The 72,089-nt window shown below is 42.5% G+C and overlaps 1 protein-coding gene across 5 annotated transcripts; it reads left to right on the top strand.

Annotated features, from left to right (window-relative positions):
* The first annotated feature begins 37,163 nt into the window (after positions 1-37,163).
* On the top strand, positions 37,164-66,638 carry drd2a (dopamine receptor D2a). 5 transcript variants are annotated; one of them, XM_020503684.2, is made up of 8 exons: positions 37,164-37,586; positions 49,828-50,138; positions 61,565-61,674; positions 62,681-62,817; positions 63,402-63,604; positions 64,447-64,533; positions 64,744-65,128; positions 65,539-66,638. In XM_020503684.2, exons 2-8 carry the CDS (start codon positions 49,860-49,862, stop codon positions 65,733-65,735), a joined length of 1,398 nt encoding a protein of 465 aa, XP_020359273.1. In that variant the 5' UTR covers positions 37,164-37,586; positions 49,828-49,859; the 3' UTR covers positions 65,736-66,638. The 5 variants fall into 5 exon arrangements, with proteins under 5 accessions (XP_020359273.1, XP_020359275.1, XP_031646278.1 ...); XM_020503686.2 differs by having other exon boundaries at positions 37,193-37,586; positions 64,747-65,128; XM_031790418.1 differs by lacking the exon at positions 64,447-64,533 and having other exon boundaries at positions 37,212-37,586; positions 64,747-65,128.
* Positions 66,639-72,089: the final 5,451 nt, after the last annotated feature.

Raw genomic sequence — 72,089 nt, 5'->3', positions numbered from 1 at the left:
GTCTCCCCCTGTCTGCTACAGTTACCTCCACCACACTCACCCCTCTCTCCTGAGCTTTCGCTCGCCTCCAGCACACAGGCACTGTTGGGGTGAGTGACTCTGAACTTACAATGGCTAGCCCCAAGATGTTATATATATTTTTTAATTATTGTGCATTTTGCTATTTGCCTCATGACTCCTGCATACTTTGTTGACTACAAACTTGCTTTACCCAACCGCTGGACAGACTATGTTTGTCCCCACACTCGGGACTCTGACTCTCTATTGGCCTCCCATCCTATTCTAACCACCTCTCGCTGGCCTTGTATTCATGTTACCTGATGAAATTGCTGTACAATATGATCTTGTTGCCATCTGATGCATATCCAGACGTCATAAATCAGCACTGCAGAGCTCTCCCTGTACTATGCCGTGCCTTGATTGCATTACTGTTGATGATATCTGGAAATGTGCATCTACACCCTGGCCCATCTACTATTGCTTGCCCCAATTCTGACTTGTGCGCTGATATCTGCTTCACTGATTTCTGCTCTCGTAAAAGCCTGGGTTTTCTGCACGTTAACACTAGAAGCTTATTACCCAAAATGGATAAATTCAAAGTGTGGGTTCACAGCTCCAATCCAGATGTGTTGGTTGTTACTGAGACGAGGTTAATTAAGGAAGAGTGTTTTGAATACTGATGTTAACCTTTCTGGTTATAATCTTTTTCGGCAAGACAGATCTTCCGAATGTGGGGGAGTGGCATTCTTTACCAAGGATCACCTTCAGTGCTCGATTGTCTCCACCAAGTCTGTCCCCGAACAATTTGATTTGCTGGTTTTAAGCATTAAACTTTCAAATAGCTCTTTGTTGACTGTTGCTGGGTGCTATCGTCCTCCATCTGCACCGGCCTGTAGCCTACCTGCCCTAAACTCTCTCCTCTCTCAAGTCTGAATTTGTCCTGCTAGGTGACCTAAACTGGGACATGCTTAAACAACCTGACCAAGTCCTAAAGCAATGGGACTCCCTAAATCTTTTTCAGATTATTACCAATTCCACAAGGTATGACTCCAAACGCCCAGAAAAGCCTACCCTCCTCGATGTTATCCTCCCAAATAATCCTGATAGGTATCAGTCTGGTGTTTTCTGTAATGAACTTCTGTAATGACCTCACCTTAGTGATCACTACAGCCTGTGTTTGTAATGGCAGTTCAGTGAAACGACCTGTCCTTATTTGTCATAGACGCTTGCTGAAAAACTTTAATGAGCAAGCCTTCCTTTATGAAGTCACTTTCCAGCCTGCATCATCATATGATCCACATCTACAGAACTTTTCTTAACGAAACTAAAATGACACACTGACTTTGTGCATTTCTACCAACTGACACAAAAAATGTATCAGATTAAATAGACTAGAAGTCAGAAAAAAAGAGCACAAATACAAAATGTACATGTAAAAAAAATCTATTGAGTCCATTGATCGCAGGAGGTAATGAACTGGGGTAAGACTGATCATGACAATCCCATGATGATTCCATAATTATTTGACAATAAAGATAAATATAGACATATTTGTAAAATGGTATAGAATCACCTCTGTCGAAGATGCTTGGACCTTCGTTTTTGATATTTCAGTGGTATTGTTAAACAAACACGCCCCATAAAGAAAATTTGAATTAATAACAGGTTCAGCCCCTGGTTCGACAGTGATCTTGCAGAGTTACTCCACTTCAAGAATTGCATTTGGCGAAAGGCTTGGCACGCACATACTCAGGCTGACTGGCTATCGTTCAGGCAAATGAGAAACAAGTGTACTCATGCAATCCAGAAGGCCAAAGTTAGTTACTTTATGGAGCAGTTCTCTCTCTGTGGGCCCAACCCCAAGAAGTTCTGGAAAACGGTGAAAGACCTGGAGAATAAACCCTCCTCCTCACAGCTGCCCATGTTAATGTTGATGACCTTTAATCTTTAATCACCACTTCAATAAGTCAGGATTCCTATTTGACTCAGCCATGCCTCCTTGTCCATCCAACATTTCCTCATCTCCCACCCCTGCTAATGTGACTAGCACGGATGCTTCTCCCTCTTTTTCCCCTGCCCCGCTACAAAGTTTCTCCCTGCAGGCTGTCACTGAGTCCGAGGTGCTAAAGGAGCTGTTTAAACTTGACCCCCAAAAACATCTGGGTCAGATGGTTTAGACCCTTTCTTCTTTAAGGTTGCTGCCCTTATAATCGCCAAGCCTCTCCAACATTTTTAACATGTCTCTCCTTTCTGGGGAGTTTCCCATCGCTTGGAAGGCAGCCACGGTTCATCCTTTATTTAAAGGGGGAGATCAAGCTGATCCTAACTGTTATAGGCCTATTTCTATTTTGCCATTTTATCAAAGGTGTTGGAAAAACCAGACTGGCTTTCTTGATGTCTAAAGTATTCTCTTGGGTATGCAATCTGGTTATGCATTTGTCACTGCAATATCCTCAATGATGTCGCCATTGCCCTTGATTCTAAGCAATATTCTGCTGCTATTTTTATTGACTTGGACAAAGCTTTTGATACGGTAGACCATTCCATTCTTGTGGGTTGGCTAAGGAGTATTGGTGTCTCAGAGGGGTCTTTGGCCTGGTTTGCTAACTACCTCTCTCAAAGAGTGCAGTGTGTAAAGTCAGAAAATCTGCTGTCTTAGCCACTGCCTGTCACCAAGGGAGTATCCCAATGCTCAATCCTAGGTCCCACGCTCTTCTCAATGTACATCAACAACATAGCTCAGGCAGTAGGATGCTCTCTCATCCATTTACAGTGCCTTGCGAAAGTATTCGGCCCCCTTGAACTTTGCATGGTGGTGGCAGCATCATGGTTTGGGCCTGCTTTTCTTCAGCAGGGACAGGGAAGATGGTTAAAATTGATGGGAAGATGGATGGAGCCAAATACAGGACCATTCTGGGAGAAAACCTGATGAGGTCTGCAAAAGACCTGAGACTGGGACGGAGATTTGTCTTCCAACAAGACAATGATCCAAAACATAAAGCAAAATCTACAATGGAATGGTTCAAAATAAACATATCCAGGTGTTAGAATGGCCAAGTCAAAGTCCAGACCTGAATCCAATCGAGAATCTGTGGAAAGAACTGAAAACTGCTGTTCACAAATGCTCTCCATCCAACCTCACTGAGCTCGAGCTGTTTTGCAAGGAGGAATGGGAAAAAATTTCAGTCTCTCGATGTGCAAAACTGATAGAGACATACCCCAAGCGCTACAAAGTATTAACTTAAGGGGGCTGAATAATTTTGCACGCCCAATTTTTCTGTTTTTGATTTGTTAAAAATGTTTGAAATATCCAATAAATGTCGTTCCACTTCATGATTGTGTCCTACTTGTTGATTCTTCACAAAAAAATACAGTTTTATATCTTTATGTTTGAAGCCTGAAATGTGGCTTGAAACTGCTAACCTACAAAGCATTACATGGGCTTGCTCCTACCTATCTCTCTGATTTGGTCCTGCCGTACATACCTACACGTACGCTACGGTCACAAGACGCAGGCCTCCTAATTGTCCCTAGAATTTCTAAGAAAACAGCTGGAGGCAGGGCTTTCTCCTATAGAGCTCCATTTTTATGGAACGGTCTGCCTACCCATGTCAGAGACGCAAACTCGGTCTCAACCTTTAAGTCTTTACTGAAGACTCATCTCTTCAGTGGGTCATATGATTGAGTGTAGTCTGGCCCAGGAGTGGGAAGGTGAACGGAAAGGCTCTGGAGCAACGAACCGCCCTTGCTGTCTCTGCCTGGCCTGTTCCCCTCTTTCCACCGGGATTCTCTGCCTCTAACCCTATTACAGGGGCTGAGTCACTGGCTTGCTGGGGCTCTCTCATGCCATCCCTGGGGGGGGTGCGTCACCTGAGTGGGTTGATTCACTGTTGTGGTCATCCTGTCTGGGTTGGCGCCCCCCCCTTGGGTTGTGCCGTGGCGGAGATCTTTGTGGGCTATACTCAGCCTTGTCTCAGGATGGTAAGTTGGTGGTTGAAGATATCCCTCTAGTGGTGTGGGGGCTGTGCTTTGGCAAAGTGGGTGGGGTTATATCCTTCCTGTTTGGCCCTGTCCGGGGGTGTCCTCGGATGGGGCCACAGTGTCTCCTGACCCCTCCTGTCTCAGCCTCCAGTATTTATGCTGCAGTAGTTTATGTGTCGGGGGGCTGGGGTCAGTTTGTTATATCTGGAGTACTTCTCCTGTCCTATTCGGTGTCCTGTGTGAATCTAAGTGTGCGTTCTCTAATTCTCTCCTTCTCTCTTTCGGAGGACCTGAGCCCTAGGACCATGCCCCAGGACTACCTGACATGATGACTCCTTGCTGTCCCCAGTCCACCTGGCCATGCTGCTGTTCCAGTTTCAACTGACCTGAGCCCTAGGACCATGCCCCAGGACTACCTGACATGATGACTCCTTGCTGTCCCCAGTCCACCTGGCCATGCTGCTGCTCCAGTTTCAACTTCCACCTGACTGTGCTGCTGCTCCAGTTTCAACTGTTCTGCCTTATTATTATTCGACCATGCTGGTCATTTATGAACATTTGAACATCTTGGCCATGTTCTGTTATAATCTCCACCCGGCACGGCCAGAAGAGGACTCGACACCCCACATAGCCTAGTTCCACTCTAATTTTCTTCCTAGGTATTGGCCTTTCTAGGGAGTTTTTCCTAGCCACCGTGCTTCTACACCTGCATTGCTTGCTGTTTGGGGTTTTAGGCTGGGTTTCTGTACAGCACTTTGAGATATCAGCTGATGTACGAAGGGCTATATAAATAAATTTGATTTGATTTGATTTGATTTGGCAAAAGGTCGCAAAGTTCTAGGGGGCCGAATACTTTCGCAAGGCACTGTAAATGTATACAACACAATTGAGGTGATGGCATTGCAAATGCTTTTGGCAGTTAATCTGCTTCAGTTCTGTGGGTGGCATTGTGTGCTCTTCTTCAAGGATGGGTCCCAATCTCTCAAAGGCCCTAGGATCCAGGTGGACAGGGGTGGCATGCCAGTCACTTGGACGACAACCCAACTTGGGATGGGGGAGGTTTTAGCGGGTGGAATAGTGGAGAACAATTGGAGGCTTACTTAGTAAGTGCAAATATCATGGTACAGCTATATGAACACTCATTCATTATGGTTCTTTTTAATGGTAAGTTTACAAAACATACAGTATATTATGATAAATATAATTGAATCTTGTATGTCATTATGGTAAAGAGTGAAATAAGTATAGCCATTTACAGTGGCTTGCGAAAGTATTCAACCCCCTTGGCATTGTTCGTATTTTCTTGCCTTATAACTTGGAATTAAAATAGATTTTTGGGGGGTTTGTCTCATTTGATTTACACATGCCTACCACCTTGAAGAAGCAAAATATTTTTTTAGGTGAAACAAACAAGAAATAAGACAAAAAAACAGAACACTTCACCCCCCAAAGTCAATGTAGAGCCACCTTTGGCAGCAATTACAGCTGCAAGTCTCTTGGTGTATGTCTCTTTAAGCTTGGCACATCTAGCCACTAGAATTGTTGCCCGTTCTTCAAGGTAAAACTGCTCCAAAGTTCAAGGGGGCCGAATACTTTCGCAAGGCACTGTATATGCAGATGATACAGTCTTATACTCAGCTGGCCCCTCACCAGATTTTGTGTTAAATGCTCTACAACAAAGCTTTCTTTGTGTCCAACAAGCTTTCTCTACCCTTAACCTTGTTCTGAACACCTCCAAAACAAAGACCATGTGGTTTGGTAAGAAGAATGCCCCTCTTCCCACAGGTGTTATTACTACCTCTGAGGGTTTCGAGCTTGAGGTAGTCACCTCATACAAGTACTTGGGAGTATGGCTAGACGGTGCACTGTCCTTCTCTCAGCACATATCAAAGCTGCAGGCTAAAGTTAAATCTAGACTTGCTTTCCTCTATTGTAATCTCTCCTCTTTCACCCCAGCTGTCAAGCTAACCCTGATTCAGATGACATGCTAGATTACGAGAGACATAATTTATAGATCGGCAGGTAAGGGTGCTCTCGAGCGGCTAGATGTTCTTTACCATTCGGCCATCAGATTTGCCACCAATGCTCCTTATAGGTCACTTATAGTGCACTCTATACTCCTCTGTAAACTGGTCATCTCTTATGCCTCACTCCACCCTATCTGAGATATCTACCGCAACCCTCGTCCTCCACATACAACACATGTTCTGTCAGTCACATTCTGTTAAAGGTCCCCAAAGCACACACATCCCTGGGTCGCTCCTCTTTTCAGGTTGCTGCAGCTAGCGACTGGAACGAGCTGCAACAAACACTCAAACTGGACAGTTTTATCTCTTTATTCAAAGACTCATTCATTGACACTTACTGACAGTTGTGGCTGCTTTGTGTGATGTGTTGTTGTCTCTACCTTCTTACCCTTTGTGCTGTTGTCTGTGCCCATTAATGCTTGTACCATGTTTTGTGCTGCTACCATGTTGTGTTGCTACCATGTTGTTGTCATGTTGTGTTGCTACCATGCTGTGTTGTTATGTGTTGCTGCCTTGCTATGTTGTTGTCTTAGGTCTCTCCTTATGTGGTCTTGTGTTGTCTCTTTTGTTGTGATGTGTTTTGTCCTTTATTTATATTGTATTTATTTATTTATTTTAATCCCAGTCCCCCGTCTCCGCATGGGGGCCTTTTTCCATAAAAAAACGAAACAGTATTTAGTCAGCCACCAATTGTGCAAGTTCTCCCACTTAAAAAGATGAGAGAGGCCTGTAATTTTCATCATAGGTACACTTCAACTATGACAGACAAAATGAGGCAAAATGACAGCTCTTTGGTCTTGGCCATAGTGGAGTTTGGAGTGTGACTGTTTGAGGTTGTGGACAGGTGTCTTTTATACTGATAACAAATTCAAACAGTTGCCATTAATACAGGTAACGAGTGGAGGACAGAGGAGCCTCTTAAAGAAGAAGTTACAGGGCTGTGAGAGCCAGAAATCTTGCTTGTTTGTAGGTGACCAAATACTTATTTTCCACCATAATTTGCAAATAAATTCATAAAAAATCCTACAATGTGATTTTCTGGATTGTTTTTCCTCATTTTGTCTGTCATAGTTGAAAATTACAGGCCTCTCTCATCTTTTTAAGTGGGAGAACTTGCACAATTGGTGGCTGACTAAATACTTTTTTGCCCCACTGTACATAGCTGTAGGTAGATACTGCCTACCTACCTAGTTAGGCTCATTTGATCACTGCAAAGATTGAGGGTTATGCCATATTTCTTTCTATTAGGCAATGGTGGATAAAGTACCCAAATGTCATACATGAAAGAAAGTTAAGATACCTTTATAGAAAATTACACAAGTAAAAGTGAAAGTCACCTAGTAAAATCCGACTTGAGTAAAAGTAAAAAGTAGAAAAAGTAGAAATAATTTATAATTCCTTATATTAAGCATACTAGACGGCACCATTTTCTTGTTTTTAGCCAGGGGCACGCTCCAATACTCAGACATCATTTACAAAAAAAGCATGTGTTTCATGAGTGCACCAGATCAAAGGCAGGTGGGATGACCAGGGATGTTCTTTTGATAAGTGTGTGAATTAGACATTTTTCTTGTCCTGCTAAGCATTCAAAATATAACGAGTACTTTTGGATGTCAGGGAAAATGTATGGAGTAAAAAGTACCACATTTAGAAATGTACTGAAGTAAAAGTTCTCAACAATCTAAATAGAAAATTAAAGTACAGATACACCCAAAAATTACTTAAGTAGTACATTCAAGTATATTTACTTAAGTACTTTACCCCACTGCTATTAGGCTGAATATTGTGGTAAATTTAATCTCTGTGCCTGTGCATATGTATGCATGTTCAACTCGTCTACCCTAATGTTGATCTTATGCTGGCACGGTTCAACTGTTGTTCAATCTGTACAATAGAGTATAATGTTTTTTTTGTCTTACAGGTGCCTGGGCTTCTTCCTGAAGTAGATTCTAGATACAGAAACATAATTCCTTTGCCTGCGTGTGTAAGAACTGTATCCCGTGTCCTGTATCCCTCTCAAGGGATTCGACATTATGCTGGATTTATATGGATTTAGGACTCTTTATGACTGCTGATCACCAGTTCTCTTAGCTACATATTGTTACACCAGTAATATGATCTAACCAAAGAAATTTGGTATCCATTACTGGGAGTTACAGGATAGGTACTGTTTGGTGTAGAACAGAGAATCTTTGACTGATCTGAGCGATGCCATCTTTGTCCTCGATTTGGGGAAACAGGAGTCTGATAAAATGTCCATGTCAAGTTACAGGGGGTCCGTTTGAATTTAGAAAATGCACCGTTGTACTTTTTTGCTCCACAAAGTAGTCCAACAATATGTGCACCACCATCGTGTCTATTTCAATTCTTCTCACTCTTTAATCAAGACAGGTCTCTGTCATCATGACATGCAGCACTTTGGGGTGGACACCCACCTGTCTCAATCAATGAGAGAAGATTTGGAAAAGACAAGATGTCGGCAAAAATCTTTGGGTATATCACATAATCTGGTGTAACAATCTGCAACTACAGTTCTCTGCAGTTTTGTGTCTCTACACCTGAGAGACACACAACTGAATTGTACACACTATTCGTAAAAATGTTTTGGTATACCATATACCATTGTTGTTGAAACCCAGTTCTCCTGTTACTATTTAATAGTTGTACACTCTCCTGTATTTTACATTTTCTTTGGATATCTGAATGTCTAGCATATGTTTGATGGTACAAAGCCCTGTACAGTTTGTATAAATATATTCTGTGAATCCAAGGGCTGACACATTTTTAAGATTGATAGAAAATATCCATATTTATTTTAATGTGGTTCTACATCAGCGCTCTCCAACCCTGTTCCTAGAGAGCTACTGTTCTTGTATGTTTTCACTCCAACCCTAATCTAACACACCTGATTCTAATAATTAGCTGGGTGATAAACTGAACCAGGTTAGTTACAACTGGGGATGGCTACATTTACACAGACAGCTCAAATCTGATCTTTTTTCCACTTATTGGTTTTAATCACAACAGATATTTTTCAGAACTGATCTGATTGGTCAAAAGACCAATTAGTGAAAAATAAGATCAGAATTAGGCTTCCTTTATGGAATGGTCTGCCTATCCATGTGAGAGACGAGGACTTGGTCTCAACCTTTAAGTCTTTATTGAAGACTCATCTCTTCAGTAGGTCCTATGATTGAGTGTAGTCTGGCCCAGGAGTGTGAAGGTGAACGCAAAGGCACTGGAGCATTGAATCGCCCTTGCTGTCTCTGCCTGGCCGGTTCCCCTCTCTCCACTGGGATTCTCTGCCTCTAACCCTATTACTGGGGCTGAGTCACCGGCTTACTGGTGCTCTTCCATGCCGTCCCTAGGAGGGGTGTGTCACTTGAGTGGGTTGAGTCACTAACATGATCTTCCGGATTGACAACTCCCCTTGGGTTATGCCATGGCGGAGATCTTTGTGGGCTATACTTGGCCTTGTCTCAGGATGGTAAGGATGAAGATTTCCCTCTAGTGGTGTGGGGGCTGTGCTTTGGCAAAGTGGGTGGGTTTATATTAGAGGTTGACCGATTATGATTTTTCAACACCGATACCGATTATTGGAGGACCAAAAAATCTGATACCGATTAATCGTCTGTTTAAAAAAAAAATATGTATTTATAATAATGACAATTACAACAATACTGAATGAACACTTATTTTAACTTAATATCAATAAAATCAATTTAGCCTCTAAGTAAATAATGAAACATGCTCAATTTGGTTTAAATAATGCAAAAACAAAGTGTCAGAGAAGAAAGAAAAAGTGGAATATGTGCTGTGTAAGAAAGCTAACGTTTCAGTTCCTTGCTCAGAAAATGAGAACATATGAAAGCAGGTGGTTCCTTTTAACATGAGTCTTCAATATTCCCAGGTAAGAAGTTTTAGGTTGTAGTTATTATGGGAATTATGGAATTATTTCCCTCGATACCATTTGTATTTAATTAACCGTTGACTATTGTATGTTCTTCTAGTCACTTTAGTATTGCCACTGTAACAGTATAGCTTCCGTCCCTCTCCTCGCTACTCCCTGGGCTCGAACCAGCAACACAACGACAACAGCCACCACATCGAAGCAGCGTTACCCATGCATAGCAAGGGAAACAACCACCCCAAGGCTCAGAGCGAGTGAAGTTTGAAACGCTATTAGCACGTGCTAACTAGCCAGCCATTTCACTTCGGTTACACCAGCCTCATCTCGGGAGTTGATAGGCTTGGGAGTTGATAGGCTTGAAGTCATAAACAGCGCAATGCTTGACGCACAATGAAGAGCTGCTGGTAAAATGCACGAGGGTGCTGTGTGAATTCATGTTTACGCGTCTGCCTACCACCGCTCAGTCAGATACTTAGATACTTGTATGCTTGAATGCTCAGTCAGATTATATGCAACGCAGGACACGCTAGATAATATCTAGTAATATCATCAACCATGTGTAGTTAACTAGTGATTATGATTGTTTTTTATAAGATAAGTTTAATGCTAGCTAGCAACTTACCTTGGCTTACTGCATTTGCGTAACAGGCAGTCTCCTTGTGGAGTGCAACGAGAGAGAGGCAGGTCATTATTGCGTTGTACTAGTTAACTGTAATGTTGCAAGATTGGATCCCCCAAGCTGACAAGGTGAAAATCTGTCTTTCTGCCCCTGAACGAGGCAGTTAACCCACCGTTTCTAGGCCGTCATTGAAAATAAGAATGTGTTCTTTTTTTTTAAATCTTTTTTTTCTCACCTTTATTTAACCTGGTAGGCTAGTTGAGAACAAGTTCTCATTTGCAACTGCGACCTGGCCAAGATAAAGCATAGCAGTGTGAACAGACAACACAGAGTTACACATGGAGTAAACAATTAACAAGTCAATAACACAGCAGAAAAAAAGGGGGAGTCTATATACAATGTGTGCAAAAGGCATGAGGAGGTAGGCGAATGAAGTTGGTGAGGGAGATAAAAGTCTCCAACTTCAGCGATTTTTGCAATTCATTCCAGTCACAGGCAGCAGAGTACTGGAACGAAAGGCGGCCAAATGAGGTGTTGGCTTTAGGGATGATCAGTGAGATACACCTGCTGGAGCGCGTGCTACGGATGGGTGTTGCCATCGTGACCAGTGAACTGAGATAAGGCGGAGCTTTACCTAGCATGGACTTGTAGATGACCTGGAGCCAGTGGGTCTGGTGACGAATATGTAGTGAGGGCCAGCCGACTAGAGCATACAAGTCGCAGTGGTGGGTGGTATAAGGTGCTTTAGTGACAAAACGGATGGCACTGTGATAGACTGCATCCAGTTTGCTGAGTAGAGTGTTGGAAGCCATTTTGTAGATAACATCGCCGAAGTCGAGGATCGGTAGGATAGTCAGTTTTACTAGGGTAAGCTTGGCGGCGTGAGTGAAGGAGGCTTTGTTGCGGAATAGAAAGCCGACTCTTGATTTGATTTTCGATTGGAGATGTTTGATATGAGTCTGGAAGGAGAGTTTGCAGTCTAGCCAGACACCTAGGTACTTATAGATGTCCACATATTCAAGGTCGGAACCATCCAGGGTGGTGATGCTAGTCGGGCATGTGGGTGCAGGCAGCGATCGGTTGAAAAGCATGCATTTGGTTTTACTAGCGTTTAAGAGCAGTTGGAGGCCACGGAAGGAGTGTTGTATGGCATTGAAGCTCGTTTGGAGGTTAGATAGCACAGTGTCCAATGACGGGCCGAAAGTATATAGAATGGTGTCGTCTGCGTAGAGGTGGATCAGGGAATCGCCCGCAGCAAGAGCAACATCATTGATATATACAGAGAAAAGAGTCGGCCCGAGGATTGAACCCTGTGGCACCCCCATAGAGACTGCCAGAGGACCGGACAGCATGCCCTCCGATTTGACACACTGAACTCTGTCTGCAAAGTAATTGGTGAACCAGGCAAGGCAGTCATCTGAAAAACCGAGTCTGCCGATAAGAATATGGTGATTGACAGAGTCGAAAGCCTTGGCAAGGTCGATGAAGACGGCTGCACAGTACTGTCTTTTATCGATGGCGGTTATGATATCGTTTAGTACCTTGAGTGTGACTGAGGTGCACCCGTGACCGGCTCGGAAACCAGATTGCACAGCGGAGAAGGTACGGTGGGATTCGAGATGGTCAGTGACCTGTTTGTTGACTTGGCTTTCGAAGACCTTAAATAGGCAGGGCAGGATGGATATAGGTCTGTAACAGTTTGGGTCCAGGGTGTCTCCCCCTTTGAAGAGGGGGATGACTGCGGCAGCTTTCCAGTCCTTGGGGATCTCATACGATATGAAAGAGAGGTTGAACAGGCTGGTAATAGGAACTAGAAGCACAAGCATTTCGCTACACTCGCATTAACATCTGCTAACCATGTGTATGTGACAAATAATTTTATTTGATTTTATTTGATTTTATATCTGGAGTATTTCTCCTGTCTTATCCAGTGTCCGGTGTGAATTTAAGTATTTTCTTTCTTTCTTTCTTTCTTTCTTTCTTTCTTTCTTTCTTTCTTGGAGGACCTGAGCCCTAGGACTCAGGACTACCTGGCCTGATGACTCCTTGCTGTCCCCAGTCCAACTGGCAATGCTGCTGCTCCAGTTTCAACTGTCTGCCTGCTGCTATGGAACCCTGACCTGTTCACCGGACATGCTACCTGTCCTGCTGTTTTCAACTCTGTAGAGACAGCCAACTGACATTTACTCCTGAGGTGCAGACCTGTTGCACTCTCGACAACCACTGCACTCTCGACAACCACTGGCCACCCCTCATAGCCTGGTTCCTCTCTAGGTTTCTTCCTAGGTTCTGGCCTTTCTAGGGAGTTTTTCCTAGCCACCATGATTCTACATCTGCATTGTTTGCTGTTTGGGGTTTTAGGCTGGGTTTCTGTACAGCACTTTGTGACATCAGCTGATGTAAGAAGGGCTTTATAAATACATTTGATTGATTGATTGATTGATTGAATGGCATGACCAGGGTTTCAACTCATTACTGGAGAAATTCTGCGGACTATATATAGGGCAGCAATCCACTACGGAAACCTCCCGGACGCTCAATAACCCCGCTACCAACGGTGCTTTTCCCCAGCCTACCCCGGCTTCCCAAGAACCCCACTTGCCACCTCCGGAGAGCTATGTTGGGGTTCCTAGGACCTGCTGAGCGTTTCTCTCCCAGTGCTCCATCATCTTTGAGATGCAGCCCTCTTTGTTTCCTTCAGATCGTTAGAAATAGCATATCTCATAACACCGATGTCTGGAAGGGCGCTCGCCGGGGCTACGGTGGTGAGAGAGCAACAATCCGCTGTTTGCCTTCGTCTGGAGTATTTCATAGAGGCGGTGAAGAAGGTGTTCGATTCTCCCGTGTCCGGGAGAGAAGCAGATCTGAAGCTACTTCAACTACATCAAGACTTCCGTAGTGTGGCAGACCACTCGGTAGACTTTCAAACGTTGGCCGCCGAGAGTGCCTGGAACCCAGAGTCCCTGGTCGACACCTTCCTTCATAGATTATCTGAGGAAATGAAAGAGCTCACAGCTCAGGAGTTACCCATGGACCTTGACAGCCTCATAGCCTTTACCATAAGGATTGATGACCGCGTACATGAATGCAGGAAGGAGAGGAGGTCTATTCTCGGTTTCTGCCTCGTTTCCAAAGAATCCTGGGAGTCCCCGACGCCTGCATTCCCGAGAGAATCCGAAGTCACCCGAGCTCCCTTGGGAATCATCGGGGACTCCTCCAGTGCCCATGCAGCTGGGCAGGGCTATATTGTCTACTAATAAAAGTTTATGCAGGCTGAGCTCCAATGTTGCCTGTTGTGGTTCTACAGGACTTTATATATCCATTTGTCCAGTAAAAGGCTCATCAGTAGGTACGCTGGTGGGCCATACTGGGGGTCTCCAAACTCCGATTCCTCATACTCCTCTCCATGCTATCCTGCTGTGGTGTGATCGGTCTAAATCTCTCCAGGTGCTCATTGACTCTGGGGCTGACGAGAGCTTAATGGACGCTACCCTAGTATCTGAGCTGGGTATCTCCAAACAACCCCTTTCTATTCCCATGGACGCCAGAGCATTGGCAGGGTCACTCACAGTACGGTTCCCATTAACCTGCAAGTGTCTGGCAATCACAGTCCTTACACAGTCCTTACAGTTCCTGTGGTTTTGGGATTTTAATGGCTCCAGAGGCACAACCCCCTGATCAACTGGGCCACTGGCTCTATCCTCATTCTGCCATGCACATTGCCTTTAGGCAGCACAGCCTGTCCCGGGACGTCCTCCTGCGAGCTTGGGAAAAGCCTCGGATCTCTCCTCTGTCCCCGCGGAGTACCAGGAGCTCCGGGAGGTCTCCCGCCGCAACCCTTCTGCCGTATCGTCCTTACGATTGCACCATTGATCTCCTCCCGGGCACCACACCGCCTCAGAGGCAGCTTTATTCCCTGTCTGGTCCAGAGACCAAGGCCACGGAGGAGTACATTGAGGACTCTCTGGCTGCAGGGAGCATTCATCCTTCTGCCTCCTCTGCCGAGGCGCAGGGTTCTTCTTTGTGCAAAAAAGGACAAACCCTGTGCCCGTGTATCGACTATCGAGGCCTCAATGACATCACGGTAAAAAATCATTACCTTTAACCACTCCTCTCTGCATTTGAGCCTCTCCAGGGGGCAATCTGGAGTTGGACCTTTGGAACGCCTACCACCTAGTTTGGATATGGGAAGGAGACAAGTGGAAGACAGCCTTCAACATGGCTAGCGGACACTACGAGTACATGGGTATGCCGGTCAGACTGACCAACGCTCCCGTGGTGTTCCAGTTCCTGGTCAATCATGCGCTCCTTGACATGTTAAACCGGTTTGTTTGTCTACCTCGACGACATCCTTGCCTTTCCCGTTCAGCTCAAGAGCATGTACTCCACGTCCAACAAGTCCTCCAGTGCCTCCTGGAGAACCAGCTGTTTGTCAAAGCGGACAAATGTGAATTCCATCGCTCCACTATCTCCTTTTTGGGATACGTCCTCGCTGCAGGGAACGTTCAGATGGTTCCTGACAAGGTGAGTGGTGGTGGATTGGCAATCCACATCCAGAGTGTAGCTGCAATGTTTCCTGGGATTTTCACATTTCTACTCCTGCTTCATTTGGGGCTACAGCACCCTGGCTATGCCCCTCTCTGCACTCACCTCTCCCAAAGTTCCGTTCATGTAGTCCCCAGCTGCTGACCGGGCGTTTCTGAATCTTAAGCATCGTTTCACCACTGCCCCCATATTAATCCATCTGGACCCGTCCCAACAGTTCATGTTGGAGGTTGACACCTCAGATGTTGGAACGGGGGCCATTCTGTCCCAACGTTCTGCCCAGGAGCAAAAGTTGCATCCCTGCACTTTCCTTTCCCATCGCCTTAATCCCGCTGAGAGGAACTGTGATGGTAATCGGGAACTTCTCGAGGTCAAGATGGCCCTGGATGAGTGGAGGCACTGGCTTGAAGGGGTGTAACACCCATTCTTAGTGTGGACCGACCATAAGAATCTAGAATATCTTCACACCGCCAAACGCCTCAAGGCAGGCTCATTGGGCTCTGATATTATTCACTCGGTTCCTACTGCCCTGAGTCCAAGAATGTTAAGCCTCTCTTTTGCCTGTATAGTTCAATGGCTACACCCTCTGACCAAGAGACCATCCTCCCTACCTCTTGTCTTGCAGCTACACTTGTCTGGGGTATCAAGAGCCTGGTCCACAAGGCGACGTGTTCTCCGGGGGGCCCCTGGCTAACCGGATGTTAGTCCCTGATTCGTCCTGGAATGGGCTCATTCCGCTAAACTTACATGTCACCCCGGCTCCCGTCGGATCCTGGCTTTCATCCGGCAACATTTTTGGTGGTCCACCATGGTTCCTGACGTCTCCGCATTCATCGTCGCCTGCACTGTGTGCACAGAACAAGACTCAGCGGGCAAGCTCCAGCTGGCCTCCTTCAACAACTCACTGTTCCTTACTGCTCCTGGTCACATGTATCCCTGGACTGTGTCACTGGTCTTACCCCGTCAAATGGCAACACCACCATCAAGCTGCACATTTCGTTCCCCTTCCCAAGTTGCCCTCAGCCGAGGAGATGGCCCAGCTTATGGGGCAGCATGTCTTCCGGATCCATGGACTTCCGGTCGACATGGTCTCCAATCGTGGTCCTCAGTTCTCATCCAGGTTCTGGAAGACATTCTGCACCCTGATTGGGTGATCAGTTTAAGCAAGCCAATCAGTACCTGGAGGCAACTCTTCGTTGCCTCGTCTCTGCCAAACCCATCAACTGGAGCCAGCAACTTGTGTGGGTGGAGTATGCCTGCAACTTGTGTGGGTGGAGTACGCCTGCAACCCCCTTCCCTGCTTGGCCGCTGGTCTCTCTCCCTTCGAGTGTTCCTCTCTCCCTGTTCAAGAGGGAGAAGTTAGCATACCCTCTGCCCAGATGTTCATCTGCCGCTTTTGCCGTACCTGGTAGAGAGCCCGGTCCACTCTTCTTAAGACCACCTCCAGGTATCGGTGACAGCGGGACAGCCACCGGACTCCGGCTTCCGGATATCATCTCGGGCAGAGGGTATGTCTCTCCATCCGGGATCTCCCCCTCAGGGTGGAGTCCCGTAAACTTTCCCCCTGCTTTATCGGCCCTTTCCCCATCTCTAAAATAGGAATCCAGGTGGCGCCCCTGGGGGTGATGTACTGTCACACCCTGATCTGTTTAACCTGTCTTGTGCTTGTCTCCACCTCCCATTAGGTGTCTCCTATTTTCCCCATACCTGTGTTATCTGTCTGTTTGCTGCCAGTTCATCTTGTTTTGTCACTTCTTACCAGCGTGTTTTCTAGTCTTCACGGTTCCCAGCTTTCTGCCTGCCCTGGGCCTGCCTGCCGTTCTGTCCCTGTTTGACTCTACCTTGGATTACGAACCTCTGCCTGCCATCGACCTGCCCTTTTACCTGCTCCTTTGTTAAAACAAATATGAGAACCAAACCTGTGTCTGCATCTGGGTCATATCCTGAGTCGTGATAGTCTGTAAACCTCCCCGGCCCATTGACTTTGACAGATCATTCTTGTCAATAGCAATAAAAAAAATTGTAGACATGTATTGTGTTTTGAGAATCTGCAGAGAAGAATGAGGTGGTTGTGTCTTTACTGTTGTAGTCTTGAATGTATACCTTTCAGTCTCCCTTGGTGGTTTCTGTCCCATAATCTTGGTGTGCTCCATAATGGCAAGGTGTGTCCACTCTCTAATGCCTGTGCACCCAAAATGCCCATGCTTTTGAGGTATTTTTAAACAGGGCACTGTGGCATGACTCCAGATAACCTGAGTTTTAGAAAAATTAAAGTGAAGAGTGGTAGACAAAATTGATTACATGGTCTGTAACCACATAACACAAACCATACAAACACTACCCAATTCATGTTTATACCATGCTTACTGTAAATTGAGCCATCTCAGCCATCAACTTGTAAATATTTTGGCCAACTTCCCTTTACCTTGTGCAGAGCTCGGGATGGGAAGTGCATGTTGGTGGAATCAGATTCTGTACCACCTACAAAATACACAATTTAACCACACTAATTGTATTGATTGCTATTAGACTGACTAGCTAAGCACCTAACAGACATTTCAATATTGTCAGCTTGCTATTAGCTGACTAGCATCACTAAATTGGCAACAAGATTGCTAGCCAGCTGAGACTGGCTGAGAACCAACTAATCGGCCATAGAGGATTTAAATACATTCATCATTGCTACCAACACACAAACAGAGGGTGAGTTAGCTATATCGACAATTCTATTTTTAGTAACTGAGTTTTCCAGACAAGGGTGGAATACATGGCTACCAAATGTAGATACTCTTATTTGGTAACATTAGATAGCTAACGTCAGCCAAAGATAGAACAAACAAATCAAATCAAATCAAATTTTATTTGTCACATACACATGGTTAGCAGATGTTAATGCGAGTGTAGCGAAATGCTTGTGCTTCTAGTTCCGACAATGCAGTAATAACCAACAAGTAATCTGACTAACAATTCCAAAACTACTGTCTTATACACAGTGTAAGGGGATAAAGAATATGTACATAAGGATATATGAATGAGTGATGGTACAGAGCAGCATAGGCAAGATACAGTAGATGGTATCGAGTACAGTATATACATATGAGATGAGTATGTAAACAAAGTGGCATAGTTAAAGTGGCTAGTGATACATGTATTACATAAGGATACAGTCGATGATATAGAGTACAGTATATACGTATGCATATGAGATGAATAATGTAGGGTAAGTAACATTATATAAGGTAGCATTGTTTAAAGTGGCTAGTGATATATTTACATCATTTCCCATCAATTCCCATTATTAAAGTGGCTGGAGTTGAGTCAGTGTCAGTGTCAGTGTGTTGGCAGCAGCCACTCAATGTTAGTGGTGGCTGTTTAACACTCTGATGGCCTTGAGATAGAAGCTGTTTTTCAGTCTCTCGGTCCCAGCTTTGATGCACCTGTACTGACCTCGCCTTCTGGATGATAGCGGGGTGAACAGGCAGTGGCTCGGGTGGTTGATGTCCTTGATGATCTTTATGGCCTTCCTGTAACATCGGGTGGTGTAGGTGTCCTGGAGGGCAGGTAGTTTGCCCCCGGTGATGCGTTGTGCAGACCTCACTACCCTCTGGAGAGCCTTACGGTTGAGGGCGGAGCAGTTGCCGTTCCAGGCGGTGATACAGCCCGCCAGGATGCTCTCGATTGTGCATCTGTAGAAGTTTGTGAGTGCTTTTGGTGACAAGCCGAATTTCTTCAGCCTCCTGAGGTTGAAGAGGCGCTGCTGCGCCTTCTTCACGATGCTGTCTGTGTGAGTGGACCAATTCAGTTTGTCTGTGATGTGTATGCCGAGGAACTTAAAACTTGCTACCCTCTCCACTACTGTTCCATCGATGTGGATAGGGGGGTGTTCCCTCTGCTGTTTCCTGAAGTCCACAATCATCTCCTTAGTTTTGTTGACGTTGAGTGTGAGGTTATTTTCCTGACACCACACTCCGAGGGCCCTCACCTCCTCCCTGTAGGCCGTCTCGTCGTTGTTGGTAATCAAGCCTACCACTGTTGTGTCGTCCGCAAACTTGATGATTGAGTTGGAGGCGTGCGTGGCCACGCAGTCGTAGGTGAACAGGGAGTACAGGAGAGGGCTCAGAACGCACCCTTGTGGGGCCCCAGTGTTGAGGATCAGCGGGGAGGAGATGTTGTTGCCTACCCTCACCACCTGGGGGCGGCCCGTCAGGAAGTCCAGTACCCAGTTGCACAGGGCGGGGTCGAGACCCAGGGTCTCGAGCTTGATGACGAGCTTGGAGGGTACTATGGTGTTGAATGCCGAGCTGTAGTCGATGAACAGCATTCTCACATAGGTATTCCTCTTGTCCAGATGGGTTAGGGCAGTGTGCAGTGTGGTTGAGATTGCATCGTCTTTGGACCTATTTGGGCGGTAAGCAAATTGGAGTGGGTCTAGGGTGTCAGGTAGGGTGGAGGCAGACTAAACAAACATGTTTAGTCTGCTGAAGGTAGGTAGCTAGCTAGCAGTGACTACCATGGCATAGGCTAAATCTATTGACATTGTCTATACCAAAAGATAGCTATATGATTTAGCTTATGGTATTCAAAGTTCAATACAGGACAATAATGTTAGCCAGCTAGCTAACTAAATTACCCAGCTAGGCTAGTAAGCTAACTAACATTAGGTTACCACTAATTGTATTGAAGGAAGACAAATCGATGGTATCCCATCACTTCTCAGCTGTTGTTGAAATGGATTCCCTATCAGGTCTGCCTGAAAATCCCTCTGGTAATCTTTGGTCACCACGTCATTCTTGATAGCCGCAAGCCATTGGCAGAATCAGGGTGAATCTCTGGTAGGTAGAAGGGTGAAAGATAACTCATTTTCGCACTTGTTTGTAATTAGCGCAGCCAGGCACAGAACACCACACGGGCAAGATGACAAACAGTAAAAACTAATGTTTTCAAAAAATCTTGCCTAGAGAAATTCTGAGTTTAGTGAACAACATCATTATTCAAGTTTTTGGCACGCCCCCTCTACCAAGCGGGCAGTATCAGCATTTGCTATATATGCCAGACTTTTTGGTTCACTATGAGCAGAGTCAAAACTTCCCGATTCTACCAGTGAAATGAAAATGTGCTAGTTCTAGCTTGTGGTTTGGATAATTGTGATGTTAATGAATAAAACGTAATGTTGTTAATATAGTCATGACTAAATGCTGTGGCAGAGCCAATGTGAAATTCCCCTTTCACATTAAAGACCACATCACTGAGAGGTTCAAAAGAGAACAGAATCTACTGTATGTACTGAACCTGGCTCGCTGCACATACGCTCTAATATACAGAGTTTCTGTTAAGCAAAACTAATTTGTTGCCAATGTACAACCACTGACTCCGCTTTTATTTACTTGGGTGATTTGAAATCCCAAAGAGCCCCAATATTTGATTAATGTTGAGTAAACGCCATGAGTAAATTAATGATTGAAATTCAGAGGTGTTTTTTCCACCCTCCTGGCCCATGGTGAGTGGTGGCAGCAGGGTACTTCAGATATTTTCTCAGTGGTGTCGATTCACATTATTCATGGTCCTCTCCCGCCCCCCGACTGAGTTTGCCCCCCAGCTCTGTAGGCAGCTGTGTAGTATGCCAGCCTGAGCCAGGGCTGGGGACTTTCAGGCTGGAGAGAGCTATAGGGTCTGAGATAGCCCTCAGAGCTACAGTAGAGTAGGGTCACCTTAGATCCTGCAGTGGCTTTCTGCTTTTCATTTTCTGGCTCTTGAAGATGACAGCTAGGAAGCAACCTGCCAACTTCACCCTAATGGGAGGTCATACTGAAAGCTCCCCTCTGCTGTCACCACCGGTGACATCACTCACACTGACATCAGTGACTCCCGACATTGAGCTGCCGATGTGTGAAGAGACATGGGACACAATAGTCAACGCAACAGTGACATAGGAACAGTACTGAGTCAAGGAGAAAGTGGTGGTTTGTCAGGCCATGCTTTGATCTTAACCATAAGGCGACATGTTACACAAGCACTGTGCACTGCATTAGCTGCCTGCCAGCATGTATTCTAGAGATCTGTGGAGTTATAAGGAAAATTGTGTGAAGATACCAACTGCCAGGCCTTGGGCAAGGAGAGCCCGTGCCTGAACCAGACGTATTATGCAAATGTGTATCACAACTCCCTCCCTGCATTTTGGGGTCAAGTGAATGACCTCAAAAATATATTTTTGGTCTGAAGTCTAACAAAACACCATCCATGAGTCATTGAGGAATAGAATACAAGAGAAATAAAACAGAAAGGATCAAAGTTGTGCTCTAAGCGTGAGAAACTGAGAGTCCAAACAGGAGAGTGCTGCTTCTATGCTGTCAGGTAAGATCTATGCATGTCCCCGTTACTTGAAAGGTGCATCAGTACCTTTTCACTCCCAGGGAAAGAGATAGAGTGTATGTACTCTATAGAAGGGTCTCTGTGGGATCAGGCTGTTTAGACATGGATCCTTTTGGCATCGCTGTGTTTTTAACGTTTGATGACAGGGCTAGCTCCTGCTATGTCAGCAAAGGAATCCATTACAGTGGGAGACTCAATTGCATACTCCTCATGTCTTCTGTCGTCGCCAAACCCCATTAGAGGAAAAGGTCAGAGGGGAGGGACCTCCCTTTCTCATCTAATGGGTTTTGAGAAGGAGACGAGAGAGGACGCGAGGAATATGCAATTGAGATCTTCCCAGTGGCTGCGTTCCACTCAGCTGTTTTCATCAGTGTTTTTTTGTTCCCCTTGCACATTTCAATTCCTAATGGGATCCGGATCCCATTGGATAGAACAGGGACAACAACAACAACAAACATCTGCTTTCTCAGAAAATCATAATAACCTAGTTATTTGCAGTCATGGAACATGGAGTGCAGTATATTATCGGTGAAATTCAACCCCTGTTAGACAGCAGCCATTGCCCCTAAAAGTCACTTTGGAATTCTCAGAGACTTATGGCCTACAGTAGATTCTGATTCATGTCTGTAGGCAATGATGAATGTGTCACGGGGTCCATCCTTCACATGAGCTTGGTTCTGTGGTTCATTTAGAACATAAAATGTTGTCTGCCTACTCCTTCTGTGGAAAAGTCTGTTTTTGTCACAGTCCCAGACTCCAGTACTTGCAGGAGCAAAGCATTATGCAACACCATCCTGAGAGAAATGGTGACCTTCACTTCCTAATGAAATATTTAGAGTCTGGCAGATTTAAATCTTTTCACATTTTGTTATGTTACAGCCTTATTCTAAAATTGAATAAATTAATAAAAAATCTTCAGCAATCTACACACAATACTCCCAAGTTTTTAGATTTTTTTGGAAAATGAATTTAAAAGAAACATATTTACATAAGTATTCAAACCCTTTTCTACAACCTGATTGGAGTCCACCTGTGGTTAATTCAATTGATTGGACATGATTTGGAAAGGCACACGCCTGTCTATATAAGGTCCCACAGTTGACAGCGCATGTTAGAGCAAAAATGTCTGGAGCATTGAAGGTCCCGAAGATCACAGTGGCCTCCATCATTCTAAAATGGAAGAAGTTTGGAACCAACAAGACTCTTCCTAGAGCTGGAAAGCGGGCCAAACGGAGCAATTGGGGGAGATGGGCAAAGGAAAGCTAAAGTTCCAAAAACTGGGCCTAAAATAGTGTGTAAGAGATCATCCAAAAGATTTAGAGGTGACTTTTATGTGGATGATGTTAAACATATTTGTTGGTCTGAGTGCATCCAGACGCTGCACTTGATGAATTTATGAAATTGCTTCCTCCAATTATTGATAAACATGCACCTGTTAAGAAACTGACTGTTAGAACTGTTAAGGCTCTATGGATTGATGAGGATTTTAAAAACAGTATGGTTGAAAGAGATGGGGCAAAAGGAGTGTAATAAGTCTGGCTGTACATCTGACTGGCTGACTTACTGCAAATTGAGAAATTATGTGACCAAACTCAACAAAAAAGAAGAAGAAACGGTATTATGAAGTCAAGATCAATGATATAAAGAATGACGGAAAATGAATGTTATGGGCAGAAAGACAAATTCAACTCCATCTTTCATCGAATCAGATGGCTTATTCATTACAAAACCATTTGATGCCAATTATTTTATTTATTACTTTATTGACAAAGTGGGCCTATCAGCTTGCTGCCAGCTCTTAGCAAACTGTTGGAGAAAAATGTGTTTGACCAAATATCTCTGTAAACAAATTAAAAACAGACTTTAAGCATGCTTATAGAGAAGGGCACTCAACATGTACTGCACTGACACAAATGACTGATGATTGATTGAAAGAAATTGATAAGAAGACAATTGTGGGAGCATACTGTTAAATTTCAGTGCAGCCTTTGATATTATTGACCATAACCTGTTGTTGAAAAAAACCTACAGTTGAAGTTGGAAGTTTTCATACACTTAGGTTGGAATCATTAAAACTTCATAATTAAAAATGTCTTGTTAACAACTATAGTTTTGGCAAGTCTGTTAGAACATCTACTTCGTGCATGACACAAGTAATTTCTCCAACAATTGTTTACAGACAGATTATTTCACTTATAATTCACTGTAATTCCAGTGGGTCAGAAGTTTACATACACTGACTTGACTGTGCCTTTAAACAGCTAGGAAAATTCCAGAAAATATGTCATGGCTTTAGAAGCTTCCGATGGGCTAATTTACATCATTTGAGTCAATTGGAGGTGTACCTGTGGATGTATTTCAAGGCCTACCTTCAAACTCAGTTCCTCGTTGCTTGACATCATGGGCAAATAAAAATAAATCAGCCAAGACCTCAGCAAAAAACATTGTAGACCTCCACAAGTCTGGTTCATCCCTGGGAGCAATTTCCAAACACCTGAAGGTACCAGGTTCATCTGTACAAACAATAGTACCCAAGTATAAACACCATGGGACAACCCAGCCGTCATACCGCTTAGGAAGGAGGCGCGTTCTGTCGCCTACAGATTAACGTACTTTGGTGCGAAAAGTGCAAATCAATCCCAGAACAACATCAAAGGACCTTGTGACGATGCTTCAAGAAACAGGTACAAAAGTATCTATATCCACAGTAAAACATGTCCTAATATCGTCATAACCTGAAAGGCCGCTCAGCAAGGAAGAAGCCACTGCTCCAAAACCGCCATAAAAAAGCCAGACTAAGGTCTGCAACTGCACATGGGGACAAAGATCGTACTTTTTGGAGAAACGTCCTCTGGTCTGTTGAAACAAAAATAGAACTGTTTGGCCATAATGACCATTGTTATGTTTGGAGGAAAAAGGGGGAGGATTGTAAGCCGAAGACTACCATCCCAACCGTCATGTTGTGGGGTGCTTTGCCGCAGGAGGGACTGGTGCACTTCACAATAGATGGCATCATGAGGGTGGGAAATTATGTGGATATATTGAAGCAACATCTCAAGACATCAGTCAGGAAGTTAAAGCTTGGTCACAAATGGGTTTTCCAAATGGACAATAACCCCAAGCATACTTCCAAAGTTGTGGCAAAATGGCTTAAGGACAACAAAGTCAAGGTATTGGAGTGGCCATCACAAAGCCCTGACCTCAATCATATAGAAAATTTGTGGGCAGAACTGAAAAAGAATGTGCGACCATGGAGGCTGACAAACCTGATTCAGTTACACCAGCTCTGTCAGGAGGAATGGGCCAAAATTTACCCAACTTATTGTGGGAAGCTTGTGGAAGGCTACCTGAAATGTTTGACCCAAGTTAAACAATTTAAAGGCAATGCTACCAAATACTAATTGAGTGTATGTAAACTTCTGACCCCCTAGGAATGTGATGAAAGAAATAATAGCTAAAATAAATCATTCTCTCTACAATTATTCTGACATTTCTCATTCTTAAAATAAAGTGGCGATCCTAACTGATCTAAAACAGGGAATTTTTACTAGGATTAAATGTTAGGAATTGTTAAAAACTGAGTTTACATTTATTTGGTTAAGGTGTATATAAATCTCCAACTTCAACTGTATGTGTTATGGCTTTTCAACCTCTGCCATATCGTGGATTCAGAGCTATTTATCTAATAGAACTAATATGTTTTTCTTTAATGGAAGCTTCTCTAATGCCAAATATGTACAGTGTGGTGTACTGCAGGGCAGCACTCTAGGCCCTCTAAGCTTTTGTATTTTTACCAGTGACCTGCCACTGGCATTAAACAAACCATGTGTGTCCATTTATGCTGATGATTCAACCATATACGCATCAGCAAGCACAGCCATTGAAGTCACTGAACCTCTTAACAAAGAGTTGCAGTCTGTTTTGGAATGGGTGGCCAGTAATAAACTGGTCCTGAACATCTCCTAAACTAAGATTATTGTATTTGCTACAGATCATTCCCTAAGTTCTAGACCTCAGCTGAATCTGGTAATGAATGGTGTGGCTATTGAACAAGTTGTCGAGACTAAATTGCTTGGTGTTACCTTTGATTCTAAACTATCATGGTCAAAAACATATACATCCAATGGTTGTAAAGATGGGGAGATGTCATGCCTACTTTCACTCTCCCTCTCTGGTGGTCGAGGGTGCAAGGTTGCCCTTCATTATGCACACCTGTCACCATCATTAAGAGCAGCAGCACTCATTGGACTCATCTGGACTCCTTCCCTTTGTTGATTGCCCCATCTGTAAGTGTCTGCTCCATCGTTTGTTCTCTGTGTCTGCATTCATGTCATTATGTGTTCATGTCCAGACGCTGTTCTGTCCTGTTCCATGTCCGTTGCCATTAAATGTTCACTCCCTGTACCTGCTTCTCGTCTCTGCCAACCATCGATCCTTACAGGGAGAGGTCTGTCTGTACTAAAGAGATGCTCAGAATTTTTGACACCACACTCCAAAAAGCAAATCCTGCAAGCTCTTGTATTTTCTTATCTTGATTATTGTCCAGTTGTGTGGTCAAGTGCTGCAAGAAAGGACCTAGTTATGCTGCAGCTGGCCCAGAACAGAGTGGAACGTCTTGCTCTTCATTGTAATCAGAGGGCTGATATAAATACTATGCATGCCAGTGTCTCTTGGCTGTCTCTTGACTGCATCACTTCTTATTTTTATAAGAAACATTCATGCATTAAAAATCCCAAATAGTTTGCATAGTCAACTTACACACAGCTCTGACACACACACTTACCCCACCAGACATGCCACCAGGGGTCTTTCACATTCCCCCAAATCCAGAACAAATTCAAGAAAGCATACAGTATTATATAGAGCCATAATTGCATGGAACTCAATTCCATCTCATATTGCTCAAAGTAACAGCAAACCTGCTTAAAAAACAGATAAATCAACATCTCACCGCACAATGCCTCTCCCCTACTTCACCTCGATAGTTTGTGTGGATATATTGATATGGGATCCCGAGTGGCGCAGCGGTCTAAGGCACTGCATCTCAGTGCTAGAGGTCACTACAGACCCTAGTTTGATTCCAGGCTGTATCACAACCGGCCATGATTGGGATTCCCATAGGGCTGTGATTCCCAATTGGCCCAGCGTCGTCCATGTTAGTGTTTAGCTGGGGTAGGCCGTCATTGTAAATAGGAATTTGTTCTTAACTGACTAGCCTAATTAAATAAAAATATGTAGGTTGCATGTACCTTTTTTTAAATAGATGTAGTTCTGTCCTTGAACTGTTCTTGCCTATTAATATTCTGTATGATTTCATGTTTTGTGTGGATCCCAGGAAGAATAGCTGCTGCTTTTGAAGCAGCTAATAGGGATCCTAATAAAATACCAAACACCAAACCCTTTACCCGGCCATGACCAGATTCTCTGAATACCACGCGTTGTCTGGATCTCAGGGAACCAATCCCTTGCGTACTAATATCCGTCTTTAAGTTTAACCCACACAAACCTACAGAGAACGGATGCCCTCTGTACCCTCTTAGGATCTCTGACACCAATGAATTATTATGGGACTTTATCCCATCGCGCTCCGTTGACTGGAGTATCATCGGGAGTCATGAATAAATCACACTTTTCCCTCTGTGAAGCGAATTCCAACTCCTCGCCAGCTCAATGAACACATCCTCCACTCACTGTACTGGTCCTCACTAGCTCCCAATTAGGCCAAGAGTTGGCATGTCGAGAATGAAGAACCCTGGCCCTCCTAATTCTCAGGGAACACTCCAACCTCATCCCCTTCATTAATTCAAAAGCGCTCAGGTCAGTTCCTCTCCTTTTGTCTCCGCACTCCAAGTGCACACCTTCCAGTGTCGTCATGAAGATAAACTTTTAGAAAAACAGGTGCTATCTAAAACCTAAAAGGAGAACCCTTTGAAGAACCCTTTTTGGTTCCAGGTAGAACCCTTTTTGTTCCAGGTAGGAAGGTTCTACATGCAAGGTTCTACCTGGAACCAAAAACAGATCTCCTGAGGGGACAGCCAAATAACTCTTTTTTTTTCAAAGAGTGTACAGCATAAAGTCTTCTGCCCACTTGAGAGAGAGAGAAAAAAAAGACACGATAGAAACGTTGTTGAGGAGATTCGAAGGTAATGAAATATTTTCAAAGAGACCGATTCATCTTTTTGGGTCAGAACAGTGCCAGTTAAATCAGCAACTTGCACATGCGCAGGCTAGCGAATCACCACCGCTGTCTGAGACTGTCCAAGTACCAAGACAGGGTAGTCACGATTTTCAATCACAGCACCAGTTCTTTCATCGTAGAAAAAACAATCACCTCTCAGTCACTGCTGTGACTGCTTTATTAGAGTTGTTTGTTTAATGGGGACCTCTGCTGTTTGTTTAATGGGGACCTCTGCTGTTTGTTTAATGGGGACCTCTGCTGTTTGTTTAATGGGGACCTCTGCTGTTTGTTTTATGGGGACCTCTGCTGTTTGTTTAATGGGGACCTCTGCTGTTTGTTTAATGGGGACCTCTGCTGTTTGTTTAATGGGGACCTCTGCTGTTTGTTTTATGGGGACCTCTGCTGTTTGTTTAATGGGGACCTCTGCTGTTTGTTTTATGGGGACCTCTGCTGTTTGTTTTATGGGGACCTCTGCTGTTTGTTTAATGGGGACCTCTGCTGTTTGTTTTATGGGGACCTCTGCTGTTTGTTTAATGGGGACCTCTGCTGTTTGTTTTATGGGGACCTCAACCCTGATACGAAGCAATTATATTTTTTTAGTTAGAATTCTGGCACCAGAACTGTCAGTAAAACTGTAAATACTGCTTTTTGATAGAAATGCCATCTCTTACTGTGTACAATGAAGTATTTTGAGAAACAGTGGGGAGTTGATTACTGTAGCGTGGGCTTACAAAGTGGATTGAAACCGTGAAATGGGAGCTTATGTGTGGCTTTGGGCTTTTTGGCCCACACATACAAGGCTGAAACACGACTCAATAGCCATAAATACCTCGGCTGTGGGAAGAGACCGTAACCCATAAGAGTCTAAGCCGGGGGGAGGGTTTAATGTGGATTTTTTCATTATGCTAATTAGATTTCCGCTGGGGCGCCGACATCGACCTTAGGGGGGATAAAGGCCAAGTCCTGCAAAGAAAGCACTGGGTTATTTTGTTGAGAATACGTTGTAAAAAGGTGATCCTAATTTATAAAAACGGTGTACATTTTCCAATGGTGTTAGAGAGTTAGTCGAAATGTTGAGACCAGTCATAACCCCCAGGAAAATGAAAACAATGATGAGCATAATGGTCGGAAAATGCTGAGCTCACATAAAGTTCTATACTCCATTTCAAATCAAATCAAATGTTATTTGTCATATGCACCGAATACAACAGTGAAAAGCTTACTTTTACAAGCCCTTAACCAACAATGCAGTTCTAAGAAAATACCTTAAAAAAAAGTAAGAGATAAGAATAACAAATAATTAAAGAGCAGCAGTAAATAGCAATAGCTGGGCTATAAACAAGGGGTCAAGGTAATTGAGGTAATATGTACATGTAGGTAGAATTATTGCATATATAATAACAGAGAGTAGCAGCAAACGTAGAAGGGGGGGGGGGGAGGCAATGCAAATAGTCTGGGTAGCCATTTGATTAGATGTTCAGGAGTCTTATGGCTTGTGGGTAGAAGCTGTTTAGAAGCCTCTTGGACCTAGACTTGGCGCTCCGGTACCGCTTGACGTGTGGTAGCAGAAAGAACAGTCTATGACTCCGGTGGCTGAAGTCTTTGACAGTATAAGAAGATGCTGAAGACACATGGAACATTTTATTTGCCAAAGAGAATATGAGAGGAAAAATGTGTAGATCTGCCGAATGACTCCAGCTTTGACGTTAGCATGGAAATGGAGTGTCACTTTGGTCCAGAGGGCCTGTTCAAATTGCTACCCTGTTAGGATTAAGTCATTATTTTGTGAAAAAATGTCAATACCGTGTGGTTCTGTTGGTGGACCATGGCACTTTCAACACCAGGTTTTGTGTCTTCAATTCCTATGGGGGACCAGTATAAATAAGAATGTAATCACTACTGTAATTTTCCCTGGATAAGGGTGTCTACTAACATGTTAAAGAGAAATAGCTTTTAGATAAGCACAATTAGTGCATTCACATACTTATTAAAACCGAAAAGTAGTTGAGTGATGATGTTACGCAAGCCGCAATTTACATTAACACTAATTTTGAAACTTTGTTGTCATGAGTGAGATGCCCTTGTGAGTTACAGAGGCCTAGTTGGAACAGGCACATTAAAGCTTTACAAAATGATGTGTTGCAGCCTTTGTATGTCTCTCTGGAATACTAAACTAGCCTTCACTTGACATTTTTAGCTGAGTGCAGTTGCCATACTCTGGAACACAGTGCAATGGTGTTGAACAAAGAAAAGCTTGAATGTTGCGAGCTTTCTAGGTCAAAGAGCAGTGCGTGTCTGCATTACACTCAGGACCTGGGGAAACTAGTGCTGGCAGATGTACACATGAAGAATAGCAAAAACTAGTCCTAGACATTCCGTCCTGTTGATGTGTTTCATGTGAATGGAGCAGGTAAAGGATTTTCAAGGATCTCGTAAAGGGCATGTGTTAAAATGGTAAGCCAGACCCGAAAACGGGAGATCTTTCACTATGATTTAATAAAAGCTGCGCTTAGGATTCATGTAATTCTCCCAGACGCAGGGACTCAACTAAGAATGGCAGAATCAAAGGAGGCAGAACTGAAGCCTTCTGAGATAACATGACCTGTGTCTCCCCAAAAAGACTTAAACTCAAATGAAGCTGTTACACTTGTGCATCCCACAGTTGAACAAAAATGGCTCCAACATCCGTTTCAGGCTCCACCTCTATTGCAGAACAACCGTTTACAGACGAGGATTATGGCTTAATTTCATAACACAACCTCCAAAAGGAAATAATGTGTATTCAAAAAGACATTGTCTTCGTAAACTGTCACAAACGTCACAAACGTTAACTAAGTCCAACGTATGACTTATAGGACCTCGAAGGGTTAACCTGCTGTTCACATTTAGCCAATTCAATAGCAAAGGACCTTGTCTATTATGATTAGTAACTGTTCGTTTCCTGTGTGTTTACATCCATATATCGGAACGCCTTTCCTACTAATTGACTGTCTTTCTGCGTTCCTCTACCGCACATTGAGAGATATAGCTGAAAAAACATATGATTTTGAGATATTTACTACATTTCCCCTCCTTCTACAGTTTGCTGCATTATGTTTCATGTTTCAAAACCACCCACAGTTCCATATGACTTTTAACATGGACCAACGGTGCAGAAAATGGTGTCATAAACCAAATCTGCAGAGGTGACAGACGGATTAAATAGAACAACCGGCAATACTTAAAACAACCCTCCAAAAATTGAGAATCGTGTCTGTATGCCGGTATTCAACTCCGTGTTTGACAAATGAGGTCGAAAATCAATGACAACGTTTGGCTACTTGTTTCTCTTTTGATACAGTACATGGCAGACAAATAACTGTTTTGTCTGAGTGAGGAAGTACTTTGAAATTGTGAAGGGCTCACAGGCTAACATGTTTGTAGTACGCCTCTTTCCTTGACTTGGCTCATTTCCCCTCTAACTGATTGGAGTATTTTTCTAATCTGAACTCCCTTAGCCACCACCAGTTTTAATGCCTTCCTTTGCCTTATTAAGACAGTCCTTATCTCTGCCTCTTTATTAATGTGGGCTAAAATTCACTATATGAAGACAGATAGAGGCAGTGTATCAGCCTGCAAAATACGCATCTAATGACTATGCAGAAAGGGGACTTCATATGGCTGCAAGCCCTAGTGGTTTGTTGCACCACATTTACATAGTAGCTTGTGTTATTATTGATAATGTTCCAGTCCCAATAGGAAGCAGCCACTCAAATATTTCCATTGAAGTCTCCGGGGCCCAGATCTCTTCTCTCTCTCTATCTGTGTAGTCTGTTTCTCTTTATCTCTCTCTTTCTGTATCTCTCTCTCTCTCTTCCTCTAACTCATTCTCTCTCTCTCTCTCTACCTCTCTACCTCATTCTCTCGCTCTACCTCTCTCTACCTCATTCTCTCTCTCTCTCTCGCTCTCTCTCTCTCTCTCTCTCTCTCGTGCGACTTTTTATGTGTAGCACAACACAAATGGCTGCTTGCAAACTACATATGCCCAAAAAATACATAAAACGTCATTATTGTGGTATCTAGCAGTTGTGACATTTTATTTAAAGCTGTTAAATATATTCTAAATGCTTTATGAGAGAGTTCATGCAAAGTGTGCGTCCATGAAATATGGGCAGGCCAATAACATTTCCTGACAGTGCAGCAGAAAGACAGATGGACTGCTGGACTGAAGATGTAGAAATGAGTCTCTTCGGAGAACTGCATTATTATATGTCACACCGTAGCAACTGCCTATATAAGACACACTACAGACCCTACAGTCCCTTGTGACTAGACAGGCAGGCTTCGAGCCAAACGATATGGCGAGTATCAGTGCATCAAAACTGCCTGGAGAGACTTTGCAGCTGTGTCCGTTATTAAATAAGGAGTTGAATGTCCGTCGGGCAGGCAGATTGAACTGTTCAATAGTAATATAGTGAGAAATAATGACGATCCTTACATTCAATTCCAGGCATGATTTTGCTGGTTTGTACAAAAGAAGAAATCAATTTTAATATGCAAAAGTAGAGGCTTGGGGAGGTCTAATGGTCTAAGCAGCTGCCTCTGGAGCACATGTACAAAGTACAGCTGCCAGCATGGCTTCAAATCCGACCCACTGCTCTTTCAGCAGTCTTTCACCTCTGTCTCTCTCTCTATCCAATAAACATACAAAATCCTTAAATATACAATACCGTTCAAAAGTTTGGGGTCACTTAGAAATGTCCTTGTTTTTGAAAGAAAAGTGATTTTTTTTGTCCAAAAGTTGAGAACTTGTGAGGCATCTGTTTCTCAAAATTAGACACTCTAATGTACTTGTTCTCTTGCTCAGTTGTGCACCGGGGCCTCCCACTCCTCTTTCTATTCTGGTTAGAGCCAATTTGCACTGTTCTGTGAAGGGAGTAGTACACAGCGTTGTAAGAGATCTTCAGTTTCTTGGCAATTTCTCGCATGGAATAGCCTTCATTTCTCAGAACAAGAATAGACTTACGATTTTCAGAAGAAAGTTCTTTGTTTCTAGACATTTTGAGCCTGTAATCGAACCCACAAATGCTGATGCTCCAGATACTCAACTAGACTAAAGAAGGACAGTTTTATTTCTTCTTTAATCAGAACAAACGTTTTCAGCTGTGCTAACAAAATTGCTAAAGAGTTTTCTAATGATCGTTTAGCCCTTTAAAATGATTAACTTGGATTAGCTAACACAACGTGCCATTGGAACACAGGAGTGATGGGTGCTGATAATAGGCCTCTGTACACCTACGTAGATATTCCATTAAAAATCTGCCGTTTCCAGCTATAATAGTCATTTACAACATTAACCATGTCTACACTGTATTTCCGATCAATTTGATGTTATTTTAATGGACAGAAAATGTGTTTTTCTTTCAAAAACAAGGACATTTCCAAGTGACCCCAAACTTTTGAACAGTAGTGTATGTATATATAAACAAATCATATAAAAATATATATAAATAAGGAGCTGATGCTTGAAATCAGTTGTTGTCGTGATTTAAAAAAAAACAGTTGTCATCTCATCAGCCCAAGTTAATAGAGGTTGTTGAAGGTAGTGCCTAGCTTTAATGGCAGCCCCATGGCACTATGGCCGGATGCTGCTTAGTGCCCATGGCCAGGGATGTAACTGGAAGACAGGCGGATTGATCGGAACACCGTTCTTCTCATGACAAGGACATTAAAAGCCATGAGGTGTTTCTGACCATGGTTGCGTCCCAAATGGCACCCTATTCCCTACATAGGGCATTACATAAGGAACATGGTGCCATTAGGGGTGCAACCCGTCGCTGTCCTCTCTGTCCTTTGCACCCCCTGGGAGATGGATGAATGTCATATATAAGAAATGGTTCCTTTCTCTCTTTTTTCTATATTTTCTATTGGCCGATTGTGATTGATTTGACAATCTGTTGGATCATGTGCTTGTTCTGACGTGAACATTTTAACATGTGATTGCTCTATAGTGCGCTTGCAGTGCTGCATACATAACAGTCCTGACAGCATTATGTCACCTATATAAAGAATGGCACGTATTATCTCAACTACCTCCTTGGTAATATGGCTGTAAGTATTTGGGCTTCTTGATGTACTGTCATCTGTATAGTATTTGATGTGATGACTGCCAAGCACAGTTACTGCAACTGTGGCGGAGCACATTTCTGTCACTGGAAGGAAAACATTGCATATTCATCATACTTACCAGTGGTATATAGTGCTTAAGTAAAAACTCTACTTTTTACTATGTACATTTTACCTGACACCCAAAAGTACATTTTGAATGCTTAGCCGGACAGGAAAATGGTCCAATTCACGCACTTGTCAAGACAACACACGGTCATCCCTTCTGCCTCAGATCTGGCGGACTCACTAAACACAAATGCATCTTTTGTAAATAATGTCTGAGTGTTGGAGTGTCCCGCTTGGTTATCCATAACTTCTAAAAACAAGAAAATAGTGCTGTCTGGTACGCTTAATATAAGGAATTTTAAATGATTTAGACTTTTACTTTACTTTTGATACTTAAGTATATTTGAGCAATTACATTTACTTTTGATACTTAAGTATATTTAGAACCAAATACTTTTAGACTTTTATTTTACTTGAGTAACTTTCTATTAAGGCCATCTATACTTTTACTCAAGTATGACAATTGGGTACTTTTCCACCACTGATACTTGCTATACTATTTAAAGACTCCATTCTACATGTTCTAATATTATATGCCAGTCATTGTATTTGTAGGCAAATGCAGCACTCCAGAAAGTTTATTTTAAAAAAGGACTTAAAGACGTCTCCTCATTTCACCTATTTATTTTCCTCCGGAAATGCGTTTTGTCTGTTACTGTATGCCTTCAACAGAGCATTAAAAAAGTGCCAAAGCCATTTTTATATTCAGGTGCCTAGGTGATAATTACAATTGCCCACACCTGTGGGAGGGCGGTACATAATGGTCATTTAAAAAAAGCATTTGAAAGTATTCAGACCCCTTGACTTTTTCCACGTTTGTTACGTTACAGCCTTATTCTAAAATTGATTAAACACAACATTTTCCTCTTCAATCTTCACACAATACCTCGTAACGAAGAAGTGGAAACAGGTTTTAGAAATGTTTTGAAATGTATAAAAAAAACAGAAATACCTTACTTACATATTGATCATCCTTGAGACGTTTCTACAATTTGATTGGAGTCGACCTGTGGTAAATTCAGTTGATTGGACATGTCAATATGCAATCCCACAGTTGTCAGAGCAAAAACCAAGCCATGAGGTCGAAGGAAATGTCTGTATAGCTCCGAGACAGGATTGTGTCGAGGAACAGATCTGGGGAAGGGTACCAAAACATTTCTGGGCCATTGAAGGTCCCCAAGAACACAGTGGCCTCCATCATTCTAAAATGGAAGAAGTTTGGAAGCACCAAGACTCTTCTAGAGCTGGCCGCCCGGCAAAACTGAGCAATCGGGGGAGAAGGGCCTTGGTCAGGGAGGTGACCAAGAACCCGATGGTCACTCTAATCAGAGCTCCAGAGTTCCTCTGTGGAGATGAGTGAACCTTCTGGAAGGACAACTATCTCTGCAGCACTCCATCAATCAGGCCTTTATGGTAGAGTGGCCAGACGGAAGTCACTCCTCAGTAAAAGGCACATGACAGCCTGCTAGGAGTTCACCAAAATGCACCTAAATGACTCTCAGACGATGAGAAACAAGATTCTCTGGTCTGATGAAACCAAGATTGAACTCTTTGGCCTGAATGCCAAGCGTCACGTCTGGAAGAAACCTGGCACCGTCTGGAAGAAACCTGGCACTGTCTGGAAGAAACCTGGCACCGTCTGGAAGACACCTGGCACCATCCCTTCTGTGAAGCATGGTGGTGGCAGCATCATGCTGTGGGAACGTTTTTCAGTGGCAGGGACTGGGAGACTAGTCAGGATTAAGGGAAAGATGAGCGGAGCAAAGTACAGAGAGATCCTTGATGAAAACCTCCTCCAGAGTGCTCAGGACCTCAGACTGGGGCAAAGGTTCAACTGCCAACAGGACAACGCCCCTAAGCACACAGCCAAGACAATGCAGGAGTGGCTTCGGAACAAGTCTCTGAATGTCCTTGAGTGGCACAGCCAGAGCCCAGACTTGAACCCAAGGTCTCTGGAGAGACCTGAAAATAGCTATGCAACAAAGTACTGAATAAAAAGTCTGAATAGTTATGTAAATGTGATATATATATATTTTTTTTTATAAATTTGCTAAAGTTTCCTAAAACCTGTTATTGCTTTGTCATTATGGGTTATTGTGTGTAGATTAATGAGGGGGGGAAAAAACGTTTTAATCCATTGTAGATCTTTGGTGCATTTAGTTACTTCCTATTGCAAAGTAAAGCCTACAAAAATAGATGCTTGGGGGAATAAAAAAATAGACATCTGGATAGAAAGATTGTAATTGAATTTAGGAATATATATATATATATATATAAGCATTCAAAATACAGCACAGCCATATAATCTACATGTAGGAACCTCTGTAATCCTATGGGATGGTAAAAAGCCTTTTACAGTAGGAGTGGCATATTAGAAAGCAATTGAAATCTTTAGAAAAAGGCTTTACCCGGTTCTTTAGAGAATACTTCCAGTTGCCTTACGTGTGTGTGTGTGTGTGTGTGTGCGTGCGCGTGCGCGTACGCGTGCGCGTGCGTGCGTGTGTGTGTGTGTGTGTGTGTGTGTGCGTGTGCGTGTGCGTGTGTGCGTGTGTGTGTGTGTGTGTGTGTGTGTGTGTGTGTGTGTGTGTGTGTGTGTGTGTGTGTGTGTGTGTGTGTACATGTGTTTGTTAACATGCATAAGTATGTGTGTGTTTTTTTTGTTTTAGACGTGTGGGAAAAGTACAGCCGACTGGAGCATGGTTCTCTAAAGGGGTTTTAGTCTGCACTTTTCAACTTTGTTGAAACACTCATCTGGTCCCTTTTAATCATATACTTTGGTAATACCTGGCATCGTTTGGTAAATATGCACTCTTATTTTCACATGAAATATGAAAGCTGACCTTGTGAACCAAGACACCCACTACCTGTAATTGTTGGCATTGTCTCTCAATTGTGGTGTGAATAGATCATTGGTCATGTTAAACTTGTTTCACACCTTTACTTGACAACTTAACTAGCTGAGTGTTGATAAACAACTTGCAGGCATCTCTATCATTGTCTGACTTAATACTATTTGGGACTCCTTAATTAACATATATTTAAAGATGCAATCGGTCCGTTTTTTCAAAATATTTGAATGTGTGTGATATCCATAGTTGGATAAATGAAAGGTCATGATTTATTTGCTTCATTTTGGATAGCCTATACATCTCCATAAAAAAATAGAGAGAGATTTTTCCCCACCAATAAGTCAGATTTGTCAGGCAGACTACATAAACTAAAGATAACTGTGTCATTTTAGGAGAAAAAGGCAGTTATGCTTTTTTTCAAAGGTTTAAGAACTAGCCCCGCCTTAATGATACACAGTCTGAATATCTGCTCCCAATAGTTGGAGCGACTGTTCCACTGTCAGTCTTGAAGGTTACCTCGTGCGTAGTGGGTAAACGGTGCGGAGAGGATACGGATATTTCGCTGCTCTCACACATAGGCTACACGCCATCAAAGAGGCTGAATTAAGATAGCCTGAATCTTAAGTAAAATATTTAAGTAAAAAAAAAATCTTGAGTAGGATATGATAAAACCCATGTTTTTGTGAAGAGCGTTCATCAGACCATATGGTAGTGCCTTTGGTGACACAACTTCTCCTTTGCTTCTGAACAGCCAGAGTCGGTGAACAATTTGAGAACAGTGAGCAAAATGTTCAAGCCAAACAGAGGACATCAAAAGCGGTGAATTTGGATATCGTTGGATTTAAAAGACGGATCCCTATAAGAGCAGTGATTCAATCAAACTTATGGCGTGAAGGTAAGAGCATATCTTGCTCTGACACCTAAACACAGGTATAATTCTCATTAAATTGACACGGTGTCCACATTGAAGAGTAGACATAGGCTACCCGATGCCTGCACTATGAAGGAAAGTGTAGACTAGATCCAGTTGCTTAAAGTGATATTTCAAGATCATAATATAGTTATTCGTTTTTTTTTGCATGTAGTGAATGATTCTCCCTCTTAAGTTTTCAATTAGTAACAATTTGCGCACGCCTGAATTTTATAAATTGATGAGGTATGGAGTCATTTATTATGTTAGACCATATGCTGTATAACAGTGATCATTTCATGATCAACTAAATTATGTGCTCCAGGCTATAACATTTCACGCGTGTGTTTGCATGCGTGCCTGCGTGCCTGCGTGCGTTATTATGTGTGTGCTTTTGCGAGTGTGCCTGCGTGCATAAATATGTATGAGTCTGCTTACTTAAGTTTGTGGCGTGTGTGTGCATACGTGCGTGCGTGCGTGCGTGCCTGCGAGCGAGCGCGCGTGTGTGTTTGTTTGTTTGAATGCTCTCTGCATCAATTTTCTGTAGATTTAGGGATCATTTCTGTGTAATATGTCACAGGTATAATACAGCATCATGACAAGGTTGCCTGTTGGTCTTCTTCAAAGGCCTCGACGAAAGGGCAAAGCAAACGGATGATTGTACACGCACTCACCACTAGTAAGCCATTTAAAGACTTATCGAATGTTTATGGTCAGCCCTGCTCCATATATGGTGTGTGTGTTTGTGATCCTATGAAGGAACTGCCTGTGCTTCTCATGCAGCTTCTTGTTCCTATCAACAGCCTCTGAGAATAGCAGCACCATCTTTAGTATTTCTTAAATGTGTTGCCTTAGCATATAATCTATTAGTATATACATTATACAGTAGGATATATCTAAATCAATGAGAGTTATACATGTATGGTGTTGTGTTTTGACTATACTCTATACTATACCACTTTTGTATTTGTGTTTATTATCTACTAGCCAAGGCAGCAGCTACTCTTTCTGGGGTCCATATAATGTACAATACATTTCACAACAGATTTCACAACACCGTTAAGTGTGTGTCCTCAGACCGCTACTCTACTACCACATATCTACAACACAAAATCCATGTGTACATGTGTGTAAGTGCGTATGTTATCGTGTGTGTATGCATGTGGCTGTGCCTGTGTGTATGTCTCTTCACAGTCCCCACTGTTCCATAAGGTGTATTTTGTAAAAATCTGATCTAGCTAAAACAGTGTTTTGTCCCTCACAAGTAAATGATTAGATGAGCAATTAAAAATAAGGTGTGATCCACAGCCGGCAGTCATACCCATGACCAAAGATGACAATGATAATGATGATAATAATTGTTATTTTCATGGTTGCTCATTTAATAATAAACTTTATTTTTTTGCACAAAATGCCGACAGGCTTTTGATACATATTTAAAACAATTACACAATTACTGAGAAATACCAATTAGCCTGAATGGTGCCAAAGGTTAAAATGACTCAATACTCTCCAACTGCAGAGGAACATCCTTAGATGCAAACTGCGGAAAGACGGGGAATAAATGTACAAACGGTGTGCTCTAATTACTTAAGCCACAGAAAATAACAACCATTACTGCTACTGGATTGCAGTGATTTTTGGTCTTAACAAGCTACGTTATGGTTCTTTTATGATTATTTCTGTTTGTGCTGTCCATTGCCTCGCATACTTGTAGGTCGGAAGCTTATAGCTCCATACCATCTCAATACGATCCTCTTAGCTCTCTGGTTACTCTGTACTGTATCTCACTCTTGTGCTGCTGATGGCAATCCAAGCTGCTGAAATTACCTGGGGGGGGGGGGGGCTGGGTTTGGGACACCCTGCGTATAGATGGCCTACCCTAGCTGTTTCTGAACGAGAATGTTCTACTTCTTAGAATCAATCTGCCATTGTTTACATGCTTGAGTCATGGTTGGTTTGTTTGGAGGTAGACTGTAGGCTTCAGCAGATGTCCCCCTGACAGATAGCTAGCTGTCTCCCATTATTTACGAAGAGCTCCATTGAATAGTTGAGACATCAACACACTTGTACTGTAGTCTGCCAATACACCATGGCTTATGTTATGCATACCTTCAGTTTCGATAACAACAACCTTAAAGTAATAGTACATTAAAGGCATAGTTTTCTGGTGTGGTAGTCATTATGTGACATTGAATGCTCATTTACATTGGGGTTTTCACATGTCAATCATTTAATTGTTTTGGAATTGGAATTTGTAACCAACAACTAGAATGATATGGTATAGCTAGAATGATATTCCCACTTCGAGTCCCTTTTTCGGAGTGTGTCAACTGCCAGACTTTTCTTGTGAGCAATAATCACTGAAAGGAAAGGAGATGGAGGAGGCAATTAAGTCCAACAACCTATAAAAGGTATGGTCCACTTATGATGGTGCAGATTACAGTCTTCTGGTGTATCTGGTCATTAAGGGGCTGTCGATGTCAACATAATGGAGGGGTGTAAAGTGTCCGACCAGGAATGAGCATGTTATGTATTTCACGGCATGTGTGATATGTTCAGACAAAGGAGACAAGGGGAGATGAGGGAGGATGCGAGGAGTATGCAATTGAGATCTTTCCATGATAACCTTCCCTACTGTGCAAATGCCTGTATAAATCTTCAGTTGGCCCTTAGTCCCTTTGAACTCTTATCCTAAGCTGATCAAAACGTCATACATCTTGCGTCACACTTGATTGAAATGTATCCTGACAAACCTTATTTAAACAAATGGTCCATGGTGAAATCCTCGCCTTATCGTAAGCAAGCAGTCTAGGTTATTTTGGGTGCTTAGAAGCAGAGATCCTTTCTCCCCCTCTATCTCTCTCTCATCCACTGCAGGATTATAAAGAGACAATGCTCCCCTGGGAGACGTTTTACTCCTTTAGTCAGAGTCAGGCTAAATTGTCAAAGCTCTCTCCACACACATATGCACACGCGTGCGCACAACCATGCTCACAGGCATACACACACATTCATGTGGATGTCCTCTATGGTTACTTCTGCATGGCAAGATGAAGTATCACAGGTACAGTAGTGGTACGTGGGTAAAATCACCAGGGAAGCCAAGCCAGGAAAAAAATATTTAATTCCATTGCTGTTTGCTCTATAACCTGTTAGTTCATATGCCGTGACACCATTATATACACAGTTGAAGTCGGGAAGTTTAAATACACTTAGGTTGGAGTCATTAAAACTCATTTTTCAACCACTCCACACATTTCTTGTTAACAAACTATATGGGAAGTCGGTTAGGACATCTACTTTGTGCATGACACAAGTATTTTTTCCAACAATTGTTTACAGACAGATTATTTCACTTAAAATTCAGTGTATCACAATTCCAGTGGGTCAGAAGTTTACATACACTAAGTTGACTGTGCCTTTAAACAGCTTGGAAAATTACAGAAAATAATGTAATGGCTTCTGATAGGCTAATTGACATAATTTGAGTCAATTGGAGGTGTACCTGTGGATGTATTTCAAGGCCTACCTTCAAACTCAGTGCCTCTTTGCTTGACATCCTGGGAAAGTAAAAAGACCTCAGAGCAATTTCCAAACACCTGAAGGTACCAGGTTCATCTGTACAAACAATAGTATGTGAGTATAAATATCATACCGCTCAGGAAGGAGACGCGTTCTGTCTCCTAGAGATGAACGTATTGGTGCGAAAAAAAGTGAAAATCAATCCCAGAACAACATCAAAGAACCTTGTGAAGATGCTGGATGAAACAGGTACAAAAGTATCTATATCCACAGTAAAACGAGTCCTATATCGACATAACCTGAAAGGCCACTCAGCAAGGAAGAATCCACTGCTCCAAAACCGCCATAAAAAAACCAGACTACGGTTTGCAACTGCACATAGGGAAGATCTTTCACGCCCTGGCCATAGAGGTTTTTATTCTCTATTTTGGTTAGGCCAGGGTGTGACTAGGGTGGGCATTTCTTTATTTCTATGTTTTCTATTTCTTAGTTTTTTTGCCGAGTGTGGTTCCCAATCAGAGGCAGCTGTTTATTTTTGTCTCTGATTGGGGATCACATATAAGTTGTCATTCTCCTTTTGGTGTTTGTGAGATCTTGTGTTTTGTTAGCTCTGTGAAGCCTGCAGAACGCGGCATTCTTTTGTTGTTTTGTTTGGTGTTCTGAGTAAATAAAGAATTATGAACACTTACCACGCTGCACCTTGGTCTCTTTCTGACGACAAACGTTACAAGATGGTACTTTTTGGAGAAATGTCCTCTGGTCTGATGAAACAAAAATAGAACTGTTTGGCCATAATGACCATCATTATGTTTGGAGGAAAAAGGGGGAGGCTTGCAAGCTGAAGAACACCATCCCAACCGGGAAGCACCTGGGGTGGCAGCATCATGTTGTGGGGGTGCTTTGCTACAGGAGGGACTGGTGCACTTCACAAAATAGATGGCATCATGAGGGTGGAAAATTACGTGGATGTATTGAAGCAACATCTCAAGACATCAGTCAGGAAGTTAAAGCTTGATCGCAAATGGGTCTTCCAAATGGACAATGACCCCAAGCATACTTCCAAAGTTGTGGCAAAATGGCTTAACGACAAAAAAGTAAAGGTATTAGAGTGGCCATCCCAGAGCCCTGACCTCAATCCTATAGAAAATGTGTGGGCAGAACTGAAAAAGCGTGTGCGAGCAAGGAGGCCGACAACCCTGACTACATCAGCTCTGTCAGGAGGAATGGGCCAAAATTCACCCAACTTATTGTGGGAAGCTTGTGGAAGGCTACCCGAAACGTTTGACCCAAGTTAAACAATTTAAAGGCAATCAAAACCAAATACTAATTGAGTGTATGTAAACTTCTGACCCACTGGGAATGTGATGAAAGAAATAAAAGCTGAAATATATAATTCTCTACTATTATTCTGACATTTCACATTCTTAAAATAAAGTGGCGATCCTAACTGACCTAGGACAGGGGATTTTTACTCGGATGAAATGTCAGGAATTGTAGAAAAACTGAGTTTAAATGTATTTGGTTAAGGTGTATGTAAACTTCTGACTTCAACTGTATATGCCAGTTCACAGGTAAAAGATGTACAAAAAGATACATGTTCGGCTCCACAAGTAACTACCTACAGGTTCCAGACAACGATTGTCCAAATGACTGACTATTGTGCACAGATTGACAACGAGAGGGGGAAGAAAGGAAGAGAGAAAGAAAGAAAGAAGAAAAGTGCTTGAGAGACATGAAATCTCTCAACAATTATCTCAGTGTGCGACATGTTCAGTCAAAGGACCATTAACTGTGAATGTGGTACTAGATTTGGGCGGGTCCCCTTAGACATTTAGTCAGAAATACTAGCTTTAGTTTAAGCCTTGGCGCAAACAGATGTTTGGGGACAATGACAGACCTGCGGTGTTTAGGGAACAACATTTTCCCAGCGTTGAAGTGCAGAACCTCTCTTTTTGTGATTGTAGTCGAGAAATTTTTCAAGAAGATCTAAATGTTAGACTACACAGTGTGGCTTAGAGTGTGTATAGTTTAAATAGCTTTTGAATTGCAGTTTGGAATTTTTCCCCAAACTGGTACCAAACCTTACTGTATAACCTTTACTGTTGGCTTTGATACAGTAATGGTCGAATCAAATAGGTTCTTACTAAAGGTTTACATCTGGAAATAGCATGTACCCATTTTTATCATAACGAGCATTCATTCATTAAAAGGTTTAGTGTTGTTAAATCAATAATATCTCTGTAATTACTTCTGTGTGTGATTCATAGTCTCTATAGGCTCTCCTTTCATCATTTTGTCCTTGTTCTCTCTCAGATTGAACCATCCTACACACAGTTTGAGTTTCAAGTTTCAAGTTTTAATGTCACAGGTACGGTGAAATGCCTTTCTTGCAAACTCAAAACCCAACAATGCAATAATCAATAACAATGTAATACTAGAAAAAAAACACACGAGAAATAAGAAGAAATATAAAGAACACAATAAGTAAGTAAGCATACTATATACAGGGTAGGGCTGACCCGTCCGTGCTTCTGCAATAGTCTTCAGTGTGCGCCGGTGAATTGGCACCTATGTTGCTATGTGCATGATATCAAAGTTAACCAGCATATTGGGATTGAGAGCAATGTGGCGGAGGCAGCAGCAGCAGAGACGGGGAAACAGCCCTTGCCTTAGCCTAATTGTCTAAGACAATTGAGTAGAGAGGAAACACCAACTTAATTAGATCTATAATCAATAGCCTCACTGTTAAATGTGGCTGGCTTTATAAATCATCCATATATATCAACAGAAATAAGACAGATCTCGCTTCTGTTGCCTGTTTGAGTGTTTGTTTAATAGCCTACTGATTCCGTGAGCACCAAGCCTTGTGCAACGGAAGAATGTCGAATTATGCAGTTTCACAGATTTGGTTGTTTTTAAATCTTCGCTACACTGTAATAAAGGCTTTCCAATTTTTTTTCCGTTAGAACAGACTGGTATTACTTACAATTGATTTAGTGTTGTTTACACTGTTCCAAACAGTCTAATTTTTTTGTAATCTCACAGCACCTGTTTGTCACACATAATATGCATCCTCCTTTTTCTTGATCTCCTTCTTATTGTTATTATTACAATTATTATTATGATCATCATTGTAATAATAAGTAATGTCTATTTATAGCAGCCTTGTATAACCCCCATTGAGCTTTTGGCCTAAGAGCTCGTCCTGTTTAGTCTTAATAGCGCAACTTCCTTAGGCCTATATTTCAAAATATAGGCTACTGTATCTATCAATCAACCAATCATTAATTAGTTCATGCAATCACACAGCATATGAGATATCCATGTTTTGAAATGCAATGAAGCATTTTAGTTTTAAAATTATATAACAAAGGGAGCTTTGAATAATTTGCCTGAACAAGAAATAAACCGCAGTTCGCAAATGCATGCAACTGTTTTTAGTCTGCTGTCATAAAGGCTTTATATATTTTTCATTAAAACAGACTCTCTGGTACACTTATTTATTTAGTGTTGTTTACACTGTTCCAAATGGTCAGAAAAATAATAATATTGTAATCTAACAGGAACTGTTTGGCAGACATAATGCTCACAGAGTGCTTGCTCCTATACCCTTCTTTACCTGGATCTCCAGTAGTCAAATGTCTTCCACAGATCTGACTTCCCCTTTCCTTCCTGAGCAACCAATAAACATTCGCCCCTTTTCGAGTTTCTTTGTCACGTCGTCCGCATCCATTTTGCTGTCACGTGTTACTGTGTTCGGAGTTTATTATAACCAATTTATTGATGTGATTGTGATAGGCTGTAGGTCTGGCCCTATTGGTCACATGCATGCGGTGCTTACATGTCTCACGTAAAGAGAGCATGGGTTGGGGAAATAGGGAATTTCATTCCTAAACAAATGAGGGATTTGTAGGCATACTGTGTAAGAAACTAAATGGCTGAATGTACGTTGCAGCTTCAGCACAGACAGTGCAATAAACACTTGCTGTGCCGTGGTGCCTTTTCACAACAGTAGGGAAGAGAGCGAGACAACGTGCACCAGTCACACAGGCACTCAATGTCATTTTTTTAACACTGTGTGACCATCGGGCTTTTTCTTGAGTTATTTGTGTGTCTTAATTATTTAATCAAACAGTGTGCTTAAAGCATCAGACAAGATCAGTGCATATGTATTTGATTTTAGTCAAACACATAGGGTGTGTCTGTATATATGTCACGGCTTTCTTCTGTTGAAGGAGAGGCGGACCAAAACGCAGCGTGGTTATTTTGATACATCTTTAATAAAGATGACAATAGAACAAAATACAAACACAAGAACCGTGAAAAACCGACAACAGCCCTATCTGGTGTAACAAACACAAAGACAGGAACAATCACCCACAAAACCCAACACCAAACAGGCTACCTAAATATGGTTCCCAATCAGAGACAATGACTAACACCTGCCTCTGATTGAGAACCATATCAGGCCAAACACAGAAACAGACAAACTAGACACACAACATAGAATGCCCACTCAGATCACACCCTGACCAAGCAAAACATAGAAACATACAAAGCAAACTATGGTCAGGGTGTGACAATATATACATATGGAAAAAATACGTTTAAACATTTCAACCAATCGATTGGTTGAAAGAAAAGGATGACTCTTGGCCAACCAAGGTTTTTTGGGTCGGGGACAGCCCTAATACAGGGTCAGTTCCAATACCATATTTGCTATGTGCAGGGATACTGGAGTGATGTACTGTAAGTAAATATGTATAGGGGTAAGATGACTAGGCAACAGGATATGAGATAAAGAGAGTAGCAACAGTTTGTATGTGAGTTGGTGTGTGTGTGTGTGTGTGTGTGTGTGTGTGTGGAGTCAGTATACATGTAAGTGCATGTTATTTGTGAGTGAGAAGATGGAGTGTGTGTGTGTGTGAGTGTGTAGGGCCCTGTGAGTGTGCAATAGAGACACTGCAAAATACTGAAATAAAAGGTCAATGAAGATACAAGGTTAACTCAGATAGTCAGTGTAGCTATTTTGTTTAGATCTGAAAGACAACTAATGACCTTTTAGATATGATGGACTACGCTGTTCAGTTTTAAAAAAAATCTTTGGTGTGGAGAGCACCGTGGCATCAAGTATCAAGATTTATTTTGGCATCAAGATTTTCTTCCAACATTGCAAGACAATTGAGCGAGTTTTGATGTACAAGTTGCAAGATGCAATGAATTTACCATAGAATGCTGGGTATTTATTGAATCTGCATTGGGGAAAGTAGAAACAAACATGGCAAAGGGAAACTTTAAAAGTTAACAAAGGGAAAACCGTCTTAGAAAAGCTAAACTTTTAAAGGGAGATGTATTGTGGCAGCATGACTACATACACAAATTAAACTCTTTAGTTAAAAAAAAAATATTCACCAACCCATGGCAAACATCTCAAAAAGATTGAAGGCAAAATGTTAAATAAATGTATGTCATTCTCTGTCTGCTAGCTGCTTCAGCTAGGGCTTTTACCTACAAGCATGAGCTTCACCTGGGTCTCCTATGCAGACAGCTGAGTAGGAAAGTAGGCAAATGACCTCACCAGAGACATGGCTTGTTGTTAGGAAAGAGCATCCCCACAACCTAATGAGGCAATTGGAGGCTTGTTAACGTCCTCCTTCTCTGCTTCCTCCAACAGACAGATGCTCCACAGCTTCCCACATTACGTTATTTGAGTAGCTAGTTGCTAACATCAGTAGAACAACTACCTGGTTTCTAGTACATTCTGATAGCATGTCTGGGCATGCCTAAAGATAGGATTGGTTTTTTTAGAAGGTTCCCAATGCTTACATGGCAGTTTATGAATGGACATATAATCTGAGTCAACTAGTGTGAACTTTGATTGTTGTCTTCTTGAACCCATCTGGAGGTTCGTAAATATTTCATTAGTAGGATTCTATCAAAAGTGCAGGCCTTTTATTCCCTATATTGTCTTTTCACAAATATGGTCAAAATCCAAATGTTGCTGTCAGTGTATAGGAATGTTTACTGGCTTTTACTGGGGCACACGTTGTATCGATCGTGAGTAATGTAAAGCATTCATATGAGCATTTTTCTTCCTCAATGTTTGCAGCATTCACCAGTGTTAGCAACTCGAACAGGTAAACAAACAATTGCCCCAGCTGTAAAATATGTGACCTGCGAATCTCTTCCATAAACATTTAATAGGGTGATGAAGTGATACTTCATGCTCAACATATCAAAGGGAGGTTTGTTGATGTTGTGAAACGGTCATTTGAATCACTCCCTCAAAACATCCCCTTAAACAGTTTGCTCACCCATATCACGACCACCTGTACACGGGAATACCTCTTCGTGAGCCATATGCATTTGGACCTTGGAAGAGCGTCATTGAAATTGCAGGTCGTACTTTAGTTGGAGCCTGAGAAATGCTGAATTATTATCCCCGTCCTTGTGGATATCCGGGCCCTACTGTTTTAGAAAATGTTACGGTGAATTAATTTTGTATCTGGAACAGCTTCTATTATTTTATTCACTCGATCAATTCTCCATTTTTCATTTAACATTTTATCTGGGAAAAGTTCCAAACAGAAATAGATTCACATTTAGAGGGCAAGGATGGTAATTATTCTTAGGGGTGTAACTATTGAAGGAAATAATTGCAGTAAGGAGATAAAGAAGAAGATAAAGGGAAGAGACGCTGCAAGTGCTACTGTATGCAGGCCAGGGAGGGCTTCCTCTTCTCTGCACAGTGGAGGTACAATAACCCTGCTTAGAAAATGGCTAAATGATGACTACCTACCCAAAGCATGTCAGTAGGTAGTCAGACCGAGGCAAAATGGGTACATAATGACTATATAGGACAAGGGCGGACTGGAACCAGAAATCAACCCGATCATTTCTAACACCCACTTTATTACTTGAGGCCCCCACACAGTTCAATTTTTTTTCATTCTGCTGAGAAGGAAAAAAAAGTTCAGCCCATATGGCATTTGCCCTAACTGCCCTGCAGCCAATCCGTTTCTGTGAAAAAGACTGCGTTCTGCGTTTGTTTATGCTGTACTGTGAAATTCAAATGTGCATGGGTCAAAGTGTACGGAGGCTTCCCTCTCCACATTACCTACAATATTTATGTGTCAGTAGGTACTTGGACCGTGACAACAGATGCCAATCAAGGATTCACAGCCTGTAATTGGCTAGTTGCCATCAATTATTTCGACCAAGCATCAAAGAGGCCTAAGGCAGATAGCAGCTATTTTTTTATTTGTTTTCTATCACCGAATAAGATCAAACACTTTTACTCCAGATTGACAGAGGTGGTATCTACTGGAGGTTTCTCCCAGTCTCAGACACTTGTATTCCATACACAGACACAGACAGACAGACAGACAGACAGACAGACAGACAGACAGACAGACAGACAGACAGACAGACAGACAGACAGACAGACAGACAGACAGACAGACAGACAGACAGACAGACAGACAGACAGACAGACAGACAGACAGACAGACAGACATTCCAATCATCATCTTCCATCTAACCTTCAGTCAGCTGTGCTGCTATGGGAGTATGACGTAGGCTATGCAGGGCGTATTGATGCTTGTGGCTAGATGGGGGTTGTTGAGTGTTCATCCAGGGTCTGCACTTCAGGACAGGTCACCTGCTCATGGATGATGGAAGTGAGGGTTATAAGGTCAGCTTATGATTGGATATGGAGTAATTTGATGTCATACAATGCCAGAGAGAAGACACTAATAACCTCTCAGTGAGCTGGCAGACAGGGAGATAATAGGCTATTGTGTAATGTGTGTTTCTTATAAAGGTTTTCAGCAATACAGTTCAATAGAATGTATGATATTGTATCTCTGTGGTTTCCAGCCTGTGTTTTTTAATCATTCTGTAAATCCATGGATTGTCAATCGTCATATCTGACTTGGCTTATTCATTTGAGCTCCTATAGTGGAGCATAAGGCCTCAATATCTGGTTATACCTTGACGCAATACAAACTCCACTAGTTTCCCCTGTATGACCTGCAGGAGTATCCCTCCGCCTTCAACTTCTCAGCACACCCCGAGCTCGATATGTCTCCGAAACGTTGTATACGATTGGGCGATAGCTAGCCGTTGCTCCTATCTCGCATCTTGGGATAAAGCGTACGTGACGCACAGCGGGTATAAGGATAAGGCTGGTACAGCCCCAGTGAGCACTGCGAGGACAACCAGTTCCGACACAAGCTTTCAGGACAGCAGTGAGAACAATCTCACATAAATAAAGAATTGGAGCGGGCAAATAAATGAGCTCAGACAGCACAGGGCATCTGCGGGGTACAGGCACAGGCCTGTGTCCCCGGGGCAATGCTTTCAGATAGGCAGGAGGCTGGAGCACGTGACAAAGGGAGCGAGAGAGGGGAGATAGGAACCCCATGAAGAAAGTTCCTCATGTACAGTGCACACCGTCTTAGAAACAGACGGCATTCACGCAGACACGAATGCACGCACATGCACACACACTCACCCCCCCCCCCCCCCCAAAAAAAAAACGCAGACGCGCATAGAGAGATAAAGACAATCATGTAAATGCGCAATCATCAATAATGTATTTTAGCTGACACACACACGCACGCACACACACAAACACATAGCTCTTGTAATTAAAGCTGAATATGTAAATTCTCTCCCTTTTTCTTTGTGTCCATTTCAGGGCCCGTTCTCGGCCTTCGTCACTCACAGCTAATGGATGTCCTCACACAGTATGCCTACAATGAGAGTTTCTGGGACAATGGGAATGGGAGCTTCAATGACACGGAGAGCGGGCAGAAGCACCCGTACAATTACTATGCCATGCTCCTGACGCTGCTCATCCTCGTCATCGTCTTTGGCAATGTGTTGGTGTGCATGGCCGTGTCCAGGGAGAAGGCCCTCCAGTCCACCACCAATTACCTGATCGTCAGCCTGGCCGTGGCTGACCTGCTGGTGGCCACCTTGGTTATGCCCTGGGTGGTCTATCTAGAGGTAGGTTACCTACACACCCACCCATGCTCTTTCATTGGCAGAAAGGCTTAAAGCTAAAGATACAGTGTAGTTTGTTTTTACCCTACCTGGAGGTAGGCTACCTGTACAGCCAGGCACCTTTGTCATTTCCTGAAAGGCTTAAAGGTACGGTGTAGTTAACTTTTCCCATGAAGTTGCACAGCAAATTGCGTACATAATCATAGCTGAAGCAAAACAGGTTGTTTGATTACACTTATGCCAATCAGGGTTCCTTTTACCCTTCCTCTTTGATTTGCCCTTGCATTGACCCTCCCACTCAGTCCTCCAAAATGAAAACAAACTGTTAGGGACACATTGTTGATCTGAAAAATAATAGATTCAAAGTTCTTCTTTATTAATGGTCTGGTTATGGAACGACTTTCCCAAGGTGTCTGTCATTGAAGCATTTAGCATTATGCAAACAGAAGCCTGATTGTTTTGACAAGAAATTGTAAATGAAAGGATAAAGGCAACAGCTATAAGTGCTGGAACAATGTGAATGCAATGTGTGTCTGTTTTCATTGTGCATCTTCTCCACATAACTGGTTAAATATATTAATTTGAACTAAATTAATTCTAAATACATTTAAATATATATTTAAAAAATGTACGACATGGCTTTAAAGTGCACAAGAAATAATAGCCCCGGCGTATTTTTTTTTTGCAAATTTACCACGCGACAAAATATTAAAGTTTAAATCCATCAAACAGTTTTTCCCTGTCAACAAGGACATATCTTGTAAGTAATTATGGTTCCATGCAATGTAACTGTGGAATTTAATAGATACGATGGCATCAGCATTAAATTGTGGGAAATAGCATTGCATATTATAACTGACAGTTTAACGAGTCACTCAATAAAAAAAGTAATCGCTCTAGCAAATAGGCCGTAACGTTGATACTGTAGACAGGAGGTCAGACAATTAAGTTTGAGCAAAGTGAGGAAATGAATAAATTCACATCATGAAAATAAATTGCGCTGTACCTACGAAGCTATCTAGCGTAGTATGTGGAGCAGCAGCACTGGCAATGTCAATATAAAACGTATGTACTCATTCCCCAGCTATACTGTAGCTAGGCTAGACAACATCGGTGAATTATTATGTATTATCTTGTGATGTGACTTTTAAAACTGTCTTGTGTGATCTAGGTGTGTGCTGTGAAGAACCACGTAAGGTTGAATCAATGCCCAGTGACATTTGCGATGTAAAGCAGCAGAACGGTAGCCTTGGGCAGCAACACAATCAACCTCATTCAAGCAAATCAATTGAGAGCAGGACTTAGAACAGGTTTAGGATGTTATATTTGACCGTGGTCTTTGGCCAGTGAAATGAGAGGCCATCCAAGACTGCAGTGAAATAATCATCCTGTGTGTGTATCAATGAGCCTGCCTCATGATTACCAGGGCTATCAAATTACACTAAAATCTATAAAGTCTGTCATGTGCTTTGGAGAAAAACTGTGACTTGATCTCTTCGTCTAGCATCGAAGAAAACCAGAATGATTCTCCTGCGTTTTATATGGTGTACTTTCATTTTACATTAAAACTTTTTTTGTTGTTGTCATTTAGCAGATGCTCTTATCCAGAGCGACTTACAGGAGCAATTAGGATTCATTGCCTTGCTCAAGGGCACATAGGCAGATTTTTCACCTAGTCGGCTCAGGGATTCAAACCTTCGGGTAGTGGCCCAAAGCTCTAAACCGCTAGGCTCCTTCTGACAAAAGGTTGAGAAATGCCACATACAGTAGGCTAACTCGTTATACAACCTTTCCACAGTGACCCTCAGCTCTCTTCAAACAGGCCTCTCAATTGTATTACAAAGGATACCAAGTTTAAGGTCATGTGTCAATTAGTACACTCTTAACAAGAAGTTAAGGATATAACGAATGAGCTTTGAATGGTTTGTTGTGCACGAATCCCATTCATTTTGTCTTACAGACTAATAGTAGCATAACCAGCCTTTGGAAATGGCACAAATTAAAATATGTGCCTCTTACACAGTAGGCTGCAGCTTGGCAACATTATAAGGGCTTATTGTTAACATGAGAATAAGCACTGCCTTCAAGTGAAAAGGGTGGATTTGCGTTTGTTTGGATGATTCACACTCTTGAAACATTCGATTTCTAGCGGTGAAAATAGATGTTATGTAGGATTATGCTTTGACACAACAAAAATAAGCACATTGATCTTTTGCTATTACAATGTCATGTTCGGATTATCGTCCCTCTCCCAGGAAACCATTGCAATTTGCTGCGAGACCATTATCTATTTTTTTTCTTCTCATTTTGGTGAGATCTTGTTCAGGTAGTCCAATAATAACAAGCCGTGGTAATGTGCTGGTCACAGTCTGCTGCAGGAGAACTGTTGCCCTTTCTTGCTAAATGCTAAATTTGCATTAATTATGAATACGTTTTGCCTTCATTCGACCATGCCAAATGTGGTATATTGAGAGCCTCTTCTTGGCATATGCTAGATGACCTTAGGTCTTGAGATGTTTATTGGCTTTGATGAGCAGCTGTGAAAGATGCTTAGCCTCTCTCCTCCCAGCCAGCCTCACAGTATGTTAAACAAAGTGTCTGTGCAGATAGCAAATGAAATGTTGGCATTTCTGAGAAAGTGTGATATCTAATGTACAATCTCAATGCAAAATGAGAAAAACAAAACACCAGGACCAAATGAGCTAATATGTATCGGGCCATTAACATAGCAATTGGGTTTCTTGTCGTGTTGCATTTACGATGTCACCAATGTCAGGGCAGTTCTCCACTAACATCATGGTGGAGGTAGATATATGTTTCCAATAAGCCCTTACCATGATCCATGATGTCTATGGGTGTTAGCCATGAGCTCCATTCCCACGAGTTAGGGAGGAGTGTTAATAGGCCGATGTGTGGAGCCTGGTATAGAGGAGCCTTCATTAGGCTTGTCAGATCATTCTTTAATCACGGGCAGGGCGGCAGACAGACAACCAGGAGCAAAGACACAACCCTCTTCAAGCCTGAGCTTGGCATAATTGATAAGACACTGCCTCAGAACAGAGATGAATCAGACAGGTCTCTATGAGCCCAGCTTCGCAGCTCTGGCTGTTAAAAAAAAAAAAAAAAAAAAAAAAAGTGAGATGCGGATAACTCTTAGCTTGACGACTCCAATAAAATTCAGTGAGAAACTGAGTGAGAAGCAAAGCACCACTCTCAGTAGTGGTGTGAGGGGAAACGAGGATCTGCCACGATAGGCGGGCTTTGAAGCGCACTGTCAGTCATGCAGGGATGTTATCTAGTAGCTACACCACGGGAGCCCTGTTCTTGTGGAGAGTGGAGGTGGTTTGTTAATAAGAACGGGTTCCTCAGGCTCTTGAGAACGAAGAAGAAGCATATGCTACTCATTATACGTAAAAAAAAAAAAAAATCTCTCTCTGTTGTGAGTGGAAGGGTGAGGGCTTGGTGTGTGTGTTTGTAACCAGAGGACGAGGCAAGGCAAAACTCTCGCTAAAATATGTTCAAAATAAAGGCCAATGCGTTTCTATGGGCTTATTGTGGACCTAAGCTTGTCGCCTCTCTTCCCTCCTTTGGGACAACAACTCCCATGGTTCGGGCGGAGACATGTGCATCTCCTCATTATATGCAGCTCTCTGGTGTAAATGGGAAAGTGCAAACAGCACAGAAGGAGCGAAGGAGACGAGACTAAAAAGACAACATGAGAACAAGTGGACATAAAAGCTCATAAAAAAATACAAAACGAGGTTCTTGCGATACAGGTATTTGGAATATTGCGCAAAAACATCAATTCGAATTAATTTGATATTTTGCCCAGCCCTAAGTCATGGTTGACACAATAATGGGCAAGTGGGCATTTTTATGACCCTAAGCATTATGGGATATTAATTGCTTAACTAACTCATTAACCACACCTGTTTGGAAGCACCTGCTTTCAATGTACTTTCTGTCCTTCATTTACTCAAGTGTTTTCTTTATTTCGGCAGTTCTCTCTCTCTCTCTCTCTCTCTCTCTCTCTCTCTCTCTCTCTCTCTCTCTCTCTCTCTCTCTCTCTCTCTTTCTCTCTCTCTCTCTCTCTCTCTCTCTCTCTCTCTCTCTCTCTCTCTCTCTCTCTCTCTCTCTCTCTCTCTCTCTCTCTCTCTCTCTCTCTCTCTCTCTCTCTCTCTCTCTCTCTCTCTCTCTCTCTCTCTCTCTCTCTCTCTCTCTCTCTCTCTCTCTCTCTCTCTCTCTCTCTCTCTCTCTCTCTTTATTTATATAGCCCTTCGTACATCAGCTGATATCTCAAAGTGCTGTACAGAAACCCAGCCTAAAACCCCAAACAGCAAGCAATGCAGGTGTAGAAGCACGGTGGCTAGGAAAAACTCCCTAGAAAGGCCAATACCTAGGAAGAAACCTAGAGAGGAACCAGGCTATGTGGGGTGGCCAGTCCTCTTCTGGCTGTGCCGGGTGGAGATTATAACAGAACATGGTCAAGATGTTCAATGTTCATAAATGACCAGCATGGTCGAATAATAATAAGGCAGAACAGTTGAAACTAGAGCAGCAGCACAGTCAGGTGGAAGTTGAAACTGGAGCAGCAGCATGGCCAGGTAGACTGGGGACAGCAAGGAGTCATCATGTCAGGTAGTCCTGGGGCATGGTCCTAGGGCTCAGGTCAGTTGAAACTGGAATATTACAAATAAAAAACGGAAATATCACAATTACGTAACTATTCAGACCCTTTACTTAGTACTTTGTTGAAGCACCTTTGGCAGCGATTACATCCTCAATTCTTTTTGGGGTATGACGCAGCACTGTCTTGGCTGTGTGCTTAGGGTCATTGTCCTGTTGGAAGATGAACCTTGGCTCCAGTCTGAGGTCGTTATATAGACAGGTGTGTGATTTTCCAAATCATGTCCATTCAATGGGATTTACCACAGGTTAATAAGGTCCAATTAAGTTGTAGAAACAAGGATGGTCCATTAAAACAGGATGCACCTGATTTTAGAATAAGGCTGTAACATAACAAAATGTGGAAAAAGGGAAGGGGTCTCGTTCCAAAATCGCCCAGCATCCACTAGATGTTGGAACATTGCTGCAAGGACTTGCTTTCATTCAGCTACAAGACTATTAGTGAGGTCGTGCACTGATGTTGGGCGATTAGGCCTGGCTCGCAGTCTGCGTTTCAATTCATCCCAAAGGTGTTCGATGGGGTTGAGGTCAGAGCTCTGTGCAGACCAGTCAAGTTCTTCCACACCGATCTCGAAAAACATTTTCTGTATGGACCTCGCTTTGTTCACAGGGACATTGTCATGCTGAAACAGGAAAGGGCCTTGCCCAAATTATTGCCACACAGTTGGAAACACAGAATTGTCTAGAATGTCATTGTATGCTGTAGCATTAAGATTTACCTTCACTGCGGAGCCCGAACCATGAAAAATAGCCCCAGACCATTGTTCCTCCTCCACCAAACTTTACAATTGGCACCAATGTTCCCTCTCGCGCAGTAGCACGAGACTGTCGCGCAGCTCCCTCCGGGATTGCTGTGCAGAAATATCAGCCCACAGAGACAAGCACGAGATTGAACTTCACTCTAGTTTCTAGAGCAGTGGTCACCAACCGGTTGATCTCCAAGGCATTCCTGGTCGATCGTCAAACATTTCTGTAAAAAATCCAATGATAAAGCCTTGTGTTCCTATTTTTTGTTGTCTCAGGCGGTAGGTGCACCCGATTCAGCTGCCCTGCATCCCTGGTAGGCGAACTGTTGCCATTTCTAACCATTTCATGTGTCTGAAAGTACAAACTCTGCCTTCCCGGAGGGCCTAGAGAGAAAATCAAGCGCACTATAGACCTATAGTTGGCCAATCGGATGGCTGAGATGACCGTGTCTGTAGTAATGTAGCAGGCATGACAGAAAGCTACAGCGAAGTTGATACTGTGATATTTCTCAACTTTAAAACCATGACTAGAGAGAGACTGTCAATGAATACAACAAAGAGTGGCAGTTTTTCCAAGTGAGTTCATGTTTAACTTCTTACTCAGCATTGTCAACACTTTGTATTCATAAACCATAAAATGTGTGTTCTTCCTTTTTCCATGAGTAGGAAAGTAGACTTGCGGAATATTTCACTTTCTCTGTTCATAGGAGTAACAAAATGTATTTGTGCATGAGGCAGAAATAATGAGGTGCGACTCGAGTTTTGCCATAAGCTGGAAGACGGTGACCCTTTTTTGGCCAGTGTCAGTAGAGGAAAGGGAGAGCGGAGGGATGTTGAGAGGCAAACCCTCAGTCAGCTGCTCTCTCCCTCCACTGAGACTGACCATCAGATGCAGGCACCATCAGCCCAATAAAATAAAAATACACTGAACAAAAATATAAACGCAACATTTTTCCCAAATTTCAAGAACAAATAAAAAATCCCAGAAATGTTCCATAAGCACAAAAATAGTATTTCTCTCAGATTTTGTGCACTTATTTGTTTACATTCCTGTTAGTGAGCATTTCTCCTTTGCTAAGATAATCCATCCACCTGACAGGTGTGGCATATCAAAAAGCTGATCAAACAGCATGATCATTGCACAGGTGCAACTTGTGCTGGGGACAATAAAAGTCCACTTTAAAATGTGCAGTTGTGTCACACAACACAATGCCACAGATGTCTCAAGTTTTGAGGGAGCATGCTGACTGTAGGAATGTCCACCAGAGCTGTTAACAGAGAATTGAATGTTCATTTCTTTACCATAGGCACCCTCCAATGTCGTTTTGGAGAATTGGGGCTTAAGGAATTTATTTCAATTGACTGCTTTCCTTATATGAACACTAACTTAGTTAAAATCTTTGAAATTGTTGAATGTTGTGCTTATATTTTTGTTCAGTATAAAAATTACATTATTTAAATGTATGCTCATTCAACTGTGCTTCACAAGTAATACAACAACGGATCTACTACCGGTGGGATCTTATAGTCTACCTCAAATTTTCAGATGTCCCAAACAACAATGCATTGGCAGGGCAATTCAAGCAAAGCCAATATGCAGTGATACTTCATTGGGCCTATAGCTTACTGCACAAACCTCATTGCTATAGCACAGTTTTTAATTGGTTAATGTTGCATACGCTTATGTTTTTAAATTATGTAAAAAAAAGATCTGAGCTGTAGATCTCGGCTTGCATTTTGACTCAAAGTGATCTTGACTCAGAAAAGGTTTGTGACCACTGTTTCCAGAGTTTCTCTGTTAACACTATCAGCGTTTCCCTTTACTGGCAATTGCGATCGAAACAATGCAATATTAGCCACTGTTAATGCAACATACCAAAACAAAATGAACTACGCAAGAGATTTTGTTGTAGGCAGAGCGCATCAGAGTAGGATTCTATTGCATTGACATGTACTACTCATCCCGTACTCTACACAGACCCATGCGGCATAAACAATCAGAGCTGCATTATGCATATATGCAAATAGACCATTGCCATATATGGATCTGTGACATTTACTCTGAACTGGACTGTGTTTACAGCATGAGTGGTGTGAGTGGATGTGCTTGTTTTTAGATCAAAGCGAGAGCTGCATGAAGCCACGTGTTCACATTTTGTTCATATCCTTTGCAAGTTAGTGAGTTATTATCCCAGTTCTAGATCATTTGTAGTCAGCAATAGGGGTGTGATTGCTTCCTACAAGAGCACAAAACATATACATTTCTAAACATCTTTTGAAAAGGGAGACAGGTAAAGAGCTTTTTATTGTCTTAAAGCGGCAGTGTATTTTGAGACAGTGTTGAATAAGATAAGTAGCCAATAGGCAGAGGATAGCATAATTTGTCTGATTCTCTGTAATAATGTATGGGAATAATGATGCATTTTATTTTGCAAAGTGGTTTCTTGCATCAAACAACACAACAACATTTTCAGTCACCTCCTTGTCAGAAGGACAAGTGGTTAAAGAGGTTAATGTCAAGCCCTGCATGTTTTTCAAAAGTCTCATGGAATATTTTTATTTATTTTTATTTTTATTTCACCTTTATTTAACCAGGTAGGCAAGTTGAGAACAAGTTCTCATTTACAATTGAGACCTGGCCAAGATAAAGCAAAGCAGTTCGACACATACAACAACACAGAGTTACACATGAGGTAAAACAAACATACGGTCAATAATACAGTAGAAAAATAAGTCTATTTACAATGTGAGCAAATGAGTTGAGATAAGGGAGGTAAAGGCAAAAAAAGGCCATGGTGGCGAGGTAAATACAATATAGCAAGTAAAACACTGGAATGGTAGATTTGCAGTGGAAGAATGTGCAAAGTAGAAATAGAAATGGGGTGCAAAGGAGCTAAATAAATAAATACAGTAGGGGAAGAGGTAGTTGTTTGGGCTAAATTATAGATGGACTATATACAGGTGCAGTAATCTGTGAGCTGCTCTGACAGCTGGTGCTTAAAGCTAGTGAGGGAGATAAGTGTCTCCAGTTTCAGAGATTTTTGTAGTTCGTTCCAGTCATTGGCAGCAGAAAACTGGAAGGAGAGGCGGCCAAAGGAAGAATTGGCTTTGGGGGTGACCAGAGAGATATACCTGCTGGAGCGCGTGCTATAGGTGGGTGATGCTATGGTGACCAGCGGGCTGAGATAAGGGGGGACTTTACCTAGCAGGGTCTTGTAGATGAAAAAAAGTATAAAGCGAGGGCCAGCCAACGAGAGCGTACCGGTCTCAGTGGTGGGTAGTATATGGGGCTTATATAGGCCTAGGTAGTATATAGGCCTACGTTGAACATCACACATTGGCTACTACTGTAGGCTAAATGATAGAACAGCTATTTGCATGTTAAAATGCTATGCAATACATTTTCTCCATTGTATTTGATGGAAGTCCACTCGGGCAGGTCTACATTATGATCAAATAGCCACAGTAGCCTACATGGCCACTATTAAAACTGTAACATAAAGCAGGTGCAGCCTGCTTGTGTGGCCTTCCACTTCGCAGCTCTGCCGTTGTTGCTCCTAGAAGTTTCCACTTAACAATAACAGCATTTACAGTTGACCGGAGCAGATCTAGTACAGCAGAAATTTGACAAACTGACTTGTCGGAAAGGTGGCATCCTATGACGGTGCCACGTTGAAAGTCACTGAGCTCTTCATTAAGGCCATTCTACTATCTACTATCTTTGTCTATGGAGATGTTATACACCTGTTGCTGAATTAGTCACATCCACTAATTTGAAGGGGTGTCCACATACTTTTGTGGTGTATATACACTCTGGCTAGTTTATTAGGTATATCCGCCCGTTCATGAAAATGGTTTGCTCTTACAGACAGTGAGTCATGTGGCTTGCTATACAAAGCAGGCAGCCACACGTCAAGGCATTCAGTTACTGTTCGAATGAACGTTAGAATCGAGGAAACTAAGCTACTTTGAGCCTGGCATGATCGTCGTTGCCAGCTGCACCGGTTCCATTATTTCAGCCAGCATCCTCTGCTTTTCACACATGACAGTGTCAAGGGGTTTACCGAGAATCATGAAACAAACAAAAAAAACAGAGTCAGCTCCAGTCCTGTGGGCCGAAAGTAGAATGACAAGAATTGTGCAGGCGGCAGGTAGCTTAGTGGTTAGAGTGTTGGACTAGTAACCGAAAGGTTGCAAGCTTGAATCCCCAAGCTGACAAGGTAAAAACAAGGCTGTCATTGAAAATAAGAATTTGTTCTTAACTGACTTGCCTAGTTAAATAAAAGCTTTTAAAAAACACACAAAAAACAGGTGGGCCACAGACAGGCAAATAACGGCACAGTAGTGTGCAGAACGGCATCTCGGGACGCAAAACGCATCGGTCCTTGTCACGGGTGGGCTATTGCAGCAGACAACCATACCGGCTTTTACTCTTATCATCTAAAAACAAGAAGAAGCGGCTCCAGTGGGCACAAGATCACCAACACTGGACAATTGAGGAGTGGAAAAACATTGCCTGGTCTGACGAATCCCGGTTTCTGTGCGTCATGTTGATTGCAGAGTCAGGATTTGGAGTACATAACCCCATCCTGCCTGGTGGCAACAATAGAGGCTGGTGGCAGTGGTGTGGGGAATGTTTTCCTGGCACACGCTAGGTCCCTTGATAGCAATTGAGCAACGTTTAAATGCCACAGTATACCTGAAAATAGCATCCATTCCAGAAGAATTCAGGCTGTTCCAATCTAATTTCATTTGTCACATGCTCTCGTTAATAACAACAGATGTAGACTAACTGTGAAATGCTTACTTACGGCCCTTCCCAAAAATGCAGAAAAAAATTGTAGAGAAAATTGCATTTTCAGATGGATAAAGGGATTTTCAGATGCCATAAAGGGATGCACGTGATTGGCAATGATGTTCAGATATCCTGTGGCATTCAAATGTTGCTCCACTTTAATCAAGGGGTCCAATGTGTGTGCCATGAAAACACACCTCACACCATCATACCACCACCACCAGCCTGCAATGTTGACTCACAGCATGATGGATGCATGTACTCATGTGGTTTTCTCTATACCCTTGTCCTCCCATCAGCGTGAAACAGCAGGAACCAGGATTCATCAGACCAGGCAATGTTTTTCCAATTCTCCAGTGTCCAGTGTTTTTGTTCCTGAGCCCACTGCAACCGCAGTTTCTTGTTTTCTGCTGAAAGAAGAGGAACTCTGTAAGGTTATCGGCTGCCATTCATATCAAGGTACGACAAGTTGTGCGTTTTTTTATGGGTCATTAGGCACCAATGTTTTACTGGACTGTCAGTTGACTAACTGCTCTGCCCAATTCGTGTCAGCCTCCTTGGTCCTGTTTCATCAATGACCCATTTTCAACCACTAGCCTGCCTCTGGCTGGATTACCTTTGGGTGGTGAACCATTCTTGATACACACGGGAAACTGTTGAGCATGAAAAACCCAGCAGCGTTGCAGTTCTTGACACACTCAAACCGGTGCGCCAGGCACCTAATACCATACCTCGTTCAAAGGCACTTTCATATTTTGTGTTAACCATTCACCCTCACACCTATACAAACCATGTCTCAATTGTCTCAAGGCTTAAAAGAACTTCTTTAACCTGTCTCCTCCCCTTCAGCTACACTGATTTGAAGTGATTTTAACAGGTGACATCAATAAGGGATAATAGCTTTCACCTGGATTCACCTGGTTAGTCTATGCTGTGGAAAGAACAGTGTACACTCAGTGTATACATTATCTACTGTTTTTTTGATTGATTCCGATATAAGTGACATGGAAATTGTGGTTAATGGAGCAGGCATTGGAAGATTCATGAGAACAGATGAAAATATAAGAAAATCTATTGAGGAACATGTACGGCGGGATTTTTAATGTCTGACTGAACTGCAACTGAAAAATAGTCAGTGCTTCAGTCAGTGCTTGAGGGAGATAAAACTGTTGTCTCTAAATTTTGAAACATCTTTCTTTCAGGTGGTGGGAGAGTGGAGGTTTAGTAAAATCCACTGTGACATCTTTGTCACCCTAGATGTCATGATGTGCACTGCAAGCATCCTCAATCTCTGTGCCATCAGCATTGATCGGTAAGTGCTCATGAAATTGTTGAATCTTGGCCGAAGGCAGGTGCCATTGTGGATTTGCAGCGAAAATCTTTAGATTGAAAATCTTTAGATTGAAAATCTTTAAGATTCAGAATTCAGTGCCGTCTGGTCCTAAAAGGCCTTCTTGCAAACCCATCTGATACTTTCTATTGAATACCAATTCCATTATTTATGGACTATGCAGTATGCCACTTTAATTTTGCATGATTTTCCACTTCACTGATTTTTGTGTCACTCAAATGCCTGAACAGAACAAATATTCACCTTGCTTATGTGAATACTTAGCTCAGAGGTAATTTAAATAGTTACTGAAGTGATTTGTATTTAAATACAAAATGTCTGAACGTTTAGTATGTATGGAGAATATCTTTGAGTTGTTTATATTGCAGATGCTAATTTGAGGTTGTTAAGATAAGACGCATGCACGTTTCATAATTAAATCTGTACTATTGAATAAAGAGTACCCTTAAATCTAGAGTCCTTCATTGAAACAATAACAAAGTGGCCAACTGCCTCTGTTTTGGTCAGCAGCTGATGGATGGGCCTGGAAATGTAACCACTGTCAAATGCATAGACAGAGCTATGGATGCAAGGACTGTCCATCCAACATTATAGGGTTTTGAGGCCACATAGTGTTTGTTTACAAACGTTGGAGTTATTAAACAAGCTTATAGTTTGGGTTCTATTTCCTGAATAGCATTTATGCACCTGTTACGCTAAACTATGATTTTTCTTCGCGTTTACTGCGCGTTAGTCGTCTCCCGTCATCTCAAGAGTTGACCCACCCTTTTTTTCTACCTCCTGGTGTCCCTACTAAGAGAATACAGAGAAAGGTGTTTGCTGTCACTCCACGTCTAGTCTGCACAGTTGAAAAGCCAGAGTCAAATGTGGCATAGTGTGTGTGTGTGCTTGTGCAGTCTGGCAGTTTGTCTAACTCTACAGTATTTGTCCCTTGTCTTTCCTCACCCTCTGCTTCCTTCCACGACAGATACACAGCAGTCGCCATGCCCATGCTGTACAACACGCGCTACAGCTCCAGAAGACGAGTCACTGTTATGATCTCGGTGGTGTGGGTTCTGTCCTTTGCGATATCATGCCCCCTGTTGTTCGGCCTAAATAACACAGGTAATAGCAGGAACTGTGGGCTCCCTTGCTCTGTTGCACTGTGATCTGTGCTATTGCTCAGTGCTTCCACAGTATTTAGGCTTTTATGGGACTAAGGAGTAGACTCCGTATGACAGCGGTAGGTGATACTAAATTGTATGACTGCTGTGAATGGGGTAAACAGTGTGGTGGTGAGTTTGAATGCTCCTTTTTCATACACATTGTATATTCATCCAAAACGGCCCTTTTAGGCGTTATGCCCTGTATCGACCAAGTCAGTGGCCTTGCGGTTCGTGTCCACATTGAGGTCGAAAGGTTGAGTGATTGATCCTCGGCCTTAGTCACACTAAAGCCTGTATGAATGGGACCCGATGCGTCTCAGCTTGGCACTCAGAATTAACGAGGTACAATTGGGGATAAGACTCTGCAATAGACTAGCGTCCTGTCCAGGGGTTGTACTTGTACGTCAAGCTGCGTGTCATGCTACAGAGAATGGCTCCTGCTCCAATGAGCTGTCCCTGCTCACTCGTGCAACTGGGCTACTGGTTTGGCGGGTATTGCTGTTTTCTGTATTGACCGGAGCGCAATTTTGTTTTCCTCCCTAGCGACTCGCGACGAGTCCCTGTGCATCATCGCCAACCCGGCCTTTGTGGTGTACTCCTCCATTGTGTCCTTCTACATTCCCTTCATCATCACTCTGCTGGTCTACGTGCAGATTTATGTGGTGCTTCGCAAGCGTCGGAAACGGGTGAACACAAAGCGCCCGTGTCAAGGGACAGGCGACCACCACGCAGGCGCCACGTTAAAGGTGACTAGGCTGCAAGTCGTGTTTTTCAAAAATGAAGTGCTTGACACACTTAGGGAGAGACAATTCAATTAAATCCATTGTCAACAACATGTCATGTGTTTTTGGAGAATGGAATCAAACATGAGGAAGCTAAATATTGTCCATAAAGTGCTTGCTATTCCCAGAAATGAGATGCCGAACACACAGATAACGATTTTGTGTGAGGGGCAAGAAAAACACAGCAGATAGAATTCTAGCCAGGGTTGAAAAGGGCACACGCAATTATCCTAAGGCATTTAAAGAGGGTTCTCTTCGCGTATTGAGATTATTAGCAACATATTCTGCTGTAATTGGTCATTGTTGGCCATTGTTCGTTGGCCTACAAGATTGGCAGGAGAGCTGAAATGCAACAGTAATTATGATGTACCTTTTCGTGACCTTTTCATTTTCTGGATATTGATTTTAGTGACATTAATGCGGATCAATACAGGAAAAGAAGCCGTGTATCTCTACATTGCTCATGTACATGCATACCTTTTGTCTTGGTGTGGGGAAGGGAGAGAGCAGATGAAATACATTCAGAAAGTACTATGCGATTGCAAGGCAAATAGTCCTCATCACTTTTATACTGTGATACAATAAACTATTTCTGAAACAATATTGTCAGTTTAAGTCCGTGACTTTTTATTTCTGCGCTATTGAGGGTTATGGAGGTAATCATTCGAATGGGAATCAAATAACGTACGCTATAGTTTATTGTTAATTGTTTTTTACAATTGTGCCCTCTCAAAGAGCGACTCGGAGACCTTTTGGTGCCTGTGCAGTGACTGTGTGCTAGCCTCTCTCCCCTGTTGTTGTTTCAGGAGAAGTGCAGTCACCCAGGAGATGTGAGGCTGTGCACTGTGATTGTGAAACCTAATGGGAGCTTTCCTGTCAACAAGAAAAAAGTGGTGTGTCAAGTATTTGTTGTGCTATTTTTACAGAGTAACTCTCAGAAGGGAATGTCTTTACTTTCAAAGGCAGTTAACAAGGTGTCACCTCTATTGTTCCGATTTCTCCCTGTAAGCAAGCTATAGAAGTTACTGCTACATTACTACTGCTGCTGCTACTGCTACTACTACTACTACTACTACTTTAACATTGTTGTTGATCTCTGTCAGCAGATCTTCATCAAAGAGGTGGCCCACGAAGGGGACGACATAGAGCTGGACGAGATGACCAACTGCAACCCTCAGAAACAGAAGAATGTGGACAATGCCACCGCCACGCCTGTCAGCCACCAGCTCCTGCCGCCAACCAAGGCCAACGCCAGCCCCACCTCCGTGCCCCCCTCCCCGCCTGGGAGCTCCGTCAAAGTGGAGAAGAACGGCGACTCGAAGGACATACTGGTGGAAGTGCCCAAAGTGACTAAAGCGTTTCAGACCGAGGCCTTACCCAACGGAAAAACCCAGACGTCTATCAAGCAGCAACCCACTCTCATGAGTAAGAGGAAGATCTCCCAACAGAAGGAAAAGAAAGCCACTCAAATGTTAGCCATAGTCCTGGGTAAGTTGTTAGCATGAATACCACTTTGAGTGTTTGAAAGTACTGTTGAACTTTTCAGGAGAGAGGAGGGATACAGAGATATTGGGGGTAAAGTCTATTTTTACTTTCACACATCATAAGCAATAAGACAACTCAATAAAATGTAGCTGATATCTTCATTTTACTAGCTGTAGTTTTCTGATGGCCTGTATAGGTATATTGTATTCACTTAGTAATCTTTAACTTGAAAATAGCTTACAGGCAGAAAGTCAGACAAGGAAACATTTTTTATTTTAATTGGGGAGAAATTAATCAAGTTTATCTTCAGGATATGGTTCAATGTTCACATCAATCCAGTAACATGGTACTAGCTGGTTTCTCCGATCTTTTCACATTTTGTCTTCTCTCTCTCTCTCTCTCTCTCTTTTCAGGTGTATTTATCATATGCTGGCTACCTTTTTTCATCACTCATATATTGAACACCCACTGCACCACATGCAAGGTTCCTGCGGAGATGTACAATGCTTTCACGTGGCTGGGGTATGTGAACAGTGCCGTGAACCCCATCATATACACCACTTTCAATATAGAGTTCAGAAAAGCTTTCATCAAGATCCTGCATTGCTAAGGTTGGCATTTGAGAAGGGAGCTGGAATGAAGAAAAGCGTCACTTATAGCCTACTAAAAAAATACCTCATCCACGTGAGGACAGTGCACATGACCATTAGTCTCAGTGATGATCAATGACAAATGGAGAGACTGAGTAAATGCCACACATGAAGTCTTGGGGACTTTTGTGGATTATTTGGTGGACTCGTGTTCTCCCACATGAATGTATATCGAGGAGTAACATCTTTATCAATGAACTGTTTCTTGAAACGTCATATTGGTCTTAACCATCTTGCTTGTCACTTAAGAGCCATCCATGTAAAGAAATGTAAAGAAAACACAAGAAGATGTTTTTTTTTTAAATACTAAAGCAAGCCGCCTATTTAATCTGTGTATAGGATGTCTTTTGATACTGGCTGAATCCCGCAAAGAACAACTAGATATCAGCAAATCAGTGTTCATCTCAGTATTAAACCTAATAATATTAAACTGGTCATCCATGAGCTCTGCATCTTTAAACCACCCACAGAATGGAATGTTGTGTCACATAGGGAGAAAACATTTTGACTCGTAGCTTTCTCACTGGTCCGCTTGGCAAGAGAGGCAGCCACAGGTTTGTGATAAATGGAATTATTATTAATAATAGTATGATGATTATTATTATTGGTATTATTATACAAAAAAAAAACTCTACAGCCACCACTGGTCAATGGTTCCTGTCTGGCTCGGAAGGACCATGAATAAGGTTTTTTGTACAATTATTATTTACATTTCCTGTAGATGCTTTTTATAAACACATTCTATGTGATTATATGCCTGCAATGAAAATGTGATGCATGTTACAATGCTCCTTTACATGGATTCTCATGAAATGTAAATCAAAAATAATAATAATATGTCCAATAAATTGAGTTATGAGACATGTGCTGTGCCATGTAAATGTCTTATTCTTTGACACTTTATACATACTGTTTTATATACTGTAATACTGTGTAAATCACTCATACAATAGTACAATGCAAAACGTTGTACCACTACTAGGCCGAATACTCTTAATATAATTGGTCGAGAGGGTGTTGATTATTTTCCTGGTAATACACTGCAAAAAAATGATATGCCAATGAAGTAGTTTCAACAAAGAGGTCTAATGGGTTCGCACTCCAAAATATGTTGTATAACTGCATCAGGGATAGTTTACACAAACGTGTTTGGCTTTACAGCCTTCTTCAGTGTGTAGGTACAATTATCTTCAATTCAAACAGCATTTGTAAAAATATATATATATATATATATATACATATATAAAGGGCCTCATGCCATTCCATATTGATGTTTTCTGTAAACGATTGGATTGTTCTCTGTGCAGGAAACCACACAAACATGTTTGACTATTTCTTGATTTCCGTTATAATGGAACATCGCATACGATATATCCAATTCAAAAAAGACAAATCAACAACAAGTCTTTAGTTTTAATGACCTTTAGGCCCCGTCTATGGTTTATGTGGTATGACACACAGCTTGATAAACAGCCACCATCTCCTAGGATATTATGTCATTAGCCCCTTGGTAACCATTATCAGAGAATGTGGTTTGAGTCTCTCCACAGAAGGTCAAAGCCATAGGTTCTGATGACAGAGCAAAAATATGTATGTCTTCAGTGTAAAAGGGATGCCACTATTCCCCTAATCTTAAACACTCCGTGGATTTTCTGCCCCGTAGTTACCTGTTTTGACATATCTAGTACCTCATCACTATCCCATGAGATGTCTCCCCACTTCACTGAAAGTATACCCTGGCTTTCTGGCCTGATACCACCAACAATGGCAAAGAATAAAGCTATAGTAGCTTTCACATACAGAACCCCATTATTGTACTGGTAGGATAGTATGCCAATTACCAGATCCAAATGTACTTACAGTACAATGAGTGCATTCACTTTTAGAATGTCTTTGTCATCCCTGTGGGACTTAAACCCATGACCTTGGTGCTGATGGTTTTTTTCTGACCAAGTGATGTGCTTTTGTATACCTTGTCTGAATTTGTTTGGCATTCGGACATATCCTGACGCCACAGTATACGTCTCATCGCAGGCTGTTGGGTAATAACGGGAACTTTGATTTACACTTTAGCCATGGTTCCTCTGTGCCTGAGCCATTTGACAATCTACCTCTCTCTTTCCTCCTCCTTGCTCTGTAGCAAGGTTCCTTTAGAAACGATTTTAAACACTAGACGTTTGCTACAACCAACCCCCTGGCACCATGTCACATTCCCCAGAGCCCCAATTCGAACAGCACCCTGAGTCTTCAAAATCCTGTTCTTCAGATGCTATGTCACCTTCAATGACCCCAATACCAACCATACATGTACTATCCCCGGTCACTGTCAATCTGAATGTCCTCCCCTCCATCCGTGATGATGACACAGTCAGGCCCCCACAGTGTTGTCTACACTTTAAGGAACCGTCTGTGACATTGATTCTCCTCAAGTTTCCTTCATATCAACTGTAACTTTTGACAAGCACTTACCTCGAGGGACAACTGGAAACACTGAATAATCTCTGCACCGCTCTAATGCAAACCATCAGTGGAGGACAGGGATTGGCCTCCTTCCAGTGTGTATCCCTCTTCCTCTGATCTCTGAAGCGACTTTTCTCCTTTTCCTCGCCTGCTATCACCCTAAGGCTTGCCTGAGCCCCGGTGATTGGCATGTTCAAATAAAGTAGTAGTGGTGGTGTGTGTTCCAACACTGGGGCCCTTTAAATGAACTGAGTCAAGATGGCTTGCCAGGCATTGCATTATTGAAAAGCTTCCACACACGAGCTGTGATCAGGACTTGGTGGACTTAATGGACTTGGTGTCAGAGCTTCCAATGTGATTGTTAGATCATCAGCCATTGCCATTTACCTCCAGCGTGAGCTGTGAAGTCGTGCCACTCGGACGAGTGATTTCTGTGCTGCAGGGAGCATGGTGGATGGATGATTGCCTGTCAGAGACGGAGCATCCTGGTTACTGCGTTGTGGAAGTCAAACCTAACAGGATGTTTTGAACTGCAACTGACTTCACCTCTCTGTCTCGTCTCTCCTCATTAACTGAAGAGCACATATCTACATCTATGGAGTTAGATTCAGTTCAGACCAGTTCATCAGTAATGGTGGCCTGGACATGACTTTTCAACTGCAGGGTTAGACAGGGTTTGCTGAAATATTACAGTAGATATAGAGATATAACAGAGGTACAGGCCCAGCTCGCTCTTCAGAAAAACACTAAAGATTACTTAAGGCTACTGTGCATTGCAAGTCACAAAAATTGAGTGGATACCATTTCTCATCACACTGTACGTATCAATCTTGGTCGGCCAGGATCCCAGGACATAATCTTGGGAATGTTTGTATCACTGTTTTCTATCAGTAATGATAAATGTTGTTTACTACCTGGACTTTTAGGGTTGTTATTGTACTGTCTTCCCTGACAGAGATGGCACAGATTAAAACGTAATAAAAAGAACAGAGATATTAAATACAGAAAACACTGAAATATGGAAATACAGAATTTCAGATACTTTTTTTTTTCTCTCCCAAAAACCCATTCTTTCTACTGCTGTATGCATTCACATTGTATTGAGTCACGGCATACGCCGCATTTAACATTTATTTGAAATACTTTCCTCAGTATTTCACCCCAAATTGCGTGGTGGAGACAAAAAGTCAACGAGAGGTGATATAGAAAGCAACAGAACTGTAATGGTATAGCGCTGCACATTTGGGCCATTTGAGAGTTTATTTGAGAGTCTGAGATGGTTGGCCCAAGGTGGTCAATTCCATTAGGAGGAATACTGTAGCAGTTCATCCAGAAATCAATTTACTGGATACAGATATCCTGAGAGAGATGTACCTTTCGTCATTAGAATTGTGCTCTATTCTGGATTACTGCTGTGAAGTCTAAAGGGTTTCAAGAGAAGCCCACTAGCAAATGGGCCGACAGTGCCTTCGGAAAGGGTTCAGACCCCTTGACTTTTTTCACATGCTGTATTACATTTCACAAATGTATTACATTGTTTTTCCCCTCTCATCAATCTACACACAATACCCCATCATGACAACGCAAAAACAGGTTTGTTCAAATGTTTTGCTAATTTATAAATAAATACAAATCTGAAATGTCACATTTACATAAGTATTCAGACCCTTTACAGCCTCGAGTCTTCTTGGGTATGACGCTACAAGCTTGGCACACCAGCGTTTGGGGGAGTTTCTCGCATTCTTCTCTGCAGATCCTCTCAAGCTCTGTCAGGTTGGATGGGGAGCGTTACTGCACAGCTATATTCAGGTCTCTCCAAGTCTCTCCAGCTTTGGCTGGGCCACTCAAGTACATTCAGAGACTTGTCCTGAAGCCACTCCTGCATTGTCTTATCTGTGTGCTTAGGGTCGTTGTCCTGTTGGAAGGTGAACCTTTGTCCCAGTCTGAGGTCCTGAGCGGTCTGGAGCAGGTTTTCATCAATGATCTCTCTGTACTTTGCTCCGTTCATCTTTCCCTCGATCCTGACTAGTCTCCCAGTCCCTGACGCTGAAAAGCATCCCAACAGCATGATGCTGCCACCACCATGCTTCACCGTAGGGATGGTGCCAGGTTTCTTCCAGACGTGACGAGTTCAATCTTGGTTTCATCAGGCCAGAGAATTTTGTTTCTCATTGTTTGAGAGTCTTTAGTAAACTCCAAGTGGGCTGTCATGTGCTTTACTGAGGAGTGGCTTCTGTCTGGTCACTCTACCACAAAGGCCTGATTGGCTGAGTGCTGCAGAGATGGTTGTCCTTCTGGAAGGTTCTCCCATCTCCATAGAGGAACTCTGGAGCTCTATCTGTGTGACCATCAGGTTCTTGGTCACCTCCCTGACATAGACCCTTCTCCCCCGATTGTTCAGTTTGGCCGGCTGGCCAGCTCTAGGTAGAGTTTTGGTGCTTCCAAACATCTTCCATTTTAGAGGAACTGGTCCAGATTTGAATTTGAGAGGCCCGAGTGGAGCAGCGGTCCAAGGCACTGCATCTCAATGCAAGAAGGATCACTACAGCTCCTGGTTCAAATCCAGGTTACATCACATCTGGCTGTGATTGGGAGTCCCATAGGGTGGTGCACAATTGTCCCAGCATTGTCCTGGGTAGGCTGTCATTTTGTGCACTTAAATAAATCAAAAATGTATTAAAAGAATGATGGAGGCCACTGTGTTCTTGGGGACCTTCAATGCTGCAGAAATATTTTGGTACCCTTCCCAAGATCTGTGCCGAGACACAATCTTGTCTCGGAGTTCTACGGACAATTCCTTCATCCTCACGGCTTGGTTTCTGCTCTGACATGCACTGCCAACTGTGGGACCTTGCATAGACAGGAGTGTGCCTTTGAATTTACCACAGGTGGACTCCAATCAAGTTGTAGAAACGTCTCAAGGATGATAAATGGAAACTCAATTTCGAGTCTCATAGCAAAGGATTTGAATACTTATTAAATAATTAAAATAGTATTAAATACTTTGTCATTATGGGGTATTGTGTGTAGATTGCTGAGTATTTTTTTAAAAATTGAATCCATTTTAGAATAAGGCTGTAACGTAATAAAATGTGGAAAAAGTCAAGGGGTCTGAATACTTTCCGAAGGCATTGTTTACCCCTCAAATTCAAATCTCTGCATTTTTTTCATGATTTCCCTCTAGTCAGGGACTGATTTAGACCTGGGACACCAGGTGGGTGTACTTCATTTTCAGGTAGAACAGAAAAGCAACAGTATTTCAGACATCGTAGTGTAAGAGATTTGAATACCCCTTTCAAATCAAATCAAATTGGTCACATACACATGGTTAGCAGATGTTATTGCGAGTGTAGCGAAATGCTTGTGCACAGCAATATCTGACAAGTAATCTAACAATTCCACAACAACTAGGCTCTGAGGGGAGGAGGAACCAGGTTCTGAGGGGTGACCAAGATGTGCCAGGTAGTCCCGAGGCATGGTCCTAGGGCTCAGGTCCTGAGAGAGAGAGAGAGAGAGAGAGATCTCCTATGCACTTCCTTATAAACCCACACATTCCTTGAGGGACGTCGTGGTATCGGCTTGAGGGGATATACACAGCTGTGACAATAACCGATGAGAATTCTCTTGGGAGATAATACGGTCGGCATTTGATTGTGAGGAATTCTAGGTCAGGTGAACAAAAGGACTTGAGTTCCTGTATGTTGTTACAATTACACCATGAGTCGTTAATCATGAAACATACACCCCCACCCTTATTTTTTCCGGAGAGATTTATTTCTGTCAGCGCGATGCACAAAGAATCCCAGTGGCTGTACCGACTCTGACAACATATCCCGAGAGAGCCATGTTTCTGT

The sequence above is a fragment of the Oncorhynchus kisutch genome, linkage group LG15, assembly GCF_002021735.2.
Source record: "Oncorhynchus kisutch isolate 150728-3 linkage group LG15, Okis_V2, whole genome shotgun sequence".
NCBI lineage: Eukaryota > Metazoa > Chordata > Actinopteri > Salmoniformes > Salmonidae > Oncorhynchus > Oncorhynchus kisutch.
This window is presented reverse-complemented; position numbering and strand designations above follow the sequence as displayed.

Bases quoted from the DNA above. Each gene is read 5' to 3' on its own strand.
- drd2a (XM_020503684.2), top strand. From the start codon at position 49,860: ATGGATGTCCTCACACAGTATGCCTACAATGAGAGTTTCTGGGACAAT. The intron at 50,139-61,564 runs GTAGGTTACCTA...TCTTTCTTTCAG, and splicing joins CCTGGGTGGTCTATCTAGAG to GTGGTGGGAGAGTGGAGGTT. The intron at 64,534-64,743 runs GTGTGTCAAGTA...GATCTCTGTCAG, and splicing joins CTGTCAACAAGAAAAAAGTG to CAGATCTTCATCAAAGAGGT.